Here is a 72,089-nt window from a genome sequence, read left to right on the forward strand (position 1 = left end):
GGCCAATGTATGGAAAATACCACCACAATATTGTAAAGTAATTAGCCTCCAATTAAATTTTTAAAAATGGCCCTCAGGTTGATAATATTTACATCTCAGAAGTTACAAAACAAATTGTCTTCCCATCAGATGCCTTACTAAATAATGTTTTTACACCAAATGGGAAAGCACAATCAGTTGTTCAAAAAGCCTTAGGTTTAAGTTTTTCAGTCATCCATCATAAACACTTGAGACAAATTAAGTAATCTGCCTTATTAACCTATATTTTTGTTCATTTCTGCCCAATATAAGCATATGTAATATTGAAATACTAATTGCAATTGTCAAAACAGAAAATTATAAGTTTTGATTACTAAACCTCTGGAAGACAATACACTTTAAAATAATACATTTTAAAGAAAACAGACTTTTACCTATACATTTCATTAACCACAGACAAAGATGCTTTAGGAGTATTATAAAATAATATTATCTGACTGTATTCAACAGGGTAAGTTGTAAGATTGGTGGTTCAGAACTCTACATTGCTTTGGATATAGAATTTGAAATGACTACCTTAAACCTATATGGAATCACCATTAAAACATAATGCATTTATTTTTAATCACCAATTAGAAAAAGTCATTAAGATCAGATTGAAAAAATAGCAGATGAAAAACGGAGAACATTCAAGGATTGACTAAATAGAAAGCAAAATCGATATATAAACAAAATATTGTATCAACTGAAGAGCCTTGATTTTTAAAAAAACATTCTGTCTTGTATCCTGCGTACGCCACTTGTCTCGCTGTAGCTCACTGAATCCAGGGTAGGCAAGGTGTGAACGGAGCGGGGAAGGTGGAAGAAGCTGAGAGGAGGCAAAGGAACCGTAGACATTCTTTATTCACCGTGCATTCAAGGTAGACATGCTTTACTCTCTTAATAGCCTACACAGCAGCAACTACAACTACTCAACTCGACTTGTCCCAAGAACTTAGGTGGTGCGTATATAGGGCATTGCGCCTGCGCGGTGCTATAAATGAGCTCAGCTGTAATATAACTAGGTATTTTTAAAAGCTGGGTGAGAGCCAGAGGCCGTGGGGGTGAGAGTCTGATCACCGCCATCTTAACCAATTTGCTCCTTCCCTACACATTGGTACTCAAAAAACTTTTTGATTCTAATGTTAATGAAACCTACGTCTATTCTTGGAATTGCAGGTCTGCGCTACTCCTGCCCAGTGTCTTGAACCAGACTACTAGCAAGAATCGGTTTCAAGAATTTAAACTCATTTAACCCCCAGCCTCCCGTCAAGCACACCTCGTACTGGTAGCTGTTGGACAGGGTCCCCGTGCCGCTGACGTCCACCAGGTGGCCTGGGGAGTGGGCCTTGGGCACCGGGCAGCGACCCGCCGAGGCCGCCCCGCCCCTCCTGCACAGCCGCACCGCCACGAACACCAGCACCGAGAAGAGGAAGAGCGACGACACCGACGCCAAGGCCACCACCAGGTAGACGGTGAGCGGGTCGGCCGGCGCCGCGGCCGCCGCTTCCGCTTCCGGGGCCGGCAGGTAGGGCTGCGAGAAGCCGTCCACCAGCCGCGGCTCGCCGTTGTCCTTGACCAGCACCACCAGCCGCTGCTTGGGCGCGTCGCGCTCGCTCAGCAGCCGCGCCGTGCGCACCTCGCCGTTGTGCGCCCACACGCCGAACAGCCCGGGCTCCGTGGCCTTGAGCAACTGGTACGACAGCCAGGCGTTCTGGCCCGCGTCGCCGTCCACCGCCACCACCTTGGTCACCAGGTAGCCCGGCTCGGCCGCCCTGGGCACCAGCTCGGTGCAGGGCGCCGAGGCGTTCTGCAGCGGGTAGAGCACGAAGGGCGCGTTGTCGTTGGCGTCCGCCACGAGCACGCGCACCAGCGCCTGGCTGCTGAGAGCGGGCGAGCCGCGGTCGGTGGCGCCCACGTGGAACTCGAAGGCGCGCAGGGCCTCGTAGTCCAGGGACGTGAGGGCGCAGAGGTGGCCATTGTCGGGGTTGATGGACACGAGGGAGGCGAGGGGCACGAGCGGGTCGGGGGGCGGCAGCAGCGAGTAGGTGACCTGGGCATTGGCGCCCGCGTCTGTGTCTGTGGCGCTGACGCTGCCGATGTGCAGGGCGGGGCTGTTCTCGCGGAACCAGAGGGTGTAGGAGGTCTGGGTGAAGGCGGGGGCGTTGTCATTGAAGTCGGACGCCAGCACGGTTATGTTGTGCTCGGTTTTCATTCTTGGGGGTTCCCATGTCAGTGACAGTGATTGTGATGTTATATTTGGATCTTGCTTCTCGGTCCAGGGCTGCGTTTGTGACTCAAGTATAAAAGTTTTTAACAGAGGGTTTAAGATTGAAAGGGAGATCCTCTTGGATGGAGCAAGCCGTCCTTCCGTTGTCCCGAGTCAGTGTCTGAAACGCTGAATACAGCAATTATGGTCTCCCGCAAATTTTCTAGGATTTCATTGAAAAGATATGGTCAGTTCCGGAGGGTTGTCATTCAAATCCATCACTTGAACAGGCACCACATAACTTCCAGAAAGGCCCCCACCATCTGTCGCCTGAATATTTAAAGTATAGGTCTGTATAGATTAGAAATCCAGTTCCCGTATTAAAAGGATTTTTCCGGATTTTGCATTTATTCGAAATATTCTGCAGATATCTTCAGGTGCTTGCGAAAATACATAAGATATTTCTCCACTGGTTCCAAGATCTAAATCTCTGGCAGAGATGATGGCAGCCTGGAATCCAATGGGGCAGTGTTCCAGGACTTGCACCTCATAGTGCAGCTGTGCAAACATGGGGGCATTATCACTCATGTCTAATCCGCAGTCCCAGACTTGGGTGGAATCCCGCCATCCAGTGCTGGGAGTGTTAATCTGATCTCAGGCTGTTCCTCTCGATCCAGTGCTTTGTCCAGCCCCGGCTGTGGTAATATTGTGCCCTTGGAACTGACTTGTAATTTAAGATGGAAGTGGGAATTGGGGCTGACTGTATAACTTGGAAACTGTTGATTCCTACATCTAAGTCCAGGGCACACGCTATCTGAAAAGTAGTTCCGGGAGTGATACTTTCTGAAATTTTCAAAATTATTTCTTTATCTAGGAAAACTGGGGAATGATCATTTATGCCCCTAATCCGTATCTCAGCCTGGAAAAACTGCAAGGGATTGTCTAGTAATATCTGGAAAGGTAGTACACAGGGTTCGATAAGTCCACACAGCTCCTCCTGGTCCTGTTTCTCATTTAACAACAAATCCTCGGTTTACCTTTCAAAATGCAAACGCTTTTTTTTTTTTTTTTTTCAATTCGAAAACAACCCTGGGGCCTGAGCAGCTAGATCATCTACCCCCAGTCCCAGGTCTTTCAATAGATTGGCCACAAAGGAGCCACTGTTCATTTCCTCAGCCACTGAATAATGCCTAGGCTCAGAACCAGCCTGAGTTATGCCCAGCAAAACAAGGAATGTCAAGACTTGCCTTTGTTTCAGAAAGCGCTCCATTCTCTCTCCTGCCTTCATTGCTTTCTGGTTTCCCAGACGACTTGACCCAGTTCGGATTCATGTTGTCGCTGATCTGTCTCCCAGTATCACTCAGATCCTTGGATAAATAGAGATGTCTAGGGCCCTGATTTCCCCGAGCAACTGCCTTAAAAAGTCTCCCCTTCCTGCTTGCTTCTTAAGCAGAACATCGCTAGAGGAGCATAGGCTGGTAGCGTGCTTTCTCTACTTCTAATGCTCCAGCGCCACCCCGCGTCCTTTCCGAGTGTTTATTTTCTGCACAATATTTAGGAAATCCCAGTCCTTTATTTTCAGACTGATGGTATTCAAATATTTTCAAGTAGTGTTTCTTAATGTACCAAAACAACAATAATTCCAGATTATCTAAAATCTAGTCCCTAATAATTTTTGTTAATTATCCTTTAATTATCCTTCCCCAATTTTCTTCCCGGAGTTGGTGATGGACAGGGAGGCCTGGCCTGCTGCAGTCCATGGGGTCACAAAGAGTTGGACACGACTGAGCGACTGAACTTTACTGAACTAAATAAGAATTCGTATTCACTGAATTCCTTTTACAAATGCACTTATTTTTTTAGCCACTTGATATAAGGAATATCAGAAAATTTGTTTTTTTTTAATCAAGTTTCATGATTGTATTGGATGTTACATGTATTTATTCTGGAACGGTCCACTGTATTTTATTGATATTGAATATTTTGAAGTGTCCAGATCAGTTGTTTTGTAGGTAAATAAAAAGGTAAAAATAGGTAAGATATCAGTACTTGTTGACTATAAACGAACAATTATTTATGCGTCAGAACAAAAGAAGACACTAGTGAAGTTAGAGCAATAAAACAACTATAATGTTATTTGGAAAGGGGATGTTTTTCTCTACTTTTTACCCAGAGCTGAAAAAAAGAATGCCAAGGGCGATAGCTATCTCCACCTACTGTCTTGTTTTCAGCCTCAAAGAACCTAATTTGCTGCTGCTGCTGCTGAGTCACTTCAGTCATGTCCGACTCTGTGTGACCCCATAGGCGGCAGCCTACCAGGCTCCCCTGTCCCTGGGATTCTCCAGGCAAGAACACTGGAGTGGGTTGCCATTTCCTTCTCCAATGCATGGAAGTGAAAATGAAAGTGAAGACGCTCAGTCATGTCTGACTCCTAGTGATCCCATGGACTGCAGCCTACCAGGCTCCTCTGTCCATGGGATTTTCCAGGCAAGAGTACTGGAGTGGGCTGCCATTGCCTTCTCCGGAACCTAATTTAATTGGAGATAAAGTGATGTTAAAGAGATATATCTCTTGTCTCTCTGTCCTGCACTAGGTTGGCCGAGTATGGGAATTCTTTTTTTTTTTTTTTTTTTACATTCAATGGAAAGAAAATTTTGGAAAGAAGGACCAAGGCATTTTCTTTTTATTCCAGAGTTCTGAGATAATTCTTAAAGAGGTGAAGTCGGCTTCTGGACGTACTCTAGGCTGAGCAGTTAAGTGTCAACATGACCAGCTTTATATAATTGTCATCCAATGCAGTTGTCATCCAACATTTTTTACGTAAAAGTAAATGCAGTTGTTATCCAACATCTTTTATGTGAAGGTATTTCTGAAGCTATTTCTGATGTAAACTGCCTGAGTGTTTGCAACATAACCCTGAAATTGCCTGGTAATTTTCTTGAAGTGGATGTTTATAATTCACAGATATGAGTGGTATTTATTTATATTTTTAATATTTATTTATTATTTTTGACTGCAGTGGGTCTTAGTTGCTGCATGGGCTTTCTTTAGTTGCCTCAAGTGGGGGCTACTGTTTAGTTGCAGTATTTAGGCTTTTCATTGTGGTGGCGTCTTCTTTTGTGGAGCACAGTCTCTAGGGCTCAAGGGCTTCAGTAGTTGTGGCATGTGGAATTTTCCTGGACCAGGGATCAAACCCAGTCCCCTGCATTGGCAGATAGATTCTTAACCATTGGACCACTAGGGAAGTACATGAGTGGTATTTAAAATGTTTGGTGAATACGTTCTAGAAATAGGAGAATTTGGTGAACTGTTCCTTAATTTACTGAGATTTAAACCTTTTGCAGTCTTTGATAACCAGGTTGCTGAAAAGCATGCATTGCCAAGATTGTCATTGATTGTCACAATCTTGACCTTAGGAGGTTTGAGACTAGTGTTGATACCTACTATTCTTTTCTGTGAGAATTAAACTTAGCTTAGGTTGTACTTCATCCAGTGATTTTTCCCTCCTGAATGGGCAAAGTACTTACCCCCCTATTGCATTGTGTATTATTGTGAATTGAACTCCCTGTGTGGTTTCCAGTGATGGGAAAACCACCCAAATCTCATGCACATTCTGAAACATTAATAAGAATTTCTCAAAGTGGCAACATCTCAGATTCATTGATTTTTTTCTCAGAAAAGAAAAAAGTTTATAGGTAATACTTGGAAATGTATAGTTTCCATAGGTCTGGCTTCCTATTCAGAAACAAAGACTTCTTCTGTGGGTATATCTAAAATATTCTTTGATCTCAATGGTTTAGAGCCACCCAGAGAAGAGCCTTTCTTTTCTCAGGAATCCTTTATCACTTTGGAAACCACCTTGCTTGGGTGTGTCCACCCACAGCTATGCAGACACTCCCCTTTCCGCTTCCAAATCTCCAGGAACCATAAAAAGCAGCTTTACTTTTTCTGGGCCACCTACCCTACGCCCAGGAAGAAAAGGAAAACTCACCACTTGCCTTTTTCTGCCAGCTTTTCTCTCAGTTTCCAGCTGAGAAACTCTCTCTCTCTTTGACTGCATTGTCTTTAATGAAAGAAGCCTTTGAAAGTTTTTCAGGAGGATATATCAACATATATCTAGTCCCCTTGTGTTTGAAAAAAGGTTTGAAACCTGAGCTTGCTGCCAACATTTGCCAAGGCATGTCGATCCAGCACCTCTCAGATTTCATCTTTTCTAAAATGGAGTCTGTGGCAGGTGCCGGGCTCTACCTGCCCCCCCTTTTTTTTCTGTTGGCAGTGCCGCCAGGCGTCTGAACAGAAACTATCAAAAACAAACAAAAAACTGTTCGTGTCATGTGGTCTAGTGGTAGTCTGATAGTTTAAATAACTTCTCTGACTTTTGGTTTAGCTTATTACAATTTTTAATTAGTATATGGCCTTTTTTTAAATCAGTCAGCTATACAATTTCTTCTGAGAGTAACTTGAACTTGATTTCTTTCATTTCAGACAGGCCATGCATTCACTGAGTTTTTTAATTCATTGGCAGGTGTCTATTACACACAGATAAATTTCAGGCACTGTGAACGGCATTTGTTGCTGCTGCTGCTGCTGCTAAGTCGCTTCAGTCGTGTCCGACTCTGTGCGACCCCATAGACAGCAGCCCACCAGGCTCCCCCGTTCCTGGGATTCTCCAGGCAAGAACACTGGAGTGGGTTGCCATTTCCTTCTCCAATGCATGAAAGTGAAAAGTCAAAGTGAAGTCGCTCAGTCGTGTCCGACTCTCAGTGACCCCATGGACTGCAGCCTACCAGGCTCCTCCATCCATGGGATTTTCCAGGCAAGAGTACTGGAGTGGGGTGCCATCACCTTCTCCAGTGAAAGGCATTTAGGGATAGTAAATTGAATGAAGCCTGGTACCTACACCCCAAGAGGTTACGGCCTAGAAGGATGATGCACATAAAGCGACAGTTACTGTAGTGAGTGATGAGTGCTAAAGTGGAAATTTGCACAGGCACTTAGAGGTGCTCAAAAGGGATATTTAAGTAATAACAGAAATGAAGCATCAGGAAAGATTCTTAGAGGAGATAAGGTTTGAGGTAAAAAGCATCACTATGAACAAAGCTAGTGGAGGTGATGGAATTCCAGTTGAGCTATTTCAAATCCTGAAAGATGATGCTGTGAAAGTGCTGCACTCAATATGCCAGCAAATCTGCAAAACTCAGCAGTGGCTACAGGACTGGAAAAGGTCAGTTTTCATTCCAATCCCAAAGAAAGGCAATGCCAAAGAATGCTCAAACTACCGCACAATTGCACTCATCTCACACACTAGTAAAGTAATGCTCAAAATTCTCCAAGCCAGGCTTCAGCAAAATGTGAACCATGAACTTCCTGATGTTCAAGCTGGTTTTAGAAAAGGCAGAGGAACAAGAGATCAAATTGCCAACATCTGCTGGATCATGGAAAAAGCAAGAGAGTTCCAGAAAAACATCTATTTCTGCTTTATTGACTATGCCAAAGCCTTTGACTGTGTGGATCACAATAAACTGTGGAAAATTCTGAAAGAGATGGGAATACCAGACCACCTGATCTGCCTCTTGAGAAATTTGTATGCAGGTCAGGAAGCTGTTAGAACAGTTAGAACTGGACATGGAACAACAGACTAGTTCCAAATAGGAAAAGGAGTACATCAAGGCTGAATATTGTCACCCTGCTTATTTAACTTATATGCAGAGTACATTATGAGAAACGCTGGACTGGAAGAAGCACAAGCTGGAATCAAGATTTCTGGGAGAAATATCAATAACCTCAGATATGCAGATGACACCACCCTTATGGCAGAAAGTGAAGAGGAACTCAAAAGCCTCTTGATGAAAGTGAAAGAGGAGAGTGAAAAGTTGGCTTGAAGCTCAACTTTCAGAAAACGAAGATCATGGCATCCGGTCCCATCACTTCATGGGAAACAGATGGGGAAACAGTGGAAACAGTGTCAGACTTTATTTTTGGGGCTCCAAAATCACTACAGATGGTGACTGTAGCCATGAAATTAAAAGACGCTTACTCCTTGGAAGGAAAGGTATGATCAGTCTAGACAGCATATTAAAAAGCAGACACATTACTTTGCCAACAAAGGTCCGTCTAGTCAAGGCTATGGTTTTTCCAGTGGTCATGTATGGATGTGAGAATTGGATTGTGAAGAAGGCTGAGCGCTGAAGAATTGATGCCTTTGAACTGTGGTGTTGAAGAAGACTCTTTAGAGTCCCTTGGACTGCAAGGAGATCCAACCAGTCCATTCTGAAGGAGATCAGCCCTGGGATTTCTTTGGAAGGAATGATGCTAAAGCTGAAACTCCAGTACTTTGGCCACCTTATGTGAAGAGTTGACTCCTTGGAAAAGACTTTGATGCTGGGAGGGATTGGGGACAGGAGGAGAAAGGGATGACACAGGATGGGATGGCTGGATGGCATCACTGACTCGATGGACGTGAGTCTGAGTGAACTCTGGGAGTTGGTGATGGACAGGGAGGCCTGGCGTGCTGTGATTCATGGGGTCGCAAAGAGTCGGACACAACTGAGCGACTGATCTGATCTGATCTGATGGTGAATCTTCATTACTATGCAGTCTTTTCCCTAGTTGCAGCCGGTTTGGGGTGGTCAGAGTGAAAGTGAAAGTTGCTCAGTCGTTTCCGACTCTCTGCAACCCCATGGACTGTAGAGTCCATGGAATTCTCTAGGCCAGAATACTGGAGTGGGTAGTCATTCCTTTCTCCAGGGAATCTTCCCTACCCAGGGATCGAACCCAGGTCTCCTGCACTGCAGGCAGATTCTTTACTAACTGAGCCACCAGGAAAGCCCTTAAATGGTTATAGGGTTCATTATGTCTCATTCATTTTTTTTTAATTGCAAGTCATATTGAAGAAAATTTTGCCAAAATTTATTTCAGAGACTATTTTACCTATGGTTCCTTTGTGGTTTTAGGCTGTCATAACTAATATTTATATCTTTAAGTCTTTTTGAGTTTTTGTCCTTCAGTGGTTGATGTGTTATGTCTTTATTACTTCTACTTGTCTGTCTTTCATTTTAAAGACCTCTTGCAGAAGTCACTGTCTTTCCTCTGTGAATATACTCACCACTGTCTTCTAATTATTTGAGAAACAGTGTGTTGATTTACTTTTGTTTTCCTTGTCATTTCATTGGTTTGTATGTGATTTTTTTTGGAGGCAGGGCAAAAGCCAGCGTAGCTTCTTTAATATTTATCTTCTTGCCTTATTATTATTTAAAATGTATGATTTTCTGTTCCTCTGGACAGTGATTGGAATTTATATATATATATGTAGTCTCATTTATCTATTCCCTTTTATTTTAGCTTATCACAGAATATTTAGTATAGTTTTCTGTGGATAGTGTAGGATTTGATGTTTATGCATTCCCAACATTATTGTCTAGATCTTTTGAATCCCAAAGTGTCAGTTGCTTCCCTCCTCTTGCCTGTCCCCGCTGTCAACTTCCTTTCTGTTCTCTATGTCTCTGGGTTGTATTCTGTTTTTAATGATTAGCTCATTTGTGTCTTTAGATTCTAAATTTAAAGGATTTCCAATCACATTTTTCTTTTTCTTTCTAACTTCATTGAGTTAGTATGGTAACTTCTAGGTCCATCCATGTTGCTGCAAGTGGCATAATTTCATTCTCTGTTCTGGCTCTGTAGTACTGTGTTGTATACATACGTACCTTGTCTTCTTGATCCATGCATGTTGTGATGAGTCATTGGATTGTTTCCTTCTCTCAGCTATTGTGAAGAGTGTTCCTTTGGCCATAGGGGTGTATGTATCTCTTTGAATGATACTTTAATCTGAATATATGCCCTGAAATGGAATTGATGGATCATATAGTAATTCTGTTCGTAACCTTGTTGATCCTACAACAATGTAGGAGGGTTTCCTTTTCCCCACACTCTCCCAAGCATTCATTTTTTCAAGCCTATTTAATGATGCCATTCTGGCCTGTGTGATGTGGTACCTTATTATATTTTTGATTTGCATTTTTATAATTAGCCATGTTGGCATGCTTTTCCTATGTCCATTGGGTATCTGAATGTCCATTTGGAGACTTGTCCATTTGGAGACTTGTCCATTTGATCTTGATTCTGCTTTTTTATTATTGAGTTGTATGACCTGATTGTGTTTGGGAAATAAAGCTCTCTTTCATGATGGCATTTTTAAATATTTTCTCCCTTTCACAAGAGTGTCTTTTAGTTTTGGTAATGGTTTCCTTTCCATTTAAAATGGTTATAGAATTGGTTACATTTGATTGATTTTTTTTCCTTTGGAAGTCATAACTGAGAAACTTCTGCCAGAATTTTCATCAGAGAATATTTTACTTATGGTTCATTTTGTGGTTTTAGGATATCATAACTAATATTTATATCTTAAGCCTTTTTGAGTTTATTTTCCCTACAGTGGAGGTTGTGTTATATCTTCATTCAGTTCAGTTCAGTCACTCAGTCGTGTCCGAATATTTTTTCTGGATGTGTGTGCCAGAAGTACACATTATTTTTTATTTATTGCATTATGAATATTTACACTTTTGTGTTTGTTTGTGTTTTTATAGACAGTGATTGGGATTTCTATATAGAGAGAGCCTTTTATATATTCTCCATCACACTTTATCACAGAATATTTAATATAGTTTTCTGTGGATACTGTGGAATCTTGGTGTTCCTGCATTCTCCATATATAATTGTTGACATGTTAATCCCAAAGTACCAATTGCTCACCTCCTCATCTCAGTCCTCCTTGGCAACTGCCTGTTTGTTCTGAGTTGTTTTCTGTTTTGTAGATTAGCTTATTTGTGTCTTTAGATTCCAAATTTAAGGGATATCAAAAGGTGTTTGTCCTTTTCTTTGTAACTTCCTTAACTTGGTATGGTAACCTCTAGGTCCATCCATGTTGTTGCAAATTACAATTTCATTCTCCGTTCTGGCTCTGTAGTACTCTGGTATGTATATAAACTTCCTCTTTTTGATCCATGCACCTTGTGATGGAATGTTGGCTTGTTTCCTTCTCTGGACTATTGTGAAGGGTCTCCTAACCTAGGATTACAGGGGTGTATATATCTCTTTGTTGATACTTTTGTCTGAATGGGATTTCCTGGTAGCTCAGACAGTAAAGCATCTGCCCACAATGCAGGAGACCTGGGTTTGATCCCTGGGTTGGGAAGATCCCCTGGAGAAGGAAATGGCAACCCACTCCAGTACTCTTGACTAGAAAATTCCATGGATGGCGGAGCCTGGTGGGCTACAGTCCATAGGGTCACAAAGAGTCGGACACGACTGAGCGACTTCACTTTCACTTTATGCCCTATAATGGGATTACTAGATCCCAGAGTAAGTGCATTTGTACTTTTGTTGATCCTCCATCATATTATCCATAGAGTCTGCACCATTTTCAATTCCCACCAACAGTGTAGGTTTCCTTTTTAACACACTCTCCCTGCCTTGGTTATTTCAAGCCTTTTCAGTTCAGTTCAGTCGCTCAGTAATGTCCCACCCTTTGTGACCCCATGGATAACAGCGTGCCAGGCTTCCCTCTCCATCATCTGCTCCTGGAACCTCCTCAAACTCAAGTCCATTGAATCAGTGATGCCATTCAACCATCTTGTCCTCTGTCTTTCCCTTCTCCTCCTGCCTTCCATCTTTCATCATCTTTTCTAGTGAGTCAGTTCTTCATAGCAGGTGGCCAAGTATTGGAGCTTCAGATTCAGCCTCAGTCCTTCCAATGAATATTCAAGACTGATTTCCTTTAGGATGGACTGGTTGGATCTTCTTGCTGTCCAAGGGACTCTCAAGAGTCTTCTCCAACACCACAGTTCAAAAGCATCAATTCTCCAGCACTCAGCTTTCTTTATAACTCTCATCCATACATGACTACTGGAAAAACCATAGCTTTGACTAGATGGACCTTTGTTGGCAAAGTAATGTCTCTGCTTTTTAATATGCTGTCTAGGTTCGTCATAGCTTTTCTTCTAAGGAGCAAGCGTCTTTTAATTTCATGGCTGCAGTCCCCATCTGCAGTGATTTTGGAGTCCAATAAAATAAAGTCTCTCACTGTTTCCACTGTTTCCCCATCTATTTGCCATGAAGTGATGGGACCGGATGCCATGATCTTCGTTTTCTGAATGTTGAGTTTTGAGCCAACTTTTTCACTCTCCTTTTTTCACTTTCTTCAAAAGGCTCTTTAGTTCTTCACTTTCTGCCATAAGGGTGGTGTCATCTGCATATCTGAGGTTATTGATATTTCTCCAGGCAATCTTGAGCTTCATCGAGCCCAGCATTTCACCTGATGTGCTCTGCATATGTGTTAAATAAGCAGGGTGACAATATACAGCCTTGACATACTCCTTTCCCAATTTGGAACCACTCTGTTGTTCCATGTCCAGTTCTAACTGTTGCTTCCTGACCTGCATACGGATTTCTCAGGAGGCAGGTCAGGTGGTCTGGTATGGTCTGATATTCCCACCTCTTTAAGAATTTTCCAGAGTTTGTTGTGATCCACACAGGCAAAGGCTTTGGCATAGTCAATAAAACAGATATTTTTCTGGAATTCTCTTGCTTTTTCTATGATCCAACGCATGCAGAGATCAAATGACAATTTGATCTCTGGTTCCTCTGCCTTTTCTAAATCCAACTTGAGCATCTGGAAGTTCTTGGGTCACATAGTGATGAAGCCTAGCTTAGAAAATTTTGAGCATTACTTTGCTAGCATGTGAGATGAGTGCAGTTGTGCTATACTTTGAACATTCTTTGGCATTGCCTTTCCTTGGGATTGGAATGAAAACTGACCTCAGCCTTTTAATGATAACCATTCTGGCCTTTGTGATGTGATACTTCACTATGTTTTTGATTTGCATTTCTATAACAATCAGCCAGGTTGATATGATTTTCTCATGTCCATTGGGTATCTGGAGGTCTCTTTGGAGAATTGTACATTCAATCTCCTGTGTATTTTTTTATTCCATTTTTTATTAGTTTTTGAGCTTTTTTTTTTTTTTTTTTTAAAGAAATAAAGCCCTCTTTGATCACAGCCTTTTCAAACAGTTTCTCCATTTCACAAGGTTGTCTTTTTGTTTTGGTAATGATTTCATTTCCTGTTTAAATGCTGATATGATTGCATCTCATTGATTTTTTTTTTTTTTTTTTTTTAGCTTTGGGATTCATAGCTAAGAAACTTTTGCCAGAATTTATGTCAGAGAATAGTTTTCCTTTGGTTCCTTTTGTAGTTTTATGTGTTATAACTTACATTTATGTCTTAAGCCTTTTTGAATTGATTTTTTTTTTAAGTGGAGGATATATCTTCATTTCATAAATATCTGTGGATCTTTCTAAAGAGCACTTGCAGAAGACACTCTTTCCTCTGTTGAATGACTTACCTCTGTCATCAAATTAATTGACCCCTGGGGAATGGAGTTATTTCTAGGGTCCTTCCTCAATTTGATGGGGTGGCATGCATTTTTCTTGTGCCAGTGCCACCCTTAGCTTCTAATTTATTTTATTGCATTATGATTATTTATAATGTTGTGTTAATGTCTGTTCACCTAGACAGTGATTTGAACTTCTTTCTATACATGTTTTTTATATATTCTTCTTCTCCATTATACTTTATCACAGAATATTTAATATAGTTTTCTTTGCATACTGTAGAATCTTGATGTTACTTAGTCCTGCATATAATTGTTGACATCTGCTAATCTCGAAGTGCAAATCCCTACCCTCCTCATCTCTATAGCTACTGTCAACTGCCTGTCTGTTCTCTGTGTCTCTGAGTTGTTTTCTGTCTTGTAGATTAGCTCATTTGTGTCTTTAGACAACACATTTAAGGGATATCAAAAGGTACTTTTTTTTTTCTTTATAAATTCCTTCACTTTGTTTGGTAACCCCTAGGGGAACTCCGGGAGTTGGTGATGGACAGGGAGGCCTGGCGTGCTGCAATTCATGGGGTCACAAAGAGTCGGACACGACTGAGCGACTGAACTGAACTGAGGTCCTCCCATGTTGCTTAAAATGACATAATTTCATTCTCTGTTGTGGCTCTGTAGTACTCTGTTGTGTATCGATACCTCATCTTCTTAATCCATGCAAGTTGTGGCAGATCATGGGGTCATTTCCTTGTCTAGGCTATTGTGAAGAGTACTGTATGAACATAAGGGTTCATGTTTCTCTTTCAAGTACAGTTTTGTCTGGATGTGTGCCTAGGAGTGGTTTTCTGGACCCCATAGTAATGCTATTTGTACTTTTTGGTGAAAGCTACACCATGTTATCCATTGGGGCTGCACCAGTTTTCATTCTCACCAACTGTAGGAGGGTTTCCTTTACTCCACACCATCCTACCTTTATTTTTTCAAGCCTTTTTAATGATGGCCATTCTGGCCTGTTTGATGTGGTACCTCATTATATTTTTAGTTTGCATTTCTATAATAATCAGTGTTGTTAAGAAGCTTTTTGTTTGTTGATTTTTAAGGAACTGTCCATTAGATCTTCAGCCTATTTTTTTATTCCATCTTTTTATGATGGAATTGTATGAGCTGTTTCTATTTTTGAGGAATAAAACCCTTGCCAGTCACAGCATTTTCAAATATTTTCTCCCTTTCACGAGGTTGTCTTTTAGTTTGGTAATGGTTTCCTTTCCTGTTTAAATGGTTATTTGATTGATAACATTGCATTGATTTTTTTTCAATTTAGGAGTCATATCTAAGAAATTTTTTCCAGAATTTATGTCAGAGAATACCTTCCCTATGGTTTATTTTGTGATTTGATGATGTCACATCTTATGTTTATTTCTTTAAGCCTGTTGAATTTATTTTTCCTATACTGGACGATGTGTTATATCTTCATTACATATATCTGTCTGTTCATCTTTCTAAAGACCACAGAAGATACTGTCTTTCCTCTGTGAATGTACTTGCCTCTGTTAAAATTATTTGACGGTGTGTTTGTTTCCTTCTGAGGTCCTTCCTCTGTTTCATTGTTTTCTATGTGTGTTTGTGTGTGTGTGCCATTACACATGTAGCCTCTTTTATATTTATTTACTTGCCTTATCATCATTTACAATGTAAATTAATTTCTGTTCCTCTGGACATTGACTTGGATTTATATGTATATATGTCTCATTTATAAATTCTTCTCCATTGCACTTTATTACAGAATATTTAATATATTTTAGTGGATGTTGTATGATTTGTTGTTTGTATATTCTCTATATAATTGTTTACATCTGCTAATCCCAATGTGCCAATCCCTCCCCTCCTTATCCCTGTCCTTCTTGGCATCTGCCTGTCTGTTCTGTACATCTCTGAGTTGTTTTCTGTTTTGTAGAGTATCCCATTTGTTTCCTTAGATTCCAAATTTAAGGGATATTGAAAGATATTTGTCTTTTTCTAACTTCCTTCACTTAGTATGGTAACCTCTAGATCCATCCATGTTGGTGCAAATGGCATAATTTCATTTTCTGTTTTGACTTTTAGTACTCTGTTGTATATATGTACCTCATCTCTTGATCCACACATGTTCTAATGGACAGTCATGTTGTTTGTCTCAGATATTTGAAGAATGCTCCTATGAACATAGGGTTGCGTGTTTCTCTTTGAATGATCATTTTGTCTGGATGTATGCCTGGGAGTGGGATTGCTATAGCTAAGGAAATTCTATTTGTAGTTTTTGTGAATCCCACACAGTGTTATCGATAGGGCCTGCTCCAATTTCCATTCCCACCAACAGTGTAGGAGGGTTTTCTTTTCTCCACACCCTCCCCGGCCTTTGTTATTTCAAGCCTTTTTAATCCCTTCTGGCCTGTTTGATGTGGTTCCTCATTATATTTTTGATTTTCATTTTTGTAATAATCAGCGATGTTGAGAATCTTTCATATGCCAATTGGGCATCTGGATACCTGTTTTGCAGAATTGTGCTTTCTACATCCTGCTGATATTTTGATTACATTTTCCAATTATTAAGTTGTATGAGCTGTCTATATATTTGAGAAATTAAGCCTCATAAGTCACTGTTTTCAAATATTTTATCCTTTTAAGAAAGCTGTGTTTTAGTTTTGGTAATGGTTTCCTTTCCTGTTTAAATGTTTTAGGATTGATTATGTTTCATTGATTTTTTGTTTGTTTGTTTGTGTATTTTGGAGGCATATGTCAGAAAATTTTGCCATAATTTACCTCAGAAGATTTCACCTATGTTTTCTTTTGTGGTTTTATGATATCATAACTTGTTTTTATGTCTTTAAGCCTTTTTGAATTTGTTTTTCCTTTATAGTGGGAGGATGTGTTACATCTTCACTACTTATATTTAACTGTCCATCTTTCTCAATACTGCTTGCAGAAGACACTGTCTTTTCTCTGTTGAATGTACTTGCCTTGTCTTCAAATTAATTGACATACAATGTGTCGATTACTTCTTGGGTCCTTCCTCTATTTTATTGGTTTGAATTTTTTTTGGTGCCAATACCACACTTGGATTCTTGTATGTTTATTTTATTGCCTTATCATTATTTATAACATTGCATTAATTTCTGTTACTCTGGACACTGATTTGGATTTACATATATATAGTCTCTTTTATAGATTCTTCTCTATTACAGTTTATCACAGAATATTAGATATAGATTCTTGTAGATATTGTAGGATCTTCTTGTTCATTCATTCACTATATCATCGTTTACATCTACTGATTCCAATGTGCCTGTCCTTCCTCTGTCCCTGTCCTTGGCATCTTCCTATCTGTTCTCTGTGTGTCTGAGTTGTTTGTTTTTTAGTTTAGCCCATTTGTATCTTTAGATTACAAATTTAAGGAATATCAACAGGTATATGTTTTTTTCTTTCTAATTTCCTTCACTTAGTATGGTAATCTCTAGGTCCATTCGTGTTGCTGCCAGTGGCATAATTTCATTTTGTGTTGTGGCTCTGTAGTACTCTGTTGTATGTATGGATGTACCTCATCTTCCCAATCCATGCATGCTATGATGGACCATTGGGTTGCTTCCTTGTCTCGGCTATTGTGAAGAGTGCTACCATGATCATAGGTGTGCATGTTTCTCTTTGAATGATACTTTTGTCTGAATATATGGCCAGGAATGGGATTACTGGATACTATGGTAATTGTGTGGATCACAATAAACTGTGGAAAACTCTGAAAGAGATGGGAATACCAGACCACCTGACCTGCCTCTTGAGAAATCTGTATGCAGGTCTGTAAGCAACACTTAGAACTGGACATGGAACAACAGACTGGTTCCATATAGGAAAAGGAGTACGTCAAGACTGTATATTGTCACCCTGCTTATTTAACTTATATGCAGAGTACATCATGAGAAACGCTGGACTGGAAGAAACACAAGCTGGAATCCAGATTGCCGGGAGAAATATCAATAACCTCAGATATGCAGATGACACCACCCTTACGGCAGAAAGTGAGGAGGAACTCAAAAGCCTCTTGATGAAAGTGAAAGTGGAGAGTGAAAAAGTTGGCTTAAAGCTTAACATTCAGAAAACGAAGATCATGGCATCTGGTCCCATCACTTCATGGGAAATAGATGGGTAAACAGTGGAAACAGTGTCAGATTTTATTTTTTGGGGCTCCAAAATCACTGCAGATGGTGACTGTAGCCATGAAATTAAAAGACGCTTACTCCTTGGAAGGAAAGTTATGACCAACCTAGATAGCATATTCAAAAGCAGAGACATTACTTTGCCAACAAAGGTCTGTCTAGTCAAGGCTATGGTTTTTCCAGTGGTCATGTATGGATGTGAGAGTTGGACTGTGAAGAAGGCTGAGTGCCGAAGAATTGATGCTTTTGAACTGTGGTGTTGGAGAAGACTCTTGAGAGTCCCTTGGACTGCAAGGAGATCCAACCAGTCCATTCTGAAGGAGATCAGCCCTGGGATTTCTTTGGAAGGAATGATGCTAAAGCTGAAACTCCAGTACTTTGGTCACCTCATGCGAAGAGTTGACTCATTGGAAAAGACTCTGAGACTCCCTCTGCTCGGAGGGATTAGGGGCAGGAGGAGAAGGGGACGACAGAAGATGAGATGGCTGGATGGCATCACTGACTCGATGGACATGAGTCTGAGTGAACTCTGGGAGTTGGTGATAGACAGGGAGGCCTGGTGTGCTGCGATTCATGGGGTTGCAAAGAGTTGGACACGATTGAGCGACTGAACTGAACTGATGGTAATTCTGTGTGTACTTTTTTTGTGGAACCTACGGTGTTTTTCCATAGAGGCTTTACCAATTTTCATTCCCACCAACAGTGTAGGAGAGTTTCCTTTGTGTCACGTCTTCCAATGAGTTTTTTGTTTCATGCCTTTTTAATGATGGCTGATCTGGCCTGTGTGAATGTGATATTTCTTTGAATTTTTGATTTGCATTTCTGTAATCATCAGCAATGTTTAGAACCTTTTTATATGTGAAATCGGCATCTGGATGTCTATTTTGCAGAACTGTCCATTCTATTGCCAGCCTATTTTTTCATTCCTTTTATTTTTTTTTACTATTGAGTTGTGTGAGCTGTTTATGTATATATTTGAGAAATTAAGCCCTCATCATTCACAATGTTTTCATGTATTTATTGCTTTCACAAGGTTATCTTTTAGTTTTGGTAATGGTTTCCTTCTCTGGTTAAATAGTTATATGATTATTTACATCTCATTGAATTTTTTTTTTTTATTAATTTGGGAGGTGTATCTAAGAAACTTGCCAGAATTTACATCAGGGAATATTTTGCCTATTTTCTTTTTCTGGAGTATGTGTTATATATTCATTACTTACATGTATCTATCCATCTTTCTCAGTACCACATGCAGAAGACACTGTCTTTTCCTGTGCTGAATGTACTTGCCTTGGTCATCAAATTAACTGATGAACTGTGTGTAGATTTATCTCTGGTCCTTTGTCTGTTTCATTTGGGTTATATGTAATTTTTTGTGCCAATATCACACTTAGGTTCTTTTATATTTATTTTATTGCCTTATCATTATTTAAAATGTTGTGTTAATTTCTGTTCCTCTGGATAGTGATTTGGATTTCCATATATATAGTGCCTTTTATATATTCTTCTCCATTATACTTTATCACAGAATATTGAGTGTAATTTTTTTGTATATTGTAGGATCTTGATATTCATGCATTTTCCACATTATTGTTTACATCTGCTAAACCCAAAGTGCCAGTTGCTCCCCTCCTCATCCCTGCCTGTCCTTGCCAAGTGCCCGTCTGTTCTCTGTATCTCTGAGTTGTTTTTTAGTTTTGCTTATTTGTGTCTTTAGATTGCAAATTTAAGGGATATTAAAAAGGAGTTGTCTTTTTCTTTCTAACTTCCTTCACTTAGTATAGTAATCTCGCTTAATATGTTGCCAGTGGTATAATTTAATTCTCTGTTGTGGCTCTGTTGTGTGTATATATATATACACTTCATCTTCTTGATCCATGCACTTGTTAAAAATTAATTAATTTCCACGCACATTTTAATGGACCACCAGGTTGTTTCCTTGTCTCGGCTGTTGTGGTGAGTGCTCCTGTGAACACTGAGGTCCATTTATCTCTTTGAATGATCGCTTTGTCTAGATATATGCCCAGGAGTTGGATTGCTGGATCCTATGGTAATTCATTTTATACTTTCTTGGTGAAACTTACACAGAGTTATCCATAGAGGCTGCACCAACTTATATTTTCTCCAGCAGTGTTGGAGTGTTTCCTTTTCTCCTTACCTTCTCCAGTCTTTGTTTCTGTCCTTTTTAATGATGGTGATTCTGACTAGTGAGTCATTGCTAAATCACCACATCATGATAAATCAAAGCTTATCTTTGATTTGCTTTCTGTAATTAACAAGGGTGTTGAGAAACTTTTCATATGTCAGTTTGACCTCTGGATGTCTATTTTGGAGAACTGTCCACTCGATCTCCAGCCTATTTTTTTTTTTTTTAGCTGTTTGTATATTTGATAAGTTAGGCCCTTGTCAGTCACAGTGTTTTCAAATATTTTCTCCCATTTAGAAGATTGTCTTTTTGCTTTGGTGAATCTTTCCTTTTATTTTTAAATGGTAATAAAATTCATTAGGTCTCAATGAAATTTTTCTTTTAATTTGGGAGGTATATCAAAGAAAGTGTTACAAGTATTTATATTAGAGAATATTTAGCCTATATTTTTTGTGGTTCTATGATATTGTGACTTATACTTTAGTCTTTAAACTCTTTTCAATTTATTTGTTTGTATAATAGGAGGATGTATTCTGTCTTCATTGTTTTACATGTGGCTCTCCATCTTTCCCTATACCACTTGCAGAAGACACTCTTTCCTCTGTTGAATGTACTTGCCTCTGTCATCAAATTAATTGACCAATAGTGTGTGGATTGTTTTCTAGGGTCTGTCCTCTGTTTCATTGATTTGTATGCTTCTTTTTATGTCAATACCATACTTAGATTTTTAAAAATTAATTTTATTGCCTTTTAGTTATTAACAATGTTTATTTCTGCATTACTGTGAAATTATTTCAATTTACATATATGTACATTCTTTTATATATTTCCATTATCTTTATCACAGGATATCTAATATAGTTTCCTCTGGACACAGTAGAATCTTGTTCACACATTCTCTATGTATCTGTTAATCCCAAACCGTCTATCCATTCCTTCCTTATCATTTCCCTCTTGACAACCACAGGTCTGTTCTTTATATCTCTTGGTTGTTTTCTCTTTTGTAGATGAGCTCATTTGTGTCAGATTTTAGATTCCAAATAGAAGTGGTGTCATGAGGTAATTGTCTTTATTTTTCTAATTTCCTTCACTTAGTATGGTAATCTCTAGGTCCATCCATGTTGCTGCAAATGCCATAATTTCCTTCTCTGTTGTAGCTAAATAAAATTCAGTACCCAGTTGTGTATGTATACCTCATCTTCTTGATCCATTCACCAGTTGACAGACTATGGGGTTGTTTCCTTGTCTTGGCTATTCAGAAGAGTGTTCCTATGAACATAGGGGTGCATGTTTTCCTTTGAATGGTTGTTTTGTCTGGATGTATGCTCAGGAATGGGATTCCTGGATCCTTGGCAATTCTTTTTGTACTTTTTTGTGAAACCTACAGTGTTATTCATAGACACTGCAGCAATTTACATTCTCACTGACATTGTAGGAGGCTTCCTTTTCTCCACACTTTCCCCAGCATTTGTTGTTTGTAGCTTTTTTAAAAATTAATTTATTTTAATTGAAGGCTAATTACCTTATAATATTGTGGTGGTTTTTTCCATACATTGATATGAATCAACCATGGGTATGCATGTGTCCCCCCATCCTGAACCCCCTCCTACCTTCCTCCCCACCCTATCCCTCTGGGTTATTGCAGAGCACCAGCTTTGAGTACCCTGCTTCATGTGTTGAACTTGTACTGGTCATCGATTTTCAGTTCAGTTCAGTCGCTCAGTTGTGTCCGACTCTTCGCGACCCCATGAACCGCAGCACGCCAGGCCTCCCTGTCCATCACCAACTCCTGGAGTCCACCCAAACCCGTGTCCATTGAATCAGTGCTGCCATCCAACCATCTCATCCTCTGTCATCCCCTTCTCCTCCTGCCCTCAATCTTTCCCAGCATCAGGGTCTTTTCAAATGAGTCAGCTCTTCGCATCAGGTGGCCAAAGTATTGGAGTTGCAGCTTCAACATCAGTCCTTACAATGAACACCCAGGACTGATCTCCTTTAAGATGGACTGGTTGGATCTCCTTGCAGTCCAAGGGACTCTCAGGAGTCTTCTCCAGCGCCACAGTTCAAAAGCATCAGTTCTTTGGCGCTCAGCTTTCTCTCACATCTCAGTATAGCTCTCACATCCATACCTGACCACTGGAAAAACCATAGCCTTGACTAGACGGACCTTTGTTGTCATTGATTTTACATATGGTAATATACATATTTCAATGCTGTTCTCTCAAGTCATCCCGCGCTTGCCTTCTCCTAGAGTCCGAAAGTCTGTTCTTTACATCTGTGTCTCTTTTACTGTCTTGCATATAGGGTCATCGTTACCATTGTTCTAAATTCTATATATATGCGTTAATATACTGTATTGTGTTTGTAGCTTTTTAATGATGGTCATTTGACTGGTTTGATATAGTATCTTACAGTATTTTTTAATCAGCATTTCTATTATCAATAATGTTTAAAAGTTTTTCAGGTCCGATTGACCATCTGGATGTCTGCTTTGAGAAATGTCCATTTTGATCTCCTTCCTATTTTATGATTTTTTTTTTGGTATCGAGTTGTATGATCTGTTAGTATATTTTACAAATTTTGCCCCTGTCGGCTGTAGCACTTACAGATATTTTCTCTGATTTTGTAGGGTGGTTTTTTTTTTTTTTTAATGGTGTTCTTTACTTTTCAAAGGTTTATAAGGTTGATTGGTTCTGTCTGTTTGTTTTTCATTCAGTGTTTTTCCTTGTGAGGCTGATCCAAGAAAATACTGCTACAGTTTATACCAGAGCATGTTTTGCATTTGTTTTTCTATATGAGTTTTATGGTGTCATTTCTCGTATTTCAATCTTGAAGCCGTTTTGAGTTTTCTTTGTTTATGGTGGGAGGGAATGTTCAAACTTCATCATTTTACTTGTGGCTGTCCTATTTTCCTAGCACGACTTGCTGAGGTTACTCTCCTTTCTCCAGGAGAGTATATATATTCCCATTGTTCATCAAAGATTAATTGATTGTTGGTATGTGGATTTATTTCTGTGCTTATATCTTGTTGCCTTGATCTATATGACTGTTTTTATCCAATAACACACTGGTTCTTTTTAATATAGTTTATTGTAGGATAGTTGGGTTAAGTTCTGCTGTATAGCACAGTGATTTATTTATACAGATATAGATTCCTTTTCATATTTTTCCCATTACAGTTTATCATAGTGAAAGGTCATTGTTGAGCTGTGAAAGACACCGGAATTCTTGGGGGAGAGGAATTCAGTCCTGGGCCAGTGATGAGGCTTGATCACTCAGAGCTTTTGTGTAATAAAGTTTTATTAAAATATAAAAGAGATAGAGAAAGCTTCTGACATAGACATTAGAAGGGGGCAGAAAGAGTGCCCCCTGCTAGTCTTTAGCCAGATGTTTTATATCTGTTAGAAAGCTATTAGTCAGATAAGAGAGACACCTTAAGGCTGACGGAGTTTCACCAGGCCCCTCTCCCACAATATGAATTTTTGAGAGAGGATGGCATGATGTGTGTCATCCCCCAGCCATAAAACAATTAATATGAATACTGGTTTGTTGAGCTATTATCAGCCTAAGGTTTGAGAAAAGAAAAAAAGTTAATCTTAAGTGGAACTATTTTGAAGACAGGCAAATTCCAAAGCAAATACATAGTTTCATTAACGTAGTTTATGAAAAACATTTCCATAAGAAAAACGCATTGGTTAGCTCAAGGTTTGAGAAAAGTTAAGTTCAGGTGGAACCAGGTGTCATCCTGGCAACACAGAATTTTAAGAGGAAAAACAATCTGACACTGGTGGTTTGCTTCCTCCTGCCACTTAAGGGAGAGAGAAAAAATGTCTGACACTTGCAGCCTGTTTCCTCCATTGGAGACCCCTGGCCTTCCTGCCTGTTACCCTCTCAATAGAATATTGTATATAGTTCCATGTGCTATACAATAGGAATGTATTTTTTAATCCATCCTCTATATAATAGTTTGCATCTGTGAATCCCAAACTATCATTCCATTCTTACCCTAGTCCCTCTCCTCCTTGCCAACCACAAGTCTGTTCTGTGTGTGAAAATCTCTTTGTGCCATATTTGAGATTGCACAGTGATACCATACAGTATTTCTCTTTCTCTTTCTGACTTCCTTTCTTTGTTTTGTAAACTTAAGGTCCATACATACTGTTGAAAATGGCTTAATCTCATCCTTTGTTGTGGCTGAGTAGTACACTGTTGTGTGTATGTACCTCATCTTCTTGATCCAGTCACTTACCATAGGACACGTAGATTGTTTCCCTGTCTTGGCTGTTGTGAAGAATGCTTCTATGAACATAGTGGTGCATGTATGTCTTTGAACGATACTTTTGTCTGGGTATCTATTTCTGTTTTGTTGACTATGCCAAAGCCCTTGACTGTGTGCATCACAGCAAACTGGAAAATTCTTAAAGAGATGGGAAAACCAGATCCCCTTTCCTGCCTCCTGAGAAACCTGTATGCAGGTCAGGAAGCAACACTTAGAACTGGACATGGAACAACAGACTGGCTCCAAATAGGGAAAGGAGTACGTCAAGGCTGTATATTGTCACCCTGCTTATTTAACTTATATGCAGAGTACATCATGAGAAACGCTGGGCTGGAGGAAGCACAAGCTGGAATCCAGATTGCTGGGAGAAATATCAATAACCTCAGATATGCAGATGACACCACCCTTATGGCAGAAAGTGAAGAGGAACTAAAAAGCCTCTTGATGAAAGTGAAAGAGGAGAGTGAAAAAGTTGGCTCAAAACTCAACATTCAGAAAACGAAGATCGTGGCATTGGGTCCCATCACTTCATGGCAAATAGATGGGGAAACAGTGGCTGACTTTATTTTTCTGGGCTCCAAAATCCCTGCAGATGGTGACTGCAGCCATGAAATTACAAGACTCCTTGGAAGGAAAGTTATGACCAACCTAGATAGCATATTAAAAAGCAGAGACATTACTTTGTCCACAAAGGTCCATCTAGTCAAGGCGTTGCTTTTTCCAGTGGTCACGTATGGATGTGAGAGTTGGACTGTGAAGAAAGCTGAGCCCCGAAGAATTGATGCTTTTGAACTGTGGTGTTGGAGAAGACTCTCGAGAGTCCCTTGGACTGCAAGGAGATCCAACCAGTTCATCCTAAAGGAGATCAGTCCTGGGTGTTCATTGGTAGGTAGGACTGATTTTGGAGAAGGCAATGGCACCCCACTCCAGTACTCTTGCCTGGAAAATCCCATGGACAGAGGAGCCTGGTAGGCTGCAGTCCATGGGGTTGCGAAGAGTTGGACACGACTGAGTGACTTCACTTTCACTTTTCCCTTTCATGCATTGGAGAAGGAAATGGCAACCCACTCCAGTGTTCTTGCCTGGAGAATCCCAGGGATGGGGGAGCCTGGTGGGCCACTGTCTTTGGGGTCGCACAGAGTCGGACACCACTGAAGCGACTTAGCAGCAGCAGCAGCAGGACTGATTTTGAAGCTGCAACTCCAATACTTTGGCCACCTGATGCGAAGAGCTGACTCATTTGAAAAGACCCTGATGTTGGGAAGGATTGAGGGCAGGAGGAGAAGGGGATGACAGAGGATGAGATGGTTGGATGGCATCACTGACTCAATGGACATGGGTTAGGGTGGACTCCGGGAGTTGGTGATGGACAGGGAGGCCTGGCCTACTGTGGTTCATGGGGTCACAAAGAGTTGGACATGACTGAGCGACTGAACTGATGCCCAGGAGTAGGATTGCTGGATGCTATGGCAATTCTTTTGTACTTGTTTTTTTGTGCGTGTGGAAACTACACAATGTTTTTCATAGAGGCTTCACCAATTTACATGTGTCAATAGGTCAACTGGAAAAATAGGTCTTCTTTGGAAAAATGTCTTTTTAGGTCTCCTGCTCTTTTTTTTCAGTGGGTTTTTAAAATTGTTTATCTGTGTCTTTCTTTTTCAAACTAAGTCCTTGTTGTTCCTGTAATTTTCAAATATTTTCTCCCGTTCCCTAGGTTGTCCTTTTGTTTTGTTGATGGTTTCCTGTGCTCTTCAAAGCTTATAAAATTGATTAGGCCCTTTGTTTATTTTTGCTTTCATTTTTCTTTTTGTTTTTGTGTTTCTTTTTGTGTAAGGTTGGGAGTATTGTAATTTCATTGATTTACATATGGCTCGACTTTCCCAATACCACTTGCTGATGAGCCTATCTTTTCTCCATACTATATACTTACATCCTTCATCAAAGATTAATTGACTGTCAGTGTGTGGACTTATTTCTGGGCTCTTTGTTTTATTCCATTAATCTGTATGTCTTTTTTTGTGCCGTTACCACACTTTGGTTTCTTGGGATTTTTTTTTCCCATTTATTTTATTGAAGTATAGTTGTGTTACAGTGTTTACATTTCTACTGAACAGTGCATGATTGAAATATAGATATAGCTATACATTCTTTTTTGTGTTCTTTTCCATTATTTTATACCACAAGTTTAATATAATGTAGTCTGTGTGCTACACCAGAGGACCTTACTGTTTGTTTATTCTCCGCCTAATAGTTTGCATCTGCTAATCCCAAACTCTCAATCCCTTTCTTCCCCACACATCTCCCCTTGACAACCACAGGTCTGTTCTTTGTTTCTGAGTCAGTTTCTGTTTTGTAGATAAGTTCATTTCTGTCACATTTGTGACTCACAGATAAGTGATCTCATATGATATTTGTCTTTTTCTTTCTTCATTTAGCAATCTCTCAGTCCATGCATGTTGCTGCAGATAGCATTATTTCATTCCTTTTTGTGGTCTAGTTGTACTTCATTGTATGTATGTACCTCATCTTCTTGATCCATTCACCTGTCAATGGACATTTAGGGTTGTTTTCATGTCTTGGGTATTGTAAAGAATTCTGTGAATATAGGGATGCAGGTTTCTCTTTTAATGATAGTTTTGTCTGGATATATGCCCAGGAGTGGGATTACTGGATCAAATAGTAACTATTTTTAAGCCAATTTCCATTCCCATCAGTGCAGGAGTGTTCTCTTTTCTCCACACCCTCTCCAGCATTTGATACTTGTGGCCTTTTTAATAATGGCCATTCTGGTTGATTGAGGTGATGCCTCATTGTAGTTTTCACACATATTTCTTTTGTATTCATCAATGTTGAACATCTTTTCTTGTGTGTAGTGGATGTTATTAGGCATCTAGATGTCATCTTTGGAAAATGTATCGTCAGGTCTTCTGCCCTTTTTTATTGGGTTATTTGATTTCTTTTTTATATTGAATTTTATTCATGAGCAGTGTATATATTTTAGAAATTGAGGCCTTTTCAGTCACATTGTTTGGAAATATCTTCTCCCATTTTCTTGGTTGGTTTGGTTTTTGCTTGTTTTTGCTGTAGAAGAGCTTATAAAGTTGATCGGTTTTTGTTTATGTTTGCTTTTATTTCTTTTTTCTTTGGGAAACTTGTATAAAAAATACAGCAACAATTTATGCTATAGAATGTTTTTCCTATGTTCTCTTCTAGGATTTATATGGTATCATTTCTTACAGTTAAGTCTTTAAGCCATTTTGAGTTTATTTTGTCTATGGTTGAAGGGCATTTCTAGCTTCATTAATTTTCCTGTGGTTGTCCTGCATTCCCAGTACCATTTGCCAAACAGACTGTTTTTTTCTCCATGTATCTACTTGCCTCCTTCATCAAAGACTAATTGGCCGTGGGTCTTTGGATTTAGCTTTGTGGTCCTTTTTCTGTTCCTCTGATGTATATATGTCTGTTTTTGTCCCTAGACCACCTGTGTTTTTTGATAATTTTGGACTCTGTGGGAGAAGGCAAGGGTGGGATGATTTGAGAGAATAGCATTGAAACATGTATATTATCATATGTGAACTAGATCGCCAGTCCAGGTTCGATGGGTGAGACAGGGTGCTCAGGGCTGGTGCCCTGGGATGACCCTGGGGGATGGGATGGGGAGGGAGGTGGGAGGAGGGTCAGGATAGGGAACACACGTACACCCATGGCTGATTCATGTGAATGTATGGCAAAACCACTACAATATTGTAAAGTAATTAGCCTCCAATTAAAAAGTATAGTCGGTTTACATTGTTGTGTTAATTTCTGCAGTATAGCACAAATGATTAAGTTTTATATGTATACAGATTTTTTTTTCACATTCTTTTCAATTACAGTTTGTCACAGGATATTGAATGTAGTTCCTTGTTCTGTACAGTAAGACCTTGTTGTTCATCCATTCCCTAGCAGTTTGCACCTGCTAATCCCAAACTCCCACTCCATCCCTCTTCCAGTCCCTCTGCCCCATGGCAACTGCAGGTCTGTTTTCTGTGTCTGTGAGTCTGTTTCTGTTTGGTAGATAAGTTCATTCTGTCATTTTACTTGCCATCTGTAAGTAATATCATATGGTATTTGCCTTTCTCTTTCTGACTTCATTTACTAGGATGATAATCTGTAGGTCTATTCATGTTGCTGCAGATGGCATTATTTCACTTTTCGTTGGTGAGTCCATTACATTTATGTATCACATCTTTTTGATTCATTCATCTGTCAATGAACATTTAGGTTATTTCTTTGGCTATGGTGAGTAGTGCTGCTATGAACATAGTAGTACATGTATCTCTTTGAATGAGTCTCCTTTGGATATATGTTCAGGAGTGGAATTGCTGGATCCTGTGGTAACTCTGTACATTTTTTGAGGAATATGCATAGTGTTTTCCATAGTGGCTGCAACAATTTACATTCCCACCAAGAGTGTAGGAGGATTTTTTCCCATACTGTCTTCAGCACTTGTTGTTTATAGTCTTTTTATTGATGGCCATTATGACCAATGTGAGTTGGTACTTGATTGTAATTTTGATTTGCATTTGTCTAACAAAGCTGAGCATCTTTTCATGTGCATTTTGATTATTTATGTGTTTTGAGAAATGTCTTTTGACCTTCTACTCATTTTTTGAATGGTTTTTAGTTTTGAGGGCTTTTTTATGTTGAATTTTGTGAGCTTATTGTCCTTGTGTTAATTGTTTTGAATTACCTTTCCTAGGGCTTTTTTTTCCTTTCTTCTTTTGTTCTCTTGTGATTTGATGACTGTCTTTAGTGTCATGTTTGGATTTTTTTCTTTTGTGCCTGTATCTTATAGATTTTTGTTTTTTTTGTTACAGTGAGGTTTTTATAAAGCAATTCATTTATTTATCCGTGGTTCTTTTAAGTTGCCAATCTCCTACTTTCAATTGCATTTGAACAACTCTGCATTTGTACTCTCCCCTTGTGATTATTTTTTTTTCTTTTATCTAATTGTTTTGTATATTCCTTACCTGCTTATTATTGGTATATTTGGTTTTGCTACTTTTTTTTTAATTCCCTCCTACTAACTTTGTGCAAGGATGATACCTTTTCTGTATGTTTGCCTTTACTGATGAGCTCTTTTATTTTGTAATTTCATGTTTGTAGTTGTGGCTTTTTATTTTTTACTCAGAAGTTCCTCTAACATTTCTCACTAAGCTGGTTTGATTGTGGCTTTTATTTGTCTTTAAAGCTCCTAGCTTTTGTTTGTCTTTAAAGCTTTTGATCTCTCCATCAGCTCTGAAAGAGAGCCTTGCTGATAGAGTGTTCTTGGTTGTAGATTTTTCTCTTTCATCACTTTAAATATATCATGCCACTTCCTTCAGTTCCTGCTGAAAAATCAGCCAATAGCCTTATGAGAGTCCCCCATGAGAGTTATTTGCTGCTTTTCCTTTGCTGTTTTTAATATGCTTTAGCTTTAATTTTTTATTTATTTTTATGTCTTATTTATTTGTTATTATTATTTGTTTTATTCATTTTTAGTGTCTTGGTGTGTGTTCCTCTTTGGGTTAGTCCTGTACAAAACTCTCTGCCCCTTCTGGACTTGGATGTCTGTTTTCTTTCCCAGTTAGAGAAATTTTCAGCTATTGTGTCTTCAAATATGTTCTCAGCCCCTTTCTTTCTTCTCATTTTGGGACCCCTATAATGTGAATGCTTGGCCTTGTGTCAAAGGTCTTTTAAATTGTTTTCATTTCTTTTTATTCTTTTTTTTCCTTTTGTTCAGAATCAGTGATTTTCACTACTCTGCTTAACGTTGCTGACCTGTTCCTTTATATCATTTAGTCTGTTTATTCCTTCTACTGTATTTTTCATTTCAGTTATTGTATTTTTGATCTGTTTGGTTGTTCTTTATATTTTCTAATTCCTTGTTAAAAACCTCTAACTTCTCATTCTGTGCATCCATTCTTCTTGTGAGTTCTCTGATCATCTTTACCATCATTACCCTGAACTTCTTTTTGGGTAGACTTCCTATCTTTACTTCACTTAGTTCTTCTCCTGGGTTTCTAATCTTATTCCTTTCTCTGTAACATGTTTCTCTGTCACTGCATTTTGCCTAAATTGATGTTTTTATTTTCTTATGTATTTGGTAGGTTATATTTCTCAGCCTTGGTGAAGCAACCTTATATAGGAGATGTCCTGTGTGTCCCAGGAGCACACAGCCCTCTTGCCACCCAAGCTGTATGCTCTAGGGGTTTTCCTGTGATGGATATGTGAATCTTTCAGTTGTGGCAGTCTGTAGGGGTGGTATGGTAAGTTTGATTGGTCCCCAGTCCAACTGGTTGCCAGACCCTGCCTTATGCAGAAGCTGCTGGCTGCTGATTGGTAGGACTGGGTCACAAAGTGGCTGACTGCAGAGCCCCAAGGAGTCCTAGGGCTTACGATGGCTCACTGGTAGGCAGACTCAGGTTTTAGAAGACTGGATTTGCTGCTGACTGCAAATTGGTGGGTGAAGCCAGATCCTGGGGTTAGTGCTGGTGGGCAGAGGCAGGTCCTGGGGTCTGGCTGTAGGACCCAGGGGCCAGAGCTGGTGTTTGATTGCTCCTGGGGATAGGGGGAGTTTCCTGACACAGTTGAATACAAAATCCTGGGTATCCTGAAGTTCGTATTGGCCTGCTAGTGGACAAAACTGTGACCCAGCTGGTCTCAGGGCAGGATCTGGCATGCTAATAGGTAGGCTGGGTTCTCAGGCTGGGGGACTGTGGTTTCTTGAGTCTGCTATCTGTTCCCTGGTCGGTGAGACTGGTCTAGAGGCTAGAGCCGGCTCTCTGGAGCGCAGGACCAGGGACCAGGGGATTCTGGGACTGTTGCCTGCTGGCTGGTGGTTAGAATTGAGTGCTGGGCCCTTGGTGGACAGGGCCACGTGCAGAGGTGACTGTGGTGCAGGGGGTCTTAAGGCAGCCTGTCTGCTGATGGGTGTGGCTGTGTCTCCACCCAGGTGGTTTCTTGGCCTGAGCCATCCCAACACTGGCACTATCTGCTGTTGGAGAAGGGGAGCAGGTCTTGGTGCAAGTGCAAGAGCTAAAGGGAGAATTCCACGATGATGCTTGCCAGCACCTGTGTCCTCGTGGTAGATGGAGCTCCCTGAATGGCTTCTGCCAGTGTCTGTGTCCCCAGGGTGAACTGTAGTTGCCTCTGGTCTCTCCAAGAGACTCTCCATGATCAGCAGGCGGGTCTAACCCAGGCTCCTCTCAAATTACCACTTCTGCCCTGGGTACTAGAGCATATGAGATTTTGAGTGTACCCTTTAAGAGGGAAGAGGCTTCATCTCTGGTAGCTCAGACAGTAAAAAAAAATCTTCCAGCAATGCAGGAGACTCGCGTTAGATCCCTGGGCCAGGAAGATCCCCTGGAGAAGGAAATGGCAACCCACTCCAGTATTCTTGCCTGGGAAATCCCATGGATAGAGGAGCGTGGTGGGCTATACAGCCCATGGGGTTACAAACAGTTGGACAAGACTGAGTGATTAACACTTTAAGAGGGAAATCTCTATTTCCCCAGCTCTCTGGGACTCCCTAAATGTAAGGACTCCTGGCCTTCAAAGCCAAATGTTCATCTTCCTGCTACAGGCCCCATAGGCTGGGGAGCCAAGACATGGGGCTGAGATCTCTCACTCCTTTGAGAGAACCTCTGCAATGTAACTGTTCTTCAGTTTGTGGGCCACTCACCCAGGAGTATGGCATTGACTGTATCGCAAGTCTACCCCTCTTACTCATCTTGTTGTGGTTCCTTCTTTATGTCTTTAGTTGTAGAAAATCTTTTTGATAGATTCCAGTCTTTTTCATCGATTGGTTGTTCTGGAGATAGTTGTGATTTTGGTGTGCCTGTGAGAGGAGGTGAGCTCACGGTCTTTCTACCCTGCCATCTTGGCCAGTCTTCCTTGGTTTTTTCATTTGAGACTTTTCCTCTATCCAGATATATGAATTTAGTATTATAAATTTCCTTTTTAGCACAGTTCTAGCTGTTTTCCACAGTTCTGATATGCTGTTATTTTCATTCAATTCAGTGCATTTTAAGGCTTCCCTTGAGACTTATTCCTTGACCTATAAATTACTAAGATGTTTGCTAGTTTGCAGCTGTCCTGGAATTTTTCTTCTTATCCTATTATTTATTTCTAATTTGTATCCATTATGTAGCAGAGCAACTTCTGTATCATTTTAATTATTTTAAATTTGTTCAGGTTTGTTTTATGACCCAGGATATAGTCTGTTTTGGTATAAGTTCTGTAAGCATTTGAGAAGAGTATAATTCTGCCCTTACTATATTCTGAGACTCTAGATTTAATTTAAACTTTCTGTATTAACTGGCTTTCCCTGACACTTCTCTGGTAGAGGAAGAGAGAAAGCTGACTCATTACTGCCATGGAGTGGTGGAAGTCCAGGTTCCCCACTTGGCCTCTGTTGACATCTGAAGAGGTGGGCTCCTCATTACTATGGGTGGGTGGGAGTTCCAGCTTCCCACACTTTCTCCATGGCAGGCAGGGGAGGCTTGTTACACAAGTGTGTGAAAAACAAATCTTTCCACTCAGCTTCGCTTGCATGGGCAGTAGGGGAGCTACATACTTTTTTCTATCATGTTTGTCCAGAGTAATTATTTTCTAAAAGTTTTGTTTTGCTAGGCCTCCCTTTTGCTGATTCATTAGACAGGGAGTAGTGTGTGTGTGTTCATTTTTTGAGGGTATTTTTTTTGTCTGTGTCTGACTTTATTTTTCTGGGCTCCAAAATCAACGCAGATGGTGACTGCAGCCATGAAATTAAAAGACGCTTACTCCTTGGAAGGAAAGTTATGACCAACCTAGTTAGCATATTAAAAAGCAGAGACATTACTTTGTCAACAAAGGTCCATCTAGTCAAGGCTATAGTTTTTCCAGTGGTCATGTATGGATGTGAGAGTTGGACTGTGAAGACAGCTGAGCGCTGAAGAATTGATGCTTTTGAACTGTGGTGTTGGAGAAGACTCTTGAGAGTCCCTTGGACTGCAAGGAGCTCCAACCAGTCCATCCTAAAGGAGATCAGTCCTGGGTGTTCATTGGTAGGACTGATGCTGAAGCTGCAACTCCAATACTTTGGGCACCTGATGCGAAGAGCTGACTCATTTGAAAAGACCCTGATGCTTGCAAAGACTGAGGGCAGAAGAGAAGGGGACGACAGAGGATGAGATGGTTGGATGGCATCACCGACTCAATGGACATGGGTTTGGGTGAACGCCGGGAGTCGGTGATAGACAGGGAGGCCTGGCGTGCTGTGGTTCATGGGGTCGCAGAGTCGGACACGACTGAGCAACTGAACTGAACTGAACTGATTGACATTTCTGGACTGCTAGCATCTTAAACTCCAAGTGTGAGATACATGGTGGGGAGAAAGTAAGAAACTCATGTCTGTGTTGTTGTTCCAGTTCATAGCTGGTCTGCCCTCTTCTCTCTTCTGTTTTGGATTTTCCTTGTTTGTTTGATATAGAGTTTGAAAGGTTTTTAGTTGTACTCATCAAGAAATATAGGGGAAAATATGTTTATTCCATCTTTGACTATAAGTTGAAATCTTATAGTCTAATTTTTTACATTATATTTTATTTTTGGCTACACTGGGTCTTTGTTGCTGCATGGGCTTTTCTCTAGTTGCTTCAAGCAAGGGCTGCTCTCTAGTTGTGTTGCATGGGCTTCTCATTGTGATGTCTTGTTGCAGAGCATGGGCTCTAGGGCGTGCAGGCCACAGTAATTGTGACACATGGGCTCAGTAATTATGACTCCTGGGCTCTACAGCACAGGCTCAATAGTTGTGGCACACGGGGTCAGCTGCTCTGTGGCATGTGGGATCCTCCTGGACCAGGGATCAAACCCGTATCTCCTGCATTAGTAGGTGAACTCCTTACTGAACCACCAGAGAAACCTGGTGTCGAATGTTTAATCATTGCTATTTTCTCAGTTCAGGCATTCCATCAATCAATTTAAAAAAAGGGTGGTTGGGAATGGTGGAGGGAGAGAGTCAGTAGGAGGTGGTAGAGTGACCAAGAAATTGGGATTGGTTTTGCCAATATTTTATTTAGAATTTTTGTATCTGTTGATAATGATATTGGGAAATAGCTTTTCTTTTTTTCTAGACAAGTTTTAGTATCATAAAATGAGTTGAGGGGTACATCAGGCATCCACCAGACCACCCCCAGCTTTGATTTGCTAGGAGGAGTCACACAGGACCTTCCCTGATGGCTCAGCAGTAAAGAATTTGCCTGCCAATGCTGGAGACAAGGGTTCGATTCCTGGGGAAGATCCCTTGGAGAAGGAAATGGCAACCCATTCCAATATTCTTGCCTGGGAAATCCCATGGACAGAGGAGCCTTAGTGGGCTACAGTCCATGGGGTCACAAAAAAGTTGGACATGACTTAGCGACTAAACAATAACAAGAGATATTAGAACAAAAAAGTACAAAGCTAAATCAAAGGGTAAAAGAACATGGGTGAAGTCTGGAGGAAAGCAGACACAAGTGTCTAAAAATTCTCTCCCTGTGGAGTTACACAGGTCACATTTGATTCCTCCAAGTGATGAACTATGACAACAAGTGGAAAATGCTCTCTGCTGCTGCTGCTGCTGTTGCTGCTAAGCTGCTTCAGTCATGTCCGACTCTGTGCGACCCCATAGACTGGCAGCCCAACAGGCTCCACCGTCCCTGGGATTCTCCAGGCAAGAACACTGGAGTGGGTTGCCATTTCCTTCTCCAATGCATGAAAGTGAAAAGTCAAAGTGAAGTCGCTCAGTTGTGTCCAACTCTTAGCGACCCCATGGACTGCAGCCTACCAGGCTCTTCCATCCATGGGATTTTCCAGGCCAGAGTACTGGAGTGGGGTGCCAAACTCAGAGACTAGGGTGTTTTACTGGGCCCTAGTAGAGCCCTCTACCTGGCTCTAAAAAGGAAAGGTTTTCAGCATAAATCACAGTGAGCCACTCCTATCATTTAGGGAAAGTTTTATCAATGTAGTGAACTGTTTATGATTCAAGTCCCCAAACTGCCTCTGCTTTTGGTATTATGTCCAAGAAATTGTCAAGGCCAATGTCAAGAAGCTTTTCTCTAGGTTTTCTTCTAGGAGTTCTTGTTCAGTTCTTACATTTACATCTTTACCCATTTTGAGGTAATTTTTTTAATGGTATAAGGTCCCAATATCATTGTTTTGCATGTGGATATCCAGTTTTCCTACACCATTTATTGAAGACACTGTCCTTTCCCCACTGAGTATTCTTGGCACACTTGTCAAAGATCAACTGACCATATATGAGTAGTTCTATTTCTGGGCTCTCTATTTTGTTTGGTTGGTTAATTCATCTGTTTTTATACCAGTGCCATATTGTTTCTATTACTGTGACTTTGAACTGTATTTTGAAATAAGGAAATGTGATGCCTCCAGCTTTATTTTTCTTGCTTAAAAATTGCTTTGGCTATCTGGGGTCTTTTGTGGTTCTGTTAATTTTAGCATTTATTTCTGAAAAAAAAATGCCATTAGGATTTTGATAGATCTATACTAAATCTGTAGATTGCTCTAGGTAGAATAGACATTTTAACAATGTTAATTTTCCTATACATAAACACAAGATCTTTTCCATTTGTGTTTTTTTTCCAGTTATGCTTTATAGTTTTCCAGTGTCAAGTCTTTCACCTCCTTGTTAGTTTACTTCTAAGTATTTTATTATTTTTTCTACTAATGTAATGTATTGTTTTCTTCATTTCTTGTTTGGATACTTTGTTGTTAGTGCATAGAAATGCAACTGATTTTTGTACTCTGGTTTTGTATCCTGCAACTTTACTGATTTCACTTGTTCTAACAGTTTTTTAATGTGGAGTCTCTGTGTTTTTCTGTGGGGTTTTCTGTGCATAAGATTTTCTGTAGGGTTTTCTGTGCATAAGATCATGCCATCTGCAAATAATTTTACTTTTTTCTATCTGATTTGAATTTTTTTTAATTTCTTTTTCTTACCTAATGGTCTTGGCTAGGACTCCCAGTACTATATTGAATAGAAGTGGTGAGAGTGGACATCTTTATCTTTGCCTTATTCTAGATCTTAGAATAAAACCTTTCAACTTTCATCATTTTGTATGATGTTAGTTTTGGGCTTTTACTATATGGCCTTCATTGTTCTGAGGAGAGTTCCTTATATATGCCTAATTTGTTGAGAGCTTTTATCCTGAAAGGGTGTTAAATTTTGTCAAATACTTTGTCTGCATCTCTTAGGATGATCATGTGATTTTTTTTTTTGAAAGACTGTAATATATCCTCTGGAAAACATTCAGTAGTACAAAAGCCATCCCTGAGCCCTCCTCAGGTCCACAGCTGGTGGACTGGTCCAGAAATCCTTGAGCTCTGGAACAGTCCCTGGTCAGTCCTTGGTCAACTCGGGTTGACTATAATGGAAGAACCTGCTTGAGAATGGTTCTTGGCATCTGGGGAATCCTTTCTGGAAAGATCACTTCACACTCAATAATGAGGTCCCCATGTTTCTTGGGCACTTTGAGGAGAGGGTGGGCTTCTCTGGGAACTTTTCGCTGCATGCCAAGCCTGATGACATCTTTGAACACAATGGGTATGGTCCTGATGTCCATAGTGAGGACATTGACTGTACAGCTACACAGAGCCTCCCAAAGGCTGATCCTGATGACATCAGAGCCATCTCTCTCAAAGATATTGTGTGGTTTGTCCTTTAAGACAAAGACGATATCGGCTGAAATGTTGTTGGAAGTCTGGTCTCCTTCCTTGGGGAAGGTGATTTTGGTCCCTTCTTTCCACCCTTGCTTCACTTCCATGGTCAAGATTTTGTCTTCATTGTGGATGCTCTTTCTGTCGGGGTTCAGCCACGTATGAGAGATTTTCATCTTCTCGTTACAGCTGCTATAGACCTCTTCAAGTGAGACCCTAAGGTCATGGGTGACAGAGGGATCTTGTTTCTTTTGGGTGGGCTCATGGGCAGGACAAGAGCAGCTAAAGTTCATGTTGATGAAGCCACCCATGCTCATAGGGAAGCCGGAGAACAGGTTATCGATGTCCATGCCTTCCTCCCCATTATGCTGCCCAAAAAAGGTGTCAAAGGGATTCTGGCCACCGAAGAACTCAGCAAACATGGCATGAGGGTCTCCGTGGAATGTGTAGCTGAAGGAGGTACCATTAATACTGCTTCTGCTCCTGCCGCTGGGGCCACCGCCCTACAGGCCTTCCACCCCTTAGCAGTTGAAGATTTCGTGCTTTCATGGGTCACTGAGCACATTGTAGTCCTCCTCGATCTTATCAGGATGATCTTGTGATTTTGTTCTTCTTTCTGTTTAGGTACTATATCACATTCATTTGCATATGTTGAAGCATCTTTGCAACCCAGCGAGAAATTCCATTTGGTCATGTTGTATATTTTAATATGCTATTAAATTTGGTCTGCTAGTATTTCATTGAGGATATTTGTATCTATATTCATCCAGGGATATTGACTTGCAGTTTTCTTGTGTCTTTGTCTGGCTTTGGTATCAGCGTGATGTTGGCCTCATAAAGTAAGTTTGGAAATGTTCTCTGTTTTTTGAAAGAGTTTAAGAAGGATTAATAATTATTCTTGAAATGTTTGGAATTCATCCATTAAACCAATTGGTCTTGGGATTTCTTTGTTGAGAGGTTAGTGATGGTTTGACCTGCGATCTTGAAATAGGATTTCTGCAGCTCATGCTAATTTGCCATCTTGGCAAGAACCAGAGTCAATACTATCTTTTCTCTTTCTTTCCCTCCATTTTCTTCTTTTGTGTCATCAACTGAGCCTATACTAGGGTTTTTTTCAATCTATGTTCTGTGTATTCTGTGGCTGGCTTAAAACTTGGGCCCAAGATTTTTTGATGCTTACATATTCAAGAGGTAGGCCTATATCCCTCCCCCAATTAAGTTTTGGGTGGTTTGTTACTTTTTGTTCTGTTATTGATGAATCCCTTAGTTATATACAAATTTACTAATTTGTTCTTCAGTAACTCCCATACTAAATTTTATACCATCTACTGAGGTTTTATTGCATGACTTAATGTTTTATTTCTAAAATTTCTAATCGTTTATATATATGTGTGTGTATATATATATAATCTAGTTTTATTTCAGCCTCATGGTTTGTTTCTCCCATAACTAATTATCTATTTTGTGGGTGTAGTCCTGAAATCATCTTTATAAGTATCCTTTTTAAAAACTGCATTATGAGTAGTATGTTTTAAAAAGTATATTCTCTATCCTTTCTCTCCCCACCAATATTTATCCCTAGACCACCCAGCCATGGTCTAGAATCAGGTCTTATAATAGTGACTTGGGCTTCTGATCTAACATAGTACAAAATAGTACTTATCCAAAAATAGTACAATTGATTTCATTGAGCCTGTTAGCTATAAGGTTTAGCATGTAGTCTTTGTATTCCAGCTTCCATAGGTCTGAAATATAGTACAATGAATAACTTCAGGAATCTTTCTGTAGTGGCTATGTTTGCTTCATTTCTAGTGTTTGCATTTAAAATTTTATCTATTATCTCTGTTTAGAGAAAAGCATGGTACATAAAAACATTTGCTTCACCAGTTGAAACAAAACACTTGTTACTTTTACTTTTTAATATTATGTTTCAGTGTTCTATAAACACAACAGATATTTCAATAATATTATAAAAAGTTATATAGATTTGGAAATGAGGTCAAATTTTAGGCTGAAGAGGATGTGTGGTTAATCATGTACTTTGATATTCAACTCTGTAGAAAATAAACCTTTATATATGAGAATTATAAGGATAAATTTTGCTTTTGAGAATGAGACATATTTATCTTTAAATATAAAACAACAAAAAGCACTGACACAGAGAAAGCAATATATATATTTATCTTTGGTAGAATTAAATAAAGCCAAAGAGATCAATTCCATTTTAATTTCAGCATGTAAATCTATATTTAAATGACATCTTTATTATACTTAGCTTATAAATATATAAATGTCTAATTTTAAATTTGCGTAGTCAATATTTATTAATTATATAACTAATGGAAATTTAAGATCAAGTTAATGTAATTTTCATTTAGAGTTAAAACATTATAAACATAAACAAGTTAAAAGATTTTTATGCTTGCTTTAAGATAATGTAACATAGTATTACAAAGAAATACTCATTTTGAATAAATTGTGCTCTGTATGGATAATTCCAGGCTTAAAAATCTGCTCTTCATCCCAGATAAGAGTTTGCTCATAAAATGGTAACATTGGGTTATAGTCCAAATAATATAGTAAATGTCCATGAATCCATATATAAAGAAATGAGTAAAATATAAATGTAGGAGAAGTGACAAGCATTCTTTAAAGAATTTCAGTTAATTAGTGTAAAAGGAATCAGAAATTCACCATTCACTGCCACAGTTATTAATTGCCACAGGAAACAGCCAGTAATGGATACTAAAATTAGTGGGCAAAAGTTAAAGCAGAAACATTATATTTGCATTGTAGTTTCTAAGTATCTCTCCCCATATTAATTACAAGAGGAAAAATAGTAACATTATAGTAAATAAACTTGACAGATATTATCTTAACCAAGTGCTCAAGATTGATATCACTTTAACACTACTGAACTATATACTTAAAAATGGTCAATATTCTACCACAGTAAAAAAAAATATTAACATTACCAGATAAGACATTTTGACATCATGTACCCCCTGATATGATGGATTGAGAAGGTCACAGTATCATTTCTGTAATATTCTTCCCAGTAATGCAGAACAATCTAATTATGAGAAAACAAAGACAATGTCAAGTTGAGGGACATACTTGTTAACAATAAGCTTGTTGTGGTAATCATATGCTGTATACCTTAAACAGTGCTATGTCAATTATACCTCAATGTAACTGGAAGAAATCGAGAGACATTTTACAATAACTGACCATTACTCTTCAAAAGTCTCAAGGTCATGAAAGACAAAAGGTTAAGGGACGATGGTGAATGGTAGAAACTAAATTCATTGTGAGATCCTATATTGGATCCTTTAAAAGAAAAAGGACAGTAGGGTAAAATCTGAATAACATTTGTAGTTTAGTTTATAGAATTGTACCAATGTTAATTTCTTAATTTTGTTGACTGTGCTATGGTTATATGGGAAGCCAGGTGAAGAGTATATGATAACTCTATACTATTCTTGCAGTTTTATGAGTCTAAAATTATCTCATAAGGAATTTAAATCCTTTTAAAAAACTTTTGTTGTAACTCGAAATTTCCAGTAGAAATGTAGATTTATACGCATTTCAAAGTTAAATAGGTAATTGAAGCTATTTGCCCAAACTAGAGGTATTGCTCTACCCTTGGAATACCAGGTACAAATATTGTGCTTGTGTGTGTGTAACATACCCTTTGTGGGTCTGCGTTTACACATTATGTAAAATAAGGTACATAACTAAAGACTCATTAAAGCAAACTCTTAAACAGTTAAGGCACAATTGGTAATTGTATCCTTGAAATGTTAATATTTCAATTTCAGTTTTTTAAGTTTAGAATGAGAGAACTTAAAATAGCTTATAGATTGAATTTGATTCCCTACTCCATTTTATGAATGATATTCTAGGAACTACCTTTTTCTTAGTCTCCATGTATGTCATCACATCAGCATGCTCAGAGGGAAAAATGGCTTAAGATCAACTCTGAAAATAGGTGAAAATCTTTCTTTTTTTAAGGCCACTTAATTGGTATTAATGAATTCTTTTTCCTTTAATATCTTCTGTAGATCTACTTGTAGTCTGTTTTTTTTCTCATCCACTTTTCATTCTCGACATTCATAAAGAGACGTAAGACTTGCCTAAGGCTCCCCAACAACCATTAAGAAATCTAACTTAATTTTAGCAAACATTCCTGAACTGAATCTCTTTAGCCTTATATCTGTCTTTATATTTGCAAATAAGGCAAATCCTTTTTCTTCTTCTTTATCCTTCCTCCCATCTAGTTATCTATTGAGGACCACCATTCACCAGACATTTGCATGATTGTGAATGGTGGTATAAGACATTGATTCAGAAATGATCTCTACTCATCAAGGGACAAAAATCTAGAAATTTCTGAATAATGATAAACTATATTTCTACTTCTCAACCTGACTGCTTTCTGATACATCAAAACTAGAAGCTAGTTCTCTTCCCCTAAGCATGTGTAACTTTCTAATAGAAAATAACTTAAAGGCAAAATAACACAGTATCTCTATGGAACTAAGTGTTTCCAGAGCCAGAACTAGTGAACTTCCACAGGAGACATGGGTAATGGTTACATATAGTCATCAGATACTTGGGCATGGCCCTCTGACCCCCTAGGCCTGTTCCTATCAGAATCTGGTGGTAATCTGGAACTGGCCTCTGTTTTTGCCTCTCCATTTCCGTGGGGGAAAGGGAAGTTGGGCATAAAGCGCTTAAGAAACCGGAACTCACTATTGCTAGTGCCAGTGGCTGAGCACATCTCATAGGGACAAGGCTGCAATACTGGTCCACTGGCTCCTCCTTGTACCAGGTTGTTAGAGAAATTGCAGTCATCATAGAAATGCTCTTGAATTGTGAACTTTTCTCTGTGTTTAATCTTCTGGCAGATATGTATAATGAAGATCACTGTGACAGAGAGGAGAAAGAGAAAGGAAAGCACAGCCAGAGAAATGACTAAATATTTAGTGGATGGATTTACCGTTGTAGGATGCTTAAATGTATCCCGAAACTGCAGATAGGGCTCAGAAAAGCCATCTACCAGGAGAATGTTAAGTGAGGCGGTCGTAGAAAGAGCTGGTTGGCCATGATCCTGAACAAGGATGACCAGTTTCTGCATCATGGGATCTCTCTCAGATACCTGCCGCAATGTACGGATTTCCCCATTTTGTTGCTGAACAGAGAATAACCCAAGGTCAGTGGCTTTAAATAGATGATATGAAAGCCAAGAATTCTGACCCGAGTCACCATCCACTGCCACCACCTTGGTCACCAGGTAGCCTGCCTCTGCCGACCTGGGCACCAGGTCATTGCAGGGCAAAGTGCCATTTTGCAATGGGTACAGGATCATTGGACGGTTATCATTGTCATCCAGGACAACCACTCTGACAGTAACCTGGCTACTCAGTGACAGGAAGCCCCCATCAGTTGCCTTTACCACAAACTGAAAATGTTGAATGGCCTCATAATCCATCGTTCTCAGTGCATAGAGTTTCCCATTGTCTGAATTTATGGAGATGTAAGCAAAGACTGATAGATCTCCACTTTTTGGAGGCAACAGGGAATACGTTACTTTGGCATTCTCACCCAAATCTAGATCCTCAGCAAGGACTTTGCCAATAAAAACTGCAGGGCTGTTGTTTTCTCTAACAGTCAAGATGTAGGAATCTTCTTGAAATACTGGGGGGTTGTCATTAATGTCTGATATTAGCACCTCTATCACAGTCTCCGAGGACAGAGTGGGTGGTCCAGTATCTATGGCAACAAGGGTGATATTATAGCCAGAGACCGCCTCCCGATCCAAGCCTCTGTCAGTGACCAGTGAGTAGGAGTTCCGGAATGTAGGTTTGACTGCAAAGGGAAAGTCTTCTTTGACGAAGCAGGTGATTTTTCCTCCCACTCGAATGTCCCGGTCTCGGATAGAGAAAAGGGCCACGACAGTCTGTAGTGGAGAGTCCTCAGGGAGAGGGCTGGATACAGAGGAGACTGTAACTTCAGGAGGATTGTCATTAACATCCACCACTTCCACCAGGACTTTGCTGTGGGCAGAGAGGCCTCCTCCATCGGTAGCTTGAATGTCAATGTCGTATGTTTCAATCGCTTCAAAATCTAGGGGCCCTCTTAGTCGAACCTCTCCAGTTTCAGAGTGAATCTGAAATGTCTGGAGAATTACTTCTGGGTTTTGAGCTAAAGAGTAAGTTATCTCTTTGTTGGAGCCCTCGTCCAGGTCTGTAGCAGTCACCGTAGCCACCAGGGAACCGTTGGCGCTATTTTCCGGTACCTGAGCGCGGTACACCAGTCGAGAGAATTGGGGCACGTGATCATTGACATCCAGAACCTCCACCCGGATGTGGGCGGTGCCAGACTTGGGTGGAGACCCTCCGTCCACAGCTGTGATTGTCATGTTGACTTCCGGCTGCTCCTCTCTATCCAGGGATTTATCCAGCACTAGTTCGGCATATTTGGGCCCGTTGCTGCGGAAGCGGGTGTGCAGGTGGAAATACGCATTGGCGCTTAGGGTGTAGTTTTGGAGACCGTTGAGGCCGACGTCCAGATCCTGGGCGCTCTGCAGAGGAAACCGTGAACCCAGGGGGGTGCTCTCCGGAATCCTTAAAAGAGGCTCCTTGTTTAGGAAAACCGGGGCATTGTCATTGATATCAAATACCCTGACCTCCACGCGAAAGGACTGCAGTGGCTCCACCAGGACTACTTCAAAGTGCAGAACGCATGGGTCGGCTTTGCCACAGAGTGACTCCCGATCCAGTTTCTCCTTCACGAACAGATCCCCTGTTTTGCGGTGGAGCCGGAAATGCAGTTTATTGCCCTCGGAAACGAGCCGTGCCCCGCGCACAGCCAGCTTCCCTACCTCCAGCCCCAGGTCCTTAGCCACATTAGCTACAAATGAACCGCTCTCCATCTCCTCTGCCACCGAATAGCGAATGGTTGCTGCACCCCCCACAGATAAGCACAGAAAAAGGAGAAGAGTTTCCACTTGCCTGCTTTGCAGGAGTTTTCTGCATGCAGTCGCCATTCCTTTCTCAGAAGCGCACTCAGCAGCAGCTGCCACCTGTTGCGGGTACACTTTAAACTTCTCTGCCAACAGGTTCCGGTAACAGCTGCCCTCGGCTTTGCTAGCCTCTAACCGCAGCACCTCCAAAGGCTAACCGAACTGGGTGAGCTGTTTTGAACTTGGAAGAAAAATTACGTTGAGCGACTCAACTCCCCAGTCCCCAGTCTATCGAATGTATTAATAGATATGTTCTCATTCTGGAAAATTAGGTAGAGGTTGAAATTTGTTGCCAAAGCAACAGCAAACTCATCTTTCATTTCCCTTTCAGGGGGAAAAAAAAAAAAAAGCCCTTGGGAATGGAGAAGCCAATGAGGATACTCGTTAAGCGAGCTTAAGGCTGAAGTCATCCTATCTGTCAGCCGGCTGGGGATGCTGCAGCGAACAGCGAGGTGTTAAGGTACTGGGCACACCCCACACACTGCGCCTGGAGACCAAGGGAAAGGCAGAAAGATCCCGAAGAGTCTTCTGAAGCCTGAACCAGCTGGGTGGGGGTGGGGGCTTGGAGGAAATGATCAGTAGGTAAAGAAAAGAGGACAGACAGACATCATCCTTCAGGAAACTGGGGTCCAGTAGGTACATTGGATAGGGCAGCTATTCAACTTGCCTCATGATATGCATAAATCCATTCTTTTCCCTGGAATCCTCAAATGCTCAAATCCTGAAAAACCAGCAACTGGTTTGTTACTCATGATTATGATGGAATTAGTACTTATTGGGTATATTTCTATATACTGGTATGTGTTAAGTAATTCACATGCATTATCTGATTTAACCCTTGCATCAACAACTCTATAGGGTACACATTTCCTTTTTACAGATGAAATTGAGAGGTTATGTTATTCCCCTAGGGCCCTTTACCTAGTAAATATGAGATAATAAAGTTTTATTAATTTATTAAGATAATTTAGTTTTGTCTGACACAATTCATGCTCATAGTTAGTATGTAAATCTGCTTCCCAAATAATATAGTAGATAAACGAAGTGAAGACAAATGTTTGGCTTTAGATTTTAGAGGAAATTAAATAATAGACTACTTAACATATATTGAAAATGGCCCAATAGAAATTGTGCAAGGTATTTGTTCAGAGTTTCTTTAATAGTCATCATAGAATGTTTAAAAATGCACCTCAGAAAAATTAGGTCCATCTCCCCACCCCCTTTTTAAAAATATTTATTTGATTGCATCGGGTCTTAGTTACAGGATTCAAACGCTTAGTTGCAGCATGTGGAATCTAGTTCCCTGACCAGGGATCTAACCTCGGCCCCCCTGCGTTGGGAGCACTGAGTCTGAGGCACTGGACCACCATGTAAGTCCCTCCCCTTTTTTTAAATAGATGAAAAACTAAGTCCCAAATGCTTAAATCACTTGCCCAGTCCATACAGCTACTCCTAGCAATATAAGAACTAGAACCTGTCTTCTGACACTGTCTGATGCTCGTTACTCCCTTTGTGAAAAACAAAAACAACTATATATAGTGTATAGAATGTTAAAAAAAAGTGCAGTAGGTTATCTTCAGAATCTGGTCTCTTTTCATTGATACTTAGTTTAGGACTTGTGGTATTTAATTGTGTGAAAGGTGATTTGGGGGTGGTTTGAAGTAGGACTATGTTAAATATCAACAAATGTAGACTTAGGTAAGGAGAAGCTGCTTTAAAAGACCATTGCAATAACAGAACTCACTCTTCACAAAATTTGCAAATGTCTCAAGCAGAAGAAGAACAAAGTTTTTTAAAATTAGGAGTAACTCAAAGAATTTTATTGTTGGATATATTAATAATTCTCATGCAGAAAGTGAAAAAAATGGGAGGAGGCTAAAACTGTAGTTGGTAATTCATATTAGCCAGGATAGAGAAATACTTGGTCATGTTTGTGGATTGGAAAATGTACCTTTATGCCTATTTGTGGCATCTTCTTATTTTTCTCTTAATCCGTCACCATCACAGAGTAGCCATGTCTAATATTGTTGTTCTGTGAACCTGTTTTTGTTCAACATGAGAACAACACAGCCTGGCTCTGAGTATCAGGCTAGCTCCTAACTGTCACAGACTGCTTTTTGTCTTTTTCAGCATGAATACAGCAAAAACTCATTTACTCATTCTATTGTTCCATTGTTCATAGAAGTTTGTCATCATACATGTCACTTTGTACACAAGTGTATACATTTGAAGGAGGGGGCAGATACCTAGAAGTGGCATTGGTGTCACAGGGTTTGCTCTCTTCAGCTTTATCCGATACTGCCAAGCTGCTTTCTAAGAACTTGTACCAATTACACCTTCATCAGCAGGATAACTTCCAGTTATTCTACTTATTACCAATACTTGTCATTACTAATCTTAAATTTTAACCATTTTTGCTATCTCATTGTAGGCTTAATTTGCATTTCTGATTATTAATTAGTGATGTAGTAGGGCACTATTTAAGAATATTTTTGGTTATCTGGATAACCTTTGGTTGGGGTAGGGTTGTTCAGTTCTCTTGCCCATTTTTTTTACATGGATTGTCTTTTTCCTATTGATTTGTTGTAGTTCTTCCTATGTTCTAACTATGAGTCCTGCTGCTGCTGCTAAGTCGCTTCAGTCATGTCTGACTCTGTGCGACGCCATAGATGGCAGCCCACCAGGCTCCCCTGTCCCTGGGATTCTCCAGGCAAGAACACTGGAGTGGGTTGCCATTTCCTTCTCCAATGCATGAAAGTGAAAAGTGAAAGTGAAGTCGCTCAGTCATGTCCGACTCTTAGCAACCTCATGGACTGCAGCCTACCAGGCTCCTCCATCCATGGGATTTTCCAGGCAATAGTACTGGAGTGGGTTGCCATTGCCTTCTCTGATGAGTCCTGAGTATCTCTTTATAATTAAGAAAAAGGACATGCTTATCTTTAGTTGATATAGTTTATTTTTATATTTAATATATAGCTATAGAGTTTTTATTGAAAAGGGAGGTATTTCTCCCAATGATTAACTCATTAACCAGAAGCTTATTGCATCCTAAGAAGTCTTTTTTTAAAAATTAAGATATAATTGATACAACATTATGAGTTTAAGGTATACAACTTGATTCATATATATTGCTAAATGGTCAGCATGGTACGTCTAGTTAACATTCATCACCACACATAGTTAAAAGTTCTCATCACAATAAAGAACAAACTTACAAGACCTTTTCTCTTAGCAGTTTTCAAATATACAATTCAGTGTTATTAACTATAGTCACCACCTAGGAATCTTAATACAGTCAATTTCTAAGTAACTCATTCAAGACTCATAAATTTTAAAAATACATTCTTACAACTTGAAATACAGGAATATGCTGCTCTTTAATTGGATTCCTCTGAATCTTAATTTGTTTAGTTAGTTCCCAGGGTATGTATTAATATTTGCTTGATGGGATTAAATTACAAACTACTTACTTTCTCCTCTGAAAAACTTTGGACCCTTTAAACATTGTGGTATTTTTTTAAGGAAGTTTTTATTCTTTCCGGTGAAGGTAAAATTAGGACCAGATAAATCTACAGCCTACTAGGCTGTAATGTAGGGTCTTTAATCAAAGTCTAGTTACTGGAAAGAGGGGCAAAGTACAGCTAGTAAAATATCATGATGTTTTGGGAGAATAAAAAATACATTCCAAAACTGTAGCTAAGTACTAACTCTTAAACTTTTAAAAAAATCTTATTTTGAAATAATTTAAACCTACAGAAGAGTTGTCTATAATTTGGTTTGACCAAATTTTAGTTAGACTTCTCTTCTCCTGCTTGGCCCCTGAACTTTAACTCATCTCCAAACTCAAGTCCTGAAATACAGACATCCCCTCCTTAATGGTTCATTCAGAGAATTGATCAACCATAGAGGGAAAAATACTCCTGTTCGAACACCATGATTATACCGTCTGCTTGCTGTATCCCCTTGCCATACTCCCACACAAAGTTACTGTTAGCCCTGCCTACCTCTCCCTTCCCAGGTGGCTTAGATGGTAAAGAATCTGCCTGCAATGCAGGAGACCTGAGTTTGATCCCTGGGTCAGGAAGATCCCCTGGAGAAGGAAATGGCTACCCACTCCAGTGTTCTTGCCTGGAGCATTCTATGGATAGAGGAGCCTGGCGGGCTATAGTACATGGGGTCAAAAAGAGTTGGACATGACTGAGTGACTAACATATACACACACCTCTTCCTAATTTTATTTTTTAAAAACCTTTTTTTTTCTGTTTGAGACATTTGCAGATTTTGTGATCAGTGAGTTCTGGTATTACAATAGTCTTTTAAAACAACTTCTCCTTACCTAAGTCCAGACTTGTTGATATTTGACATAATAAGCAATAATAAGTAACCATCTAGATTCACCAATTTAGCTCCATTTGTTCACTTTCTCTCATATATATATATACATATGTCTATATATATTACATACATCATATATTATATACCCTCTATTTTCTTTCGTATATACTCCATAAGTTTAAAAAAAAACTTTCTTAGCACATTTTAAAACACTGAGTTCACACCTGAAGTTTTAGACTTTGTTATTTTAGGGTTATCCTTTTATTGTTTATTTTCACGCATTTTAGGTTTCTTATTCCATTTGGCAGGAACAAGAGGCTTTAAGGGTATAGACATCTATCTTAGGCAGCTCAACTTACTGCAGCTGCTTTTGATCTACCATCTGTTGCTTTAAATGACAGTACCCCTTATGGGTTACCATGTGTATGTACGTATAATGTTTCTGTCTTCCACAGTAACATAAGAAGCTTTAATATAAACCAATACCATTTATATTCCAGATTTATATTACATTCCAGATTTATATTACATTCTTACTTTAAACAAATGGCTTTCATACCCATGTTGACTCTGGTAGGAAAGGTTATAGGTCTCTTTCCATGAAATCTGACAGGTGTTTGAGAAACTTCCCATTTTAACCAAATGGAGTCTAGATTAGAATGTTAATTCTTCTCTTAAACTCTGACCAATTTATCTCCTTTATCAATGAAGATAATTCAAGTAATTTTCCCCACACTTAATACCTAAATTTTTATTGAAATCAGTATTTTTAAAAAGTGTTTTATGTCTTAAAACACATGATACCTGTATTTTCTGTGTTAAGATCCATAGAAGAGTAAATGAGAAAACATAACAATACTAAATATTAAGTGGGTTGGCTGACAAAGCCAAGTGTGCCTCTTGGATAGTTCTTTTTCTGAGGTTGCCAAGTTTAAGAAAGAAATTCATTTTTACTTAGTTTGCTAGAAGTGACTATACACTGTAACCCACAGATCATATAGTAAGCCTCTGGTTATAAAGCAGTGACTTGTTTCAGAATTATGGGGAGAGTGATATGAAATTAATAAGGAAGAAGAGGTTACCATCAAAAACATAGAAATTTTAAAGTCAGTTGGGATTTTGACATTACAGCCTCTTAAAAAGTACCCACCTTTTCATAGTATTTTTATAAATATAACATTTGAAAGAAGCATACCATTAACTTCTTTCTCCTGCTTTATTCTCATTATGAAAAGAATATTTACTCAGCAACCTGATTGGTTTCAGGGACTCCACATCTAAAGTTAAATGTACAAATTTCACAGTGACTGTAAAAGTACACAGAGTGAAAATATACAGGGTAAACATAAGCATACCATAACTTTCCTATATTGCCAACTCTGATAGTTTATATACTAGTCCTGGAAGAAAATAAGAAATATGAGTTTTTCTTCTAGAATTCTTATGACCTCTTAACCACTTCCTAGTTATAATTACAGTTGTTTTTTTTTCCTTCCAGAAACTGAAATCAGAGCAGTACTCTTGGCTAAACTTTCTTCAACGTATTTGGCTAATGCAGCTTCCAAAGCATTTCTTTCTGTAAAATGTACTCGGGGAATACTTTAGTAACTATTTCTAAATGTCTGTAAAAACAGATACTTTTCTAATAGCAAGATATACTGAAAGAAATGATTGGGAAATTTTAAACATATTTGCAAATTATTTGGGAGATGGTAGAAGTGGGAGATCACTCTCGGAATTCTCAATTCTCCTATACTTCTGTGACTTTTAAAAATAGCCAGATCTCCCCCAAATCACTTCCTGAGGTTCAATATTCCAAAACCTTTAGGGTCTCAATCCAAAGTCCTTTTTGAACTTCATCAAAAGCATTTTCCTTATTTACCACCAGATGGCAGATGGAGCCACTTTTTGGAGAGCGAACTTGACCCCGCCCTACCGGAAGTTGTCATGCAAAGGAACCCTCTCTGGCCACGCCTAGAGTTCAGCACCATTGACGCGGACAGCGACACCGCCCAGTTTAGTCCCATGACTCGCTGCAGAGATTTTCACCTGACAAAGGAATTGGCCAATCCCAACTGCTTCCAAAGGCTGCATGACTGACTAATTTACAATGCCTGATATGGAGGGGGAAAACTCTTGATTTGGGACATAAAGGCTGGCAGAGGAAGCTGTTAATTTTAAATAATATTTTATAATGCAAAACCCTGGGTTTTCCTTCTCACTGCCCATCAGATTCTAAGTGCATTCTTGTAAATTCTGTCTTGCTGTGCAAGAGACAGTAGATTAACCAACCTTGGTGTGTTGGTTTATTCCGACACAACGCGTAAGACAACGAAGGCGGTACAAAAGTCCGTGTGAGTTATGGCGGCCAATCCCTTTTCTTGCACAAAGCTGCCTGTCAGCTTTTCTAAGAATCTGGCATGGGGACAGACTGCTCTTTCTGCACGGTTTTCTAGTTAGTCTCAAGAACCCAAAAAGCAGCTCTTTTTCTTCACATGAAATTACTATTTTAGAGAGGTTGGACTGAAACACGAGTGTGCTCTAGAAGGTGACTGTTTAGTGTCATCTTTCCAGTTGCCTAGCAACGAACGAAACAAAAAGAGCACATTTGCATTTTTTAATTCACATCTTAGAGCAGCAAAAACCCAAGGGCAAATGAAAATGGGCTCAGGGCAGTGTAACATACTAACTAGGTCTAGTGCTTAGAACTACTCTGTGTTGGGGCAACATGTAGGGCTAATGGGGAAAAAGTAGCTGTTGAAGATGAACGAGTAAGCTAAATGAAGCTGATTTATAGCTGTACTTTATTGGTGTGGTATGGATTGCTTTCTCTTTTCCCACTGATTAGGCAGCAATAATTCATACCTTGAACCAGCAGAGGGCGAATCGACTGCATTTTTTGCCCCTAAGACACTCCCTTCCTTCACCCCCACCTCCTCTCAACCTTTGCCCAGGGGAAATTAATTTACTAGGTTCTTCAAATATAGACCGAGGAAGGAAGGTGTGAAGGAGGGAGAGCAGCAGTGCAGAACGCACCAGGGCGCTGCCCTGTCAGCTTTGGATCTGGGGCTGCTCTCGTGTCCCCTTACTTGGAGCTGCAAAGGGAATTGCAGGTTTTCCCAGGAGGCGGCAGGGATAAAAAGCAGCCCACCCTCAGAAAGCATGGATATTAGTGATTACTAGCTTCAGAGAATTTGGAGAGTCAGAGGTAACTTGGTTACACCACAGATAACAACCTATGAAGGTTTGAAAGAGAAAAGAACCAGTACCCTTCTCAGGGCCAGTAATAGCTCAGTATGCTGGAACATGAACAACAACAACAAATGGCTCTGCTCTTGCTTCCATACTCTAGGGACAAAAATGGGGTGGGGGTAGGGAAAGGAAAAGATGAAAGACTAAGAGTCTGACTGAGTCATCTTTAAAACAGAACAAGCAAAGCAAGCCACTCAGGGGTCGAGACAATGAGAAAAAGCCTGCCAGAATGCAGGGCAGAGCAATAAAGCGTGCTGTACAAAGTTAATTTATTGTCAGGCGGAGCCCTCTGCATTCTGGACAAGCGTACCACTGGCTCCAGAGGGGTGTTTTACCTTGTTTTGTGAGACTTTGCAGAATCTTCTTGGGCAGGCTGCCAGAAATCCCATTAATTGGACATGCCCTTTCTCCTCCACATATTTATGTCTCAGTCTCAAACTAGTAAAATTAATTTTTTCTGGAGGCCATTAAACTAAATTTTATGCAGCATTGCATTTTCTCTCCTTCAGTCATTAAATTTCTGTCAAGCTTGTTTTTAAAGGACCATTTCATTAATAAATTCAATTCATGAGGAAGTATGATACTCTCTTAAAGCTGATGATGGGTAGACCAAGAGTAAGGTATTTTAGGATAGATCAAGATTTTTTAGAAAGCATGATTTGATTCTATTTCATCATTAATCTTACAGGTAAATTCCACTTTGATGGAGTTGTATTGCACACCTTTGTTTCTATAGCATTCCCTGTGTATTTAAGCACTTATAAATTTTCTGTGCATATACCAAACTTCATTCATGTTACACTAGGATGCAGATAAGTGCTTAAAACTGGCTAATATAATCTCCTTATATAAATCAGAATTATCTCTTAAAAACTGGAGTAGTAAGTCGCTGAACAAGTACTTAGTAAAAGAGAATGTTTGAAAAGCCAATAAGCATGTTAAAAGGTTTCAACATCATTATCAAAGAAATGGAATTTAAAACCACATTGAAAGACCTTTAGCCACCCAAGAGCTGACATTTTCAAGTGTTGGACAAGGATAGGACAACTTCAGCTATCACACACTGCTGGTGGGGTGTAAGGTAGTACAGTCAGTCTAGAAAACTGTCAGCATTTACTCAAGTTCAGTGTATGCATGCCCTACAACTCAATAATTGCAGTCTTAGGTATATGTTAAATAGAAGTATGTGCACCCAAAGACACATAAAAGAATGTTCAGTTCAGTTGTTGAGTCATGTCCAACTCTTTGTGAGACCCCATGAACTGCAGCACGCCAGACTTTCCTGTCCCATCACCAACTCCCAGAGCCTACTCAAACTCATGTCCATTGAGTCGGTGATGCCATCCAACCATCTCATCCTCTGTCATCCCCTTCTCCTCCTACCTTCAGTCTTTCCTAGCATCAGGGTCTTTTCCAATGAGTCAGTTCTTCCCATCAGGTGGCCAAAGTATTAGAGTTTCAGCTTCAGCATTAGTCCTTCCAATGAATATTCAGGACTGATTTCCTTTAGGATGGAGTGGTTGGATCTCCTTGCAGTCCAAGGGATTCTCAAGAGTCTTCTCTAACACCACAGTTCAAAAACATCAATTCTTCAGTCTTCAGCTTTCTTTATAGTCCAACTCTCACATCCATACATGACCACTGGAAAAACCATAGCTTTGACTAAACGACCTTTGTTGGTAATGTCTCTGCTTTTTAATATGCTGTCTAGGTTGGTCATATCTTTTCTTCCAAGGAGCAAGCATCTTTTAATTTCATGGCTGCAGTCACCATCTGCAGTGATTTTGGAGCCCCCCAAAATAAAGTCTCTCACTGTTTCCATTGTTTCCCCATCTATTTCCCATGAAGTGATGGGACTGGATGCCATGATCTTAGTTTTCTGAATGTTAAGTTTTAAGCCAGCTTTTTTGCTCTCCTCTTTCACTTTCATCAAGAGGCTCTTTAGTTTTTCCCTTTCTGCCATAAGGGTGGTGTCATCTGTGTATCTGAGGTTATTGATATTTCTCCCAGCAATCTTGTTTCCAGCTTATGCTTCATCCAGCTGGGCATTTCACATGATGTACTCTGCATATAAGTTAAATAAGTAGAGTGACAATATACAGCCTTGATGTACTCCTTTCCCAATTTGGAACCAGTCTTATTGTTCATGTCCAGTTCTAAATGTTGCTTCTTGATCTGTTCATTGTAACTAAAATTTGTAAGCAATCCAAACCTCAACAGTAGAATATAGATTGTTATTGCTATATACAGAAACATATATAGCAATGAAAAAGGCTTCCCTGGTGGCTCAGACAGTAAAGCGTCTGCCTAAATGCGGGAGACCCGGGTTCGATCCCTGGGTCGGGAAGATCCTCTGGAGAAGGAAATGGCAACCCACTCCAGTACTCTTGCCTGGAAAATCCCATGGACGGAGGAGCCTGGTAGGCTACAGTCTATGGGGTTGCAAAGAGTCAGACACGACTGAGCGACTTCACTTTCACTTTCATATAGCAATGACCTTTAAAAAAAAACTTCTGCTAAATGCAACAATATGTGTAAATCTCATAATATTCAACAGAAACTCAAACACATTTTTTATGATTCTACTTATATAAAGCTCAATTATTGGAAAAACTAAGTCAGAATAGTAGCTGCCTTTAGTGGAGAACAACACTGGAAAGGGGTAAGAGGGAGGCCTCAGAGGGAATTGGTAATGTTTTGTTTCTTGATCTGGGTGGTGGTTACTCGAGTTTGTTCACCCTTTAAATATCTATTGAGCTATGTACTATGGTTTGTACATGTTAATTATGTTATACAATCTAAGTTCCTTAATGTAGCCTATAAGGCCCTGGAAAAACTAGTCCTACCTAAATTTCCAGTTTCTTATTAACTGTTTCCTCCCTCCATTGTCACACTTGAATTAGTGAGCTTTCATCAGTTCTAGAACGTATCTCTTTTCAATCTAAAGGCCCCTGGGCTTGCTACTCTCTCTGCCTGGAATGCATTATCACCAGCTCTTTTCATATCATGTTCCTTCCAATCCTTCATCTCTCAGGTCAATGATACCTTTTTAGAGAAAGCTTGAATTGACTCTTCTATCTGAAGTCCCTGTGTCATTGTTTTTATCTGCTACTATAGTGAATAATCACAAACCCAGTGACTTTAAACGATACAAACTTATGATCTGAGACTTGTGGAGGTCACCAGTCTGAAATGGGTGTCCCTGGGCCAACATCAAGGCACCAGCAGGAGCGTCTCCTTCTGGAGGCTCTAGGGGAGGATCCATTTCCTGGCTGTTTGCAGCTTCTAGAGGCTGGGGGCATTTCTGGGCTTGTGGCTCCTTCCACCTTCACCATCAGTAGTGCAGCATTTTCAAATCTCTGAGATTCTGATCCTCTCTTCCCTCTTTTCCACTCTTTCATCATTGTTGGAGCCACCCAGATATTTCAGTAAACTCTCCTGATCTCAATGTCAGCTGATTTAGCAACATTAATTCCCCTATAACATATTCACAACTTCTGAGAACTGGAATTGTGGACATCTTGGAGAGGGGCATCATTCTGCCTACCACACTCCACCTTTTTGTAGCATATAATATTAGGAGCAGTCATCACAATTTTTACTCATTTTATGTATTTCTCTGCTCATTCCCTGTCTAACTGCCTCTACTCTAAGGTAAATCCTATGACAGCACAGACCCTATATCTGTCTTCTCTGCTATTTCCTTGTGCTTAGCATAATGCCTGACATATTACAGAAATTCATTAAGTAATTGTGAAAAGAATAAACAATTATCAGCTTAGATCTGTGTTTTGACACTTAACAACTCTGGTTTTTAACTTTTTTTTATCTTTTCCTTTCATATAAATATATAGTGTCTTGGCAGGAAGGGGACTTCTAGTGGAATCACAGTATAGATTTTTCAAGCTCTCTACTCACTCACTGTAAAAAATCATTCCCACAAATAGAGATCTATATATGTCACATACATATCTTCATTTTTGTCATACTTAAAAAGTAGAGTTTATATGTTATTTCCTTCTAGAAAACTGTATATCACAGGGCTCATATTCTAAAGGATAATCCAAGGTGAAGAATTAGAATTCTTTATTACAGTCATGTAAAGTTTTTTGGGGGGCTCCAAAATCATTGCAGATGGTGACTGCAGCCATGAAATTAAAAGACGCTTGCTCCTTAGAAGAAAAGCTATGACCAACCTAGACAGCATATTAAAGAACAGAGACATTACTTTGTCGACAAAGGTCCATCTAGTCAGCTGTGTTTTTTTCCAGTAGTCATGTATGGATGTGAAAGTTGGATTATAAAGAAAGCTGAGTGCTGAAGAATTGATGCTTTTGAACTGTGGTGTTGGAGAAGACTCTTGAGAGTCCCTTGGACTGCAAGAAGATCAAACCTGTCAATCCTAAAGGAAATCAACCCTGAATAATCATTGGAAGAACTAATGCTGAAGCTCCAATACTTTGGCCACCTGATGCAAAGAGCTGACTCACTGGAAAAGACCCTGATGCTGGGAAAGACTGAGGGCAGGAGGAGAAGGGGACAACAGAGAATAAGATGGTTGGATGGCATCACCAATTTGATGGACATAAGTTTGAGCAAGCTCCGGGAATTGGTGATGGACAGGGAAGCCTGTTGTGCTGCATTCCGAGGAGTCACAAAGAGTTGGACATGATTGAGTGACTGAACTGCACTGATTACAGTCATGTGAGAAAAAATGGGGCGGATGAGGCTCTAAGCATGATCCTAGCATGTAATCAGAAAGACAGGTGTCAGATAATCATTGTGTCTTTGTTTTACCAGGTTATAATATCTGATACCAAGGTTTAAAAAAAATACTTGGAAAAATATACTCTGTGATTCACCTGTTTACCCAGCAGATACTTATTAATCATCTGTTAAGTGTCAGACCCTCTTCTAGGCTCTGGGTACACGGTACAAAGTCTCTGCCTATAGGGAGCCATTTGCAGCAATGTGGATAGACCTAGAGATTGTCATGCTAAGTGAAATAAGTCAGATATCATATGATATTGCTTATATGTAGAATCTTAAAGAAAGTGAACTTATCTACAAAACAGAAATAGAGGGACTTCTTTGGTGGTCCTGTGGTTAAAAATTCACCTGCCAGTGCAGGGGACATGGGTTCCATCCCTGGTCTGGGGAGATCCCACATGCCAAGGAGAAATTAAGCCTGTGTGCCACAACTACTGTCCTACGAGCTTCAGCTGCTGAGCTTCCCATGCCTAGAGCCTGTGCCCTGCAACGAGAAGCCCACGCACCACAATGAAGAGTAGCCCCCACTCACCACAACTAGAGAAAGCCCACACAGCAACGAAGACTCAGAGCAGCCATGAATAAGTAAATGAAATTTTAAAAAGTAGTTACAGGTGTAGAAAACAAACATGCTTGCAGGGGATAAGGGGAGTGGATAAATTAGAAGTTTGGGATTAAAATACAAACACTATATAAAACATAACTAATAACGACATATTGTATAGCACAGGGAACTCTACTCAGTACTCTGTAGTGATCTATATGGGAAAAGAATCTTTTAAAAGGGGATAAATGTGTATGTATAACTGATTCATTTTGCTGTAGACCTTAAACATAACACTGTAAATCAACTATACTCCTATAAAAAATTTAAAAATAAAAAGAAGGGGATGATGAGAAACCCAGAGGGTTTTGAATGGATATCTGAATGAAATTTTTAAAGGTAAGTCTGGTTGTTGTATGGGTATAAGAAGGGATCCCAGTTAAAAGGCCATTGCAGAAAAATAGGCAGAATTGAAAGGGACACATGTACCCTCCGTGTTCATTGCAGCACTCTTTACAATACAATAGCCAGGACATGGAAGCAACATAGATGTCCATTAGCAGTCAAATGTGTAAGGATGTTGTGGTACATATACACAGTGGAATATTAGTCAGCTATAAAAAAAGTGCATATGAGTTCTAATGAGGTGGATGAAACAAGAGCCTATTATACAGAGTAAAGTCAGAGAAACACTGATACAGTATATTAATGCATATATATGGAATTTAACATGACAGTAATGATGATGCAAGGTAGCAAAAGAAACACAGATGGAAAGAACAGACTTCTGGACTGTGTGGGAGAATGCGAGGGTAAGATGATTTGAGAGAACAGCATTGAAACATGTACATTACCATTTGTAAAATAGATGACCAGTGCAAGTTTGATACATGAAGCAGGGCACTCAAAGCCAGTGCTCTGGAACAACCCAGAGGGATGGGGTGGGGAGGGAGGTGGGAGGGGTGTTCAGGATGAGGGGGACATGTGCACCTGTGTCTGATTTATGTCAATGTATGGCAAAAACTACCATAATGCTGTAAAGTAATTGTCCTCCAATTAATTTAAAAAAATAGTGATAGTGTGAATTAGGATGATAGTGCTGGAGTTAACATAAATTGGTTGGATTTGATTCATATTTTAAAGATAAAATTTGACATGATTTGATAATGGTCTTACATATGGAATGTTAAAAAAAAAAACGGCCCCCTGTTTGGGGTATTTTGGTATTGGTGGTGCCATTTACTGTTATGGAAATTCAGGGTTAGTTTTAGTATGGAAAAGATTAAGAATTGTGGCCATGCACAATTTGAAATGCCTGTTAAACATAAGTTATGTTGATTGAGCTACTAGTTATTTGGGTCTGTGGACTTATGGGGAGATATCACATCTAGAAGGACTTGAGAAAAGATTAGGAAAACTATAATTAAAGCAATGAAATTTAATAAGATCATGTAGGGATTTAATGTAGTTGAAAAGATGGCCAATGCTAGGGTACATCAGCTTTTTGAGGTCTAGGAAATGGAGAGAAGTCAGCAAAGGAGACTGAGGGGGAGTAGCCAGTTGGTCATAGAAAATCAGAAGAGAAGGTGTTCCGAAAGTCATGTGGAGAAATTGTGTCAAGAAGGAAGAAGGCAATACAGCTGTGTTTAGTCAGATGAAACTTGAGGGTCAAAGATGGAGGTCCTTTGTGACCTTGGCAGAGTAGATTCAATGAAGTGATTAAAACTTGATTTAATGTGACCTATTATGAAAATATTATACAGCTTGGATTTCTTCTAAATACTACTACTTGAAGTAGAGATTACATGAACTTCCAGCTTTGATGGCCTATATACATGTAATAAATTCTAAATTCAAAATTCCTTGATATTAGATCAAAGTATATAGGTAATTGACTGTAATGGTGGCTGCCTGAAGGATATACTGAGGCAGTTTCTTCATAGCTCAGTGGATAGTATTTAATCCTTTGCCTATGATTTCCCTAACTGGGAAACTCTTTTCCTCTTTTGAGGTAATTACGGATGCCTACTGTGCCTCAAAATAGAAACATAAACTTCTTTGATGTAGAGATCCTCATTTGAACTTCTATTTTATCTGAACCAGCGGCTTTCAAAGCATTTTCTAAGACCTAGTTCACAAACTAGTTTTTTATGTTCACTTGTTTATATGCCATGTTAAGCTGTTTCTGATAATTGCAATCATAATCACTAGGCCTCCTATTCTTGCAAATTGTCCATGCCACAGAGTTTTTAAATCCTCCTCATGGGCCAAATAAAGGAGTTTTAGAATGCAATCACTTAAAAAAAAAAGCCTAAGCCACAAAAACAGAAATATAGACCAATGGAACAAGATAGAAAGCCCAGAAATAAACTCACACACCTATGGGTACCTTATTTTTGACAAAGGAAGCAAGAATATACAATGGGGCAAAGAGAGTCTCTTCAGTAAGTGCTGCTGGGAGAACTGGACAGCTACGTGTAAAATTAGAATACTCTCTAACACCATACACAAAGATAAACTCAAAATGGATTAAAGACCTAAATGTAAAACCAGAATCTATAAAACTTAGAGGAAAACACTAGGTCACTCTGACATAAATCACAGCAAGATCCTCTATAACCCACCTCCTAGAGTTCAGTTCAGTCACTCAGTCATGTCTGACTCTGCGAGACCCCATGGGCTGCAGCACACCAGGCCTCCCTGTCCATCACCAACTCCCAGAGTTTACTCAAACTCATGTCCATTGAGTCAGTAATGCCATCCAACCATCTCATCCTCTGTCATCCCCTTCTCCCGCCTTCAATCTTTCCCAGCATCAGGGTCTTTTCAAATGAGTCAGTTCTTCACATCAGGTGGCCAAAGTATTGAAGTTTCAGCTTCAGTATCAGTCTTTCCAATGAGTATTCAGGACTGATTACCTCTAGGATGGACTGGTTTGATCTTGCAGTCCAAGGGACTCTCAAGAGTCTTCTCCACCACCACAGTTCAAAAGCACCAATTCTTCAGTGCTCAGCTTTCTTTATAGTCCAACTCAACATCCATACATGACTACTGAAAAAACCATAGCTTTGACTAGACGGACCTTTGTTGGCAAAATAATGACTCTGCTTTTTAATATGTTGTCTAGGTAGGTCATAACTTTTCTTCCAAGGATCAAGCATCTTTTAATTTCATGACTGCAGTCACCATCTGTGGTGATGTTGTATTCCTCCTTAGAGTAATGGAAATAAAAATAAGTAGGATCTGATTAAACTTAAAAGCTTTTGCACAGCAAAGGAAACTATAAACAAGGTGAAAAGACAACCCTCAGAATGGGAGAAAATAATAGTACATTTAACTACTGACAGAGGATTAATTTCTAAAGTATACAAGCAGCTCATACAGCTCAATACCAGAACAACAAACAACCCAATCAAAAAGTGGGCAAAAGACCTAAACAGCCATTTCTCCAAAGAAGACATCAGATGGCTGATAAATACATGAAAAGATACTCATTGCTTATTAGCGGAATGCAAATCAAAACTACCATGAGATATCACCTCACACAGGTCAGAATGGCCATCATCGAAAAATCTACAAACAATGCTGAGAGAGCGTGGAGAAAAGAGAACCCTCATGGACTTTTAGAGGGAAGGTAAATTGATACAACCACTATGGAAGATGGTATGGAGATTCCTAAACAAGCTAGGAATAAAACCACCATATGACCCAGCAATCCCACTCCTAGTCATATACCCTGAGGAAACCAAAATTTTAAAAGATATATGTACCCCAAAGTTCACTGCAGCACTGTTTACAATAGCTAGAACATGGAAGCAACCTAGTTGTCCATCAACAGATAAATGAATAAAGAAACTCTGGTACATACATAAAATAGAATATTACTCAGCCATAAAAAGGAATGCATTTGAATCAGTTCTAATGAGGTGGATGGACCTAGAACCTATTACACAGAGTGAAGTAAGTCAGAAATAGAAAGACAAACATCATATATTAACATGTATATGGAATCTAGAAAGATGGAACTGATGAACCTATTTGCAGGGCAACCATGGAAACACAGAGAACAGATTTATGGACATAGGGTGGGATGTATGGAGAGAGTAACATGGAAACATATATATTATCATATGTAAAATATATAGCTAGTGGAAATTTGCTGTGTGACTCGGAACTCAAACCAGGGCTCTGTAACAACCTAAAGGAGTGGGATGGTGGGGGAGGTTTAAGAGGGAGGGGACATAGGTACACCTATGGCTGATTCATGTTGGTGTTTGGCAGAAACCAACACAATATTGTATAGCAATTATCCTTCAACTAAAAATAAATTATATATATATATATATATCTCAGATCAGTCGCTCAGTCGTGTCCGACTCTTTGCGACCCCATGAATCGCAGCACGCCAGGCCTCCCTGTCCATCACCAACTCCCGGAGTTCACTCAGACTCACGTCCATCGAGTCAGTGATGCCATCCAGCCATCTCATCCTCTGTTGTCCCCTTCTCCTCCTGCCCTCAATCCCTCCCAGCATCAGAGTCTTTTCCAATGAGTCAACCCTTCGCATGAGGTGGCCAAAGTACTGGAGTTTCAGCTTTAGCATCATATATATAATGTAAGCTAGCTCTTTTTCATGGACGTGTTAAATCAAGGGACTTGTAAAGTTTCATTTCTCCTAACACTCAATCAGCACTATACCCTTCACCTTCTATGTGTTTGGCCTACTTAGGGCCAGAAAATATGATGAGATGGATACCATTTCAGCCTCAAACTAGGGTCCTAAAGGTAAGATAGGCAGTTAAATTGCTAACAGTAAATACGTTACAGATATCATAAGAAAAATACAGCATAATAGCAGAACTCAAAATTCTAGGTGGGTTGTGCAAGGTTATGAAAGACTGGACTCTGAAAGATGAGAAGTTATCCAGGAAGGAAAACAGTGACTTAGTAATAGGGAAGAGCATGTACACAGATTTAGAGGCCACGGAAGAATGGAAGGCTAGTGCAATATTTAAGAGCACTGCGAGAAAGGGGATAAACGGTATCATTTTTTCTGTCTTTTAGGGTGATCTGTCTCAAAACTACTTACTGAATTTCAAACTTCCTTAGAAATTGATTATTCATTATTATGGATAAATGTCAAAATTTTTGAAGTATTTTTATGTAATAATATTCATTAGTTATATATAATAGCTAATACAGATTATTACTGCAAATTTTATTAATATTTTAAAAATTCTTTTCAGGTAATTTTAGATAAATTTTACAAGTGTTCTCTAGACTTATTGCCAGCCGGGAGGGAATGGAATGCGAGGTTGGGGTTAGCAGATACCAACTATTATATACAGAATGGATAAATAACAAGGTCCTACTATAGCCAGGGAACTATATTCAATATCCTGTGATTAACCATAATGGAAAAGAACATTTTTTCTTAAAATGTGTATATATACATATATATGTATGCTTAACTGAATCACCTTTGCTGTACAGCAGAAATTAACACAACATTGTAAATCAACTCTACTTCAGTTAAGAAATTAAAAGTGTTCCCTAATTCTTCCAAGATTGCCTGACTATTCTGATTGTTCCTTAGTTCACTCTCATGAGGCTCTGGGGAATACTTGTACATATTAAGCATTTCTGCTTACCCCAATTTCACAACAACAGTCATGAAAAATTATCTATTAATAAATATTATTAAATGATGCCTCATTTCTGATATGCTCCAAATATGAAAATTGAGGAAATTAATTTCTAAAATTTAATAAACTCAAGATAACATGTCACTGATGATTCATCCTCTTATTATTTCTGGACTTCTGGATATGGAAGAGGCAAATGAAAAGATAATAGATATGGAGAGTGAAAATTGTAGGTTGTTTTTCCTGTGAGAAATTGAGACAATACCTAGTGTAGGTTTCATCTTATATGTAAAGAAACTTGAGGCCCAGAGAAATAGGATGTCTTAACTCCAAGTTATAAACAAATTGTCATAGAAATCACTTTTCTTATGACAAAGATCTTTGGCACTCATAAAAAGTTTTTTGATCTTTAAAAGTTAGCAGGTCATTGCTTAACATTTATTAATTCAGTCAATTAGCCAGTATTTATAGAGGTCCTATACTATTTTAGGACTATGTGCCAGGGATATAGCACTGAATAGACAAAAATTTTTGCCTCTAGTAATTGAGAGATAATCAGACCACCCATATCAGCTTTACCCTGAGACATTCAGAGATGTAAATACGTTTGACCTTTAGGGGTATGTGTGTACATGTCTGTGTGTGTGTGAGTGTGTGTGTAAGAAAGAAAGGGAGATGTTTCATTTAAAGTCAGTTTTATTGACATACAACTGCCATGCAGTAAAATTCACTGTTTTAAAGTATACAGTTTGATGAGTGAAAAACATACACAGTCACTTAACTACCAACAAAATCAAGGTATAGAATATTTCCATCACCCCCGAAAGTTTCCTCATGCCTATTTCTATTCAGTCTCTCACCCCGCCCGCAGCCCCTGGTAACCACACTGATCTGATTCCTGTTCCTGTATAAGTAGAATCATCACACAGTATGTGGCCTTTTGCATTGAGCATCCTTCATTTAGCATAATGCTTTGAAACTCATCCATGATATTGCATGTATCTGTAGTTTGTTCGTATCCATTTGTCTTGAGTAATTGAGCTTCAGTTTTCATAGCCTCTTAGCACAAGGACTAGGTGACAAAGTTTTACAATCAACCAACATGGAAAGTCTCATGTGAGATTTATCCCATCAAAGGAGAGACTCTGAAAGTGATACCCATCACCAGTTCAGGAGCTACATATACCTTCCACTCAGGGACTACAATAAAAACTGCCTGAAACACTAGCCCTGAGCCTGGAAGTAGAGCAAGGAGGGTGGGGGATAGGAATCACTACTAAGAATTTGGAACCACTTCTAACCCTCATTTAAGTTTGTATCTTGTATGCACTGGATCTGGACACTTGGTAAGGGATGGTGATGAAGGAATGAAACCTTCAGAGAATTATAACTTTATATTGATATCAAACTGGTAATACCTCTGGAATGTGGTAAAAATGAATTATCTCTAGAATAACCCATCTTCATCCTAGGCTTCAAATTATTTCCAGATATAGAATTCCAACAAAAGTAAACAACTTACAATTAAAAAGAAAAAAAAAGTTCAACATACAGGGAAACAAGATACCAGAGTGAGAATCAGCAGAAATAAGAATAGCTCCAATAGCTGAAGCAGACACACAGTGATGTCAGATAATGGAATTATCAAACACAAAATTGCAGCCATGAAATTAAAAGATGCTTACTCCTTGGAAGTAAAGTTATGACCAACTTAGATAGCATTTTAAAAAGCAGAGACTTTACTTTGCCAACAAAGGTCCGTCTAGTCAAGGCTATGGTTTTTCCAGTGGTCATGTATGGATGTGAGAGTTGGACTATAAAGAAAGCTGAGCACCAAAGAATTGATGCTTTTGAACTGTGGTGTTGGAGAAGACTCTTGAGAGTCCCTTGGAATGCAAGGAGATCCAACCACTCCATCCTAAAGGAGATCAGTCCTAGGTGTTCATTGGAAGGACTGATGTTGAAGCTGAAACTCCAATACTTTGGCCACCTGATGCGAAGTGCTGACTCATTTGCAAAGATCCTGATGCTGGGAAAGATTGAGGGCAGGAGGAAAAGGGGACGACAGAGGATGAGATGGTTGGATGGCATCACCGACTCGATGGACATGAGTTTGGGTAAACTCTGGGAGTTGGTGATGGACAGGGAGGCCTGCTGTGCTGTGGTTCATAGAGTTGTGAAGAGTTGGACACGACTGAGTGACTGAACTTAACTGAAGGAAATAAGTGTTTGAAAATAAGTGGAGGGGACAAAAATCATGAAGAATGATCAAGTATCTTTGAGTAAAGAACAAACGCAGCTTCTAGAAATCTAAAGTTGTAATAAATGAAAGTTTAAAATTCAATGGATAGGTTTATTTTTTAATGGGTAGTTTTAAGAACACATCAGCAGATGAAATAGACTGGAAGACAAAAAAAATGTAGTAAAAAGATACAAGATGGAGAGACAGATCTAGACATATTATTTCACTTTATTCTAACTGGAGTCCAAGGAGGATAAATAAGAAGGGATGAAAGCAGTATTTAAGGAGATAATTAGAATTTTTCATAACACCAAGCTACTAATTCAGAAGTGAAATGCATCTCATGTAAAATAAACACATACATAGATCATAGTGAGATGGCACAATACTGAAGGTAAAAAGATTATCTTATAAGAGATTGATTTCATTTTAAGTAATGGCAGAGAACTTATTTTCCAGAAGCAACAGTGGAAGACAAAATACAAGGAAATGACATTGTCACTGTCTGATATAAAATTACAGTTAACTCAGTTATTTAAAATTCCAAGCCTAAAAAACAAGGGCCTACTGTATAGCACAGGGAGTTATAACCAATCTCTTGGGATAAACCATAATGGAAAAGAATATAAAAAAAGAATGTATAAACTGGCAAAAAGATTAATATATTTTTTAAAATGCATAGAAGATTATAACTGAGTCAGTTTGCTGTACAACAGAGGTTGATATATTGTAAATAAACTATATTTAAATAAAAAAATTCTAATCCCAGCATAAATATCTCTTATGACCCAGTAGGACACGAGGATCAAGACGGTAGAGTAGGAGGAGCTCACCTTCCTCCACAACACTTCAAAAACATATGGAACAATTCTCATAAAAAAAACTAGCTAGAAACTGGCAGAATAACTCCTAAGCAATGAAAACTGCAAGAAATATCTCCATGTAACTGGGTAAGATGGGGGAAAAAAAGTTACCAAGTCAGAACTACACCCCTGGGAGGGATCTATGATGAAGAGAAGGTCTACACAGGCAAATCCTTGTCCTGGGGAGCCAGCAGGACATGCCGCAGCCTGGGCATCCCAACGGTGGTGTCCTGTGCAGAGGGGTCAAGCCCCCTTCCCCACTGAGATAGAAGGGCTGCCAAAGCCTAGACTCTAGAAGTGCACACAAGCTGGCTTGCCAACAATCAGGATGGAGACAGCCATGCACTGGTGTCTGCAGCCTTGCTATACGTCTCAATACGAAGGGACTAACACCCCAGTCAAGCTCACTCCGCACCACAGCCTGGCGCACAATCTGGGCAAAGACCGGGTCAAGCTAAGCAGAGACAGACGGGGGTAGGTAGGTTGTGATCTGGGTGGAGCCTGGGAGGACACTGTCACAACATGTACAGGGCAGTGCCACAAGGGCATGAGCACCAAATCTTGGGCAGACAGGCCCTGGAGAGGACGCATTTTAGCCACGTTTATGCACAGAGTGTGGTCCTGGCGGGATGGCCAGTGGCCTTGTCAGCGCTTTGGCTTTTGCAAGATCAGCCCTCCCACCCCCCGGTTCCACCCACTCCCCAACGCAGCCTCACGCTAGATACGGGGTAGACAGGTCCTGGGAGAAGACTGCCACAGACAGCCCAGACCTGGGGGCAGCGCAACCGCCTCAGTTAGGGCAGTCACGACACCCTAACCCCCAGCCTACTCCACACCATAGCCTTGCACTAAACCTGGGAGGAATGCAACACAGAAAGGGACATGACTTTGGGCTGCTTCTGGGCAAACCGCAGCCGCCAACCCAGGCAGTGCGCAGGCCTCACCTGCTTCGGCACTCACCTCCGGGCGTGCACTCAAGACAATGGAGCCTGCCTGGACCCGAGCCTGAGGGCTTCTAATCCAACATCTGGGGAGCAAACTCCACCCCTGGCAGGGCAGCCACTGTCATGGAGCAGAGGGGAAGCCTCACCTCACACCCTGCACAGGCTCTTAGGTACTAACCACTCCTTCCCTTGCCACTTAGGGGATAACAGCCAGCAAAAGGAAAGATGAGGCAAGATGAGGCTAGTGTCCATACCGAAACCAGCCCTCACACCAAAAACGCTGGACATACAGCCTACATGGGAATACTTCCACATAAACACCCCTTCAAGACCACAGTAGATAACTTGTTTCTCCTAAATTCATAGAGACAGAGAAATGAAAGGTGATTGAAATATAAGTAAAATGAAAAGGCAGAGTACTCTCAATTAAAAGAACAAGAGAAATTCCCTGAAAGAATGAATAATGAAACAGAGCTCAGTCTACCAGACCCAGAGTTCAAAAAGGTGGTAATACAGCTCCTTGAAATTAAAAGGACCAAGAGAAAGACTGGGCAGGACTGGGGCATTGGCTTCCAGGATAAAGTTCCCCCTCAGGGAAATACCTCCTTGATGATAAAAATACTAATGCAAATTCAATAAACTTGGGTGGACTTCCTGGGTGGTACCATTGGTAAGAATCCGCCTGCCAGTGCAGGGGACATGAGTTCCCCTGGTCCAGGAAGATCCCACATGTTGCAGAGCAACTAAGCCGGTGCGCCGCAGCTACTGAGCCCGTGAGCTGCGACTACTGAAGCCTTGTAACCAGAGCCAGTCCTCTCTGCAACAAGAGAAGCCAATGCAACGAGAAGCCCACAGACCACCACTAGAGAAAGCTAGTGTGTAGCAACAAAGACTCGAGCAACAGAAAATAAAATGAATAAAATTTTTTAAATGCTCACTGATTTAAGAAAGTTTATGAAAAGAAATACAGATCACCCTAACAAGAAACTAAAAATTACAAAGATGAACCAGTCAAAAACAGACAATTCAATTCCAAAATAAAAACCAGGCTAGAAACAATGAATAAATGACACAGAAAAACAAATAAATGATCTAGAAGGTAGAGTAATGGAAATCACGCAATCAGAACAGCAGACAGAAGACAAATGGAAAAAAATAGTAAAAGCAACATTTGAGATATATGGAATATAAAGCATGCCAAACTATGCGAAACAGGGATTTCAGAAACTAACACATTGTAAATCAACTATACTCCATTAAAAAAAGAAATGAAAGGAGAACAAACAACTGATACCACAGAAACAAAAGAATCACAAAAATACTATTAACAGTTATAAGCCAACAAATTGGACAACATAGAAGAAATGGACCAGTTTCTAGAAACTTACAGCCAGCTAAAACTTAATTAAGAAGCAGATCATTTGAACACACTAATCACTAGAAGTGAAATAAAATCTGTAATTAAAACAAAAACAAACAAAAAAAGACTCCTGGCAAAGAAAAGTCCAGTAAAATGGCTTCACTGGGGAGTTCTACCAAACACACAAAGAAGAACTTGTATCTACCTTTCTCAAGCTATTCCAAAAAACCGAAGAAGGAACACTCCCAAATTCATTCTATGAGGCCACCATCACCCTGATACCAAAACCAGACAGGGATACTACAAAAAAAGAAAAGTACAGGCCAGTATCTTTGATGAATATCAATGCAGCAATCCTCAACAGCAAAATGAATTAAAAAATACATAAAGAATCACATACCATGATCAAGTTAGATTCATTCCAGGGTTTCAAGGATTATTCAACATACACAAATCAGTGTGACACACTGGATTAAAAAAGGAAAGGCAAAAAGCCACAAGATCATCTCAATAGACATAGAAAAAGCATTTGACAAACTGAACATCAATTCATGATTAAAAAAAAATCAGTGAGTATAGCGGGAACATATTCCAACATAATAAAAGCCACATACAGCAAAAAAACTATTAGGACTAATAATGAATTCATCAAGGTAACAGGACACAATATACAGAAATTTGTTGCATTTCTTCATACTAACAAATACCAGCAAGAAGAAATTTTTAAAATCCTGTTTAAATAAGAGTCAAAACACCAAAATAACTAGGAACAAACCTAAGATATACTGAGGACTATAAAACACTGATAAGAGAAACTGAATATGATTCCAAGAAATGGGAAGATCCATGATCTTAGATTGGAAGAATATTGTTCAAATGTCATCCAAAGCAATTTACACTTAATTTATTCTTAATGCGATCCCTATCAAATTACCCATGACATTTTTCACATAACTAGGACAAATAATCCTAAAATTTACATGGAACCACGAATTGCCAAGCCAATCCTGATGGAAAAGAACAAAGCAGGAGGTTTAACACTTTCAGACTCCAAACTGTAGTGGGAGTACCACAAGATACAGCAATCAAAACTATGTGGGACATTGCACCAACTGTATCCAGGTGGCACAGTGGTAAGAATCTGCCTGCCAATGCAGGAGGCATGAGCTTGATCCCTAGTCTGGGAAGATCCCACACACTGCGGAGCAACTAAGCCCTTGCTCCACAACTACTGAAACCCATATGCCTAGAACCTATGATCTGCAACAAGAGAAGCCACTGCAACGAGAAGCCCACGTACCACAAGGAAGAGTAGCCCCTGCTCGCCACAACCAGAGAAAGACTGCACCCAGCAACGAAGACCCAGCTCAACCAGAAAACTAAATTAAATAAATAAAAGTTTTAAAAAATAATAAATCATTGAGACTGAAGACTATCTCCACATCTCACTCAGTCATGATTATCTTGAAGAAAAAAACAACAATGTGGTGTTGGCACAAAAACAAGCATATAGATCAGTGGCACAGAGCAGCAAGCCCAGAAGTAAACCCACACAGCTACATCAATCCAGGAGAAAGGAGGCATGTATATACAACAGACAAGAAACTGATATTAGGAAAGCTGGACAGCCACATGTAAATCAGTGAACTCATAACACTCCCTCCCACTATACACAAAAATAAACTCAAAATGGCTTAAAGACTTAAATATAAGAATGATACCATAAAACTCCTAGAAGAGAACAGCTGAGCTGAGTTGGTGATAGACAGTGCTGCAGTCCATGGGTATGCAAAGAGTCAGATACAGACAGGGGTTCGATCCCTGGGTGGGGAAGATCCCCTGGAGAAAGGAAAAGTTACCCACTCCAGTATTCTGGCCTGGAGAATTCCATGGACTGTATAGTCCATGGGGCAGCAAAGAGTCAGACACAACTGAGAGACTTTCACTTTCACCTCTCTATTGGAAGGCAAAGTCTTAACCATTGGACCACCAGGGAAGTCCCAGGGTTCTCTGTTTAAAGAAGATAATTTGGGGGCTATAGCTTCTGTCACAAAATAGATGATTTTTTAAAAATCTTAAAATGGGGAAAGATTTTCTAAGTATGACAGAATACTAAGAAGACAGAAAAAATATTTTGTATAGGCAAATTTTAAAAAAATACATTGTGAAAACCACTATGAACAAAATCAGAAGATATCTTTCCATTAATGTCATAGAAAAGGGCTAATTTCTATACATATAAATATCTCCACACATTAATAGATAAGAACTCTCAAAGTTAATAGAAAACTGTGCAAAGGACATTTCACAGAAAAGGAAAATATAAGTGTTTTGGTTCAACAAAATCAAAATAGAGCTCCAGTGAAATATCATTTTTTCACCTATTGAAGAAATGGTTAAGGCATTTAATGACACATTGTTGGTAAGGCTGCAAGTCCTTTGCCACGTATCAGATACATCTTGTGCCTCATCTCACAGCTTCTAAACTTCACCTCTGATTCCAGCTGTTGCTACAGAAGAAAAAAATCCTCTGTAGGCTTAGACTCATTTCTAGCTGACAGTGTTGCTTCAAGTATGCATCCAAGCCTTTTGCTTTCTTTCCTAGAGCTTTTTTGAAGTCTCATCATGGGTCAGTGTTGGTTGAAGGTACAGGTTTATTCTAGAAGTATGGGACTTAATACCTCTGGGCTAACCTTCAATCCGTGGAGGGTGAAGACTGATGGACTTATGTTTCTCCTGTTGACCCCTGTGTGAACAATTACAAGAGGCATCTTACACCCTCCTCTGAAGTTCCTGGCTGGCTGGGGCCCCAGATCTCCACAGTGGCGATCTAGATAATGCAGCCTTGCATTGGCTCTTCTTTGTTTTGCTTTTCTTGGTCCTTCACTTCTGATCCTTTAGATCGCCTCTGTATGATCAGGCCACTCAAGATGGCTGTTCTCTTGCTCTCTCTACATCCCCTGCTCAACCATTTCCTGGTTCACCTGCACCCTTCTCACATGACTCACCTTCCCTCTTAACTATAGAGCCTAATCAGTAACGCCTGTGTGTTTGTCCCCTGCCCTGACTGGTGATTGTTCTAATCCTTAGACCAGAACAGCTCCACTCTAGGTTATCAAAGAGGAGTCTGCCCCTCATGCTGACTGTTAACCCGAGGGGCTCTAAGGAACAGTCTCCTCAGCTGGTTTCCCTGGTAAACAAAGAGCCAAATTCAATAGAGGACTTCAGTTCCCCCTATGAATGGTAACCTCTTTCTTTTCCCCAGCAGCCATCTTGTTGCCAAGTCCTGCCAGCCCATCTGCTATACATGGTGAGGTGTCACTCCAGGACTTTGCTTCTGACTTGCAAGTTTCCCTTTTCAACAAATTGTTGATATCTCTGTCACTGCTTCTAGGCATGTTCTTCGGTCCTGTGGCTGAGCAAGTACAAGGTTTGCAGACCTTCAGGGTGCAGCCCTCAAACCTCCCAAACTAGTTGCCCAAACACAGCCCTGCTTCAGGGTTTGCTTTTGAAAGTAATTTGAGCTCAGACATATTGCTAATGAAATATAAATTGATGAAAGTAATTCGACAGTATTTACTAAAATTTTTGTAGAAACTAATTTGACAGTATTTACTTCAACTCAAAAATATTGACTTAACAATTCCACTTTAGGAATTTATTTTAAAGATACATTCTAATGGTTTAGCATGGGTGAAATGATGGTTGCAGAAGAATATGCACTGCAGCATTGTATACCAGTCAGGAATTTTTAAAAAACCACTAAATTCCCCCAAGTATGGGCTTGTTAATGTATCTATATAATGGGATAGTATACAGCCAGTATATAAGGTACCTGTATATGAAAAGATCTTACGTGTGCACATGTACATATATGCTGGTGTATGTAGAGAATATTCCTGAAAGGCATGAGGACTTGACATCAGTGGGTTATTTCTGAAGAGGACATGGTGGCTTTGGTAAGTGCATGAGACAGAGGCTTATCCCTATTTTACATAATTTTGTCGTTTTACAGTATTGTGCCATGGGAATACATTACTTATTCAATTTTTATGTCAAGCAATTTTGTTCTTTTGCTTATTAATATGACATGATTTAATGTTTTCTGTTTAGAATACTGGACCCTGTCTGAATGCCTGCCTGAAATATTTATTAATGTTTTTTAAA

General features: G+C 39.6%; 3 protein-coding genes and 1 long non-coding RNA gene across 4 annotated transcripts; 1 reads left to right on the plus strand and 3 right to left on the minus strand.

Annotated features, from left to right (window-relative positions):
* Positions 1-809: 809 nt before the first annotated feature.
* LOC102391228 (protocadherin beta-2) lies at positions 810-3,776 on the minus strand. The gene is given in 6 exon segments (XM_006080921.4): positions 810-2,239; positions 2,241-2,394; positions 2,396-2,467; positions 2,469-2,823; positions 2,826-2,996; positions 2,999-3,776. Coding segments are annotated over 6 exon segments (2,304 nt in total). The 5' UTR covers positions 3,516-3,776; the 3' UTR covers positions 810-1,204.
* Positions 3,777-36,648: 32,872 nt separating this feature from the next.
* Positions 36,649-37,517, minus strand: LOC123335065 (dnaJ homolog subfamily B member 1-like). Its single transcript, XM_044947577.2, has one exon. It carries the CDS (start codon positions 37,360-37,362, stop codon positions 36,649-36,651), a length of 714 nt encoding a protein of 237 aa, XP_044803512.2. The 5' UTR covers positions 37,363-37,517.
* A 2,091-nt stretch (positions 37,518-39,608) lies between these two features.
* Positions 39,609-44,292, minus strand: PCDHB1 (protocadherin beta 1). The gene has a single exon (XM_006062679.4). The coding sequence runs from the start codon at positions 43,989-43,991 to the stop codon at positions 41,535-41,537; it is 2,457 nt and encodes an 818-aa protein (XP_006062741.3). The 5' UTR covers positions 43,992-44,292; the 3' UTR covers positions 39,609-41,534.
* A 979-nt stretch (positions 44,293-45,271) lies between these two features.
* LOC123335066 lies at positions 45,272-52,050 on the plus strand. Its single transcript, XR_006553359.2, has 2 exons — positions 45,272-45,337; positions 50,191-52,050. It is a non-coding gene; the product is annotated as an uncharacterized LOC123335066 (long non-coding RNA).
* The last annotated feature ends 20,039 nt before the right edge of the window (positions 52,051-72,089 follow it).

This window comes from Bubalus bubalis, chromosome 9 (genome assembly GCF_019923935.1).
Source record: "Bubalus bubalis isolate 160015118507 breed Murrah chromosome 9, NDDB_SH_1, whole genome shotgun sequence".
Classification (NCBI taxonomy): Eukaryota; Metazoa; Chordata; class Mammalia; order Artiodactyla; family Bovidae; genus Bubalus; species Bubalus bubalis.

Coding starts and splice junctions, on each gene's coding strand:
- PCDHB1 (XM_006062679.4), bottom strand. CDS start 43,991: ATGGCGACTGCATGCAGAAAACTCCTGCAAAGCAGGCAAGTGGAAACT.
- LOC123335065 (XM_044947577.2), bottom strand. CDS start 37,362: ATGTTTGCTGAGTTCTTCGGTGGCCAGAATCCCTTTGACACCTTTTTT.